Below are 72,089 nucleotides of genomic sequence, written 5' to 3'. Positions count from 1 at the left end.
GCAACCAGATGGCCTCGTGGGTCATTTGCATTTCTCACTGCTCTGATTCTGAGTGAAGCCGGGAAGGTTGGTAAAGGGAGATAAACTCAGAAAAAGGAAAAGGACAAACAGAGAATCTAGTCACTGTTCTCAGTAAGGGCAGAAACATGCTAGCTACAACAGGACAACCTGTGCTGGTTAATCATTTCCTAGTATGAGGTAGCTAGTAGAGCTGTGCGAAATTTCAACTGCCATTCTGTTTCAACTCATTTCAAGGTCAAAACAGCAAAATCAAAATGAAACAAAGGCCATTGGAATAGCCACAAAAAAAATGAGGCTAGTCGAAACATTTTGAAAGTCAAAAAGTTTCAAACATAACACTGGAGATGAGAAGTCAGTCCAGCTGGGCTGACTTCCCATCCCCAGTGCAAGATCTGAGAGGGGGAAGGGCTCCACCCCTGGTGCTAGATCGCAGGGGTCAGGAAAGAAGCCCAGCTGGGCTGCCTCTCCATCCCCGGTGCTAGATTTCAGGGGGCAGAGAAGCAGCCCAGCTGTGCTGCCTCTCCACCCCCTGCACTAGATCGCGGGGTGGGGGGTGAGAAAGCATCCCAGCTGGGGGGCTTTCCTGCCCCTCCATGATCTAGCACCAGGGATGGAGAGGCAGCGCAGCTGGGCTGCTTCCCTACCCCCTCTTGTGATCTAGAATAGGGGATGGCTGGGCTGCTTCCGTGACCCCCCCCCACCCATGATCTAGTGTATGAGGAGTGATGAGGAAGCCCAGCTGGGCTGCAATCCTTCCCCAGTGCAATCTGGGAAGTCAGCCCAGCTGGGCTGCTGTCCACCCTCTGCAATCTAGCATGGGGGATAGAGAGGCAGCCCTGCTGGGCTGACTTCCCACCTCTGGCTGGGGTTGGGCACTCAGTCCAGCTGAGCTGAGTTCCTTTTTCCAGCCCCATGCTCCATTGAAACTGTTGAAATAGGGTTGAAACAGCCTTGCTGTTTCAATGAAGCAAAACAGTGAGGCTGTTTTGACTCGAAATTATATTCGATACAAAACACTGTTCCATCCAAACCTCAAAACTGAAGTCAGAACAAAACAGTGGCATTTTGCACAGCCCTAGTCACTAGGTTTCTAGGGGTGCTTGTACATGTAATGAAAATTGGCCATTTTTTGTGGTTTAATTGTATTTTACTGTACATGTGCAGGGAAGGGGGGGTTATGATTTGAATGAGTTTGCTGTGTTGCAAACTAAACCACATCTGCATGTAGTTTAGTATGCAATGTAGCTATTTGAAAGACTGCAGCTTTTGACAGCTAGCCCCACCATAAGAAAGGGAAGGACCAGGGCCCTCAGAAGCTCAGGGGCCACTTGGCCCACTGGCAGCTTGCCCCCCTGACTGTGGGAAAGGCAGACAGGTTCTGCCGGGGGGGAAGAATCGTGCTTCTCACTGTAATGATGACAGAAGCCCCTAAATTTAAATGGAAGGTTTCCAGTCATTGCTATTAAAAACCTACTGTTTCAATTTAGGGGATTAAACCTCCATCATGTATACAAGTGACCTAGCACATGACTTCCCCTCATCACCCTCTGTATCTTGTGCTCTGTCATCATGCTTGTGACTCCTAGTGCTGAGCATCTTCTAGCTGATGTAGGTTGAGTGTACCACAGGAGCTCAGGTTCCTCTTCCTAGTCCAAAGTAGTAGGTGCTGAGTGAGATGAGGAAACAGTGGCCTTTTGCTGCCTCTGAAACTGCCTATACCTTTATAAGCTGACTACTAGGCTATTGGGTGTTCAGTCTTCTTTTGAAGCTGTTCCAGTTTGCATAGTAACTAAACATTCAAGGAAGAAGGGATCAGAACTTGATCTCCCCACATCCTAGGCACCTGCCCTAAATATGAGACTATAGATTGAAAATGTTGCCTTTGTTCTTTCTTTAGTCTAATGAACTTTTATACAAAGTGAAGCTTTTCCAACAGGAGTGAGTTAGAGCCACCTCAGATGACCTGTCTTCAAATCCAGCACATCCCCACCACACCAGCACACAATGGCAAGGGGCAGGCCCCAGGTGAGTGTTCTCACCACTCATTTTGAGGTCATTTAGTATCACAAGCTCAAGAATCAAGGGAATTAGGATTTTTATGAGCTTGCATCATTGCCATATGTGGCATTTAGATGTTCAGGTCTCCCTGTTGAACCCTGAGTCTCCTATCTGTTAGAACATTATGATATTTGAGGCAAGGAGGAGACAAGGTAACCAACTATCTAGACTGACACCAAGCTTAGACAAAACTAATAAGAACTGAAAACACCCTTTGCTTGGGATGCCTTTACCATTTTGTACAACATGGAAGGTGAAGCAAAAGAAACTGAGCTGCAGGCTGCATGTTCTATAGAAATTGTTAACTATAAGATACACAGTGTTTCTTTACCATACAAACAAAGGCTATTCTTAAATGATTGTTCAAAAGGTCTTTTTATAGTTACATTTCAAATGTTATTTATATTTACATTTATATTTATATCCAATTAAATGTTTTAGCTTATTGATTTTTAAAAAACCCATGTTCTTTCAGATTCCCTTTCTCTTCCTTACTGCCTTCATTTTCTCCCACTGCCTCTTTCCAGTGTTCAATACTGCTATTTAAAACAGAATAAAAGTTTTCCTAGTAAAATTATATAACTTACAGCTGCAGTCAGCAACCTTTTCAGGCTGTGGGCTGGAGTGGCCCAGTTTGGGTCAGAGGTGGCAGTGGGCTGGTGAGAGCTGTGCCACTACCACAGCTTTTCCCTACAGTGGCACCCAACCCATTTCCCCAAAGCAGCACAGGGGAAAAAAACTTCTGCTGAATGCCACCGAAGTCCTACATCCATAGGGCAGATCAAATGACTTTAAGGGCTGTAAGCTGCTGAGCCCTGGTTTAGGGAGTTTAAAGATATTTTGAGAAAAAAATGAATATTATTACAGAAAAAAAATGTTGGACAATTTCCAATGAGCTCTAATCTTGAGGAAATAATCTCCAACCTCTTTAATATCTGTTGTCAGATAATTATTTTAAATATATATATCTATATAGATATATAGATATAAATAGAGGCAGAGGAATTACAAACTGGAATAAAAGGCCCAAATAGAATCCTGCTGCCCAAGTGAGCTGGGCCCATAAGTCTGATCAGGTCTAGATTAAACCTTACTGACATTCAGGTTACTGAAATCTTGGATTTTGGTTCTGGGCCATGTCTCCTATCAAAGAATATAGGCATGGAAAGAAATGCAGGAAGTTGATGACATGAGTTTCCTGGTGGAGCAGATTAAGACCCTAGTTTTCTCAAGGAAAACAAGTAAAATAGAGAATCAAATAATAGGAAAAAAGAGTTTAAGTTCTGTTTCTCCACATGACACTTTTCTTTATTCTTTCACACTGCCCCATTGCCTCAGTGCTTGTCTGAATTTCTTCTGACAGAAAGCTTTAGTTCTACTTCCTTTGAACTCCCAGGCCACGTCCAGATGAACACAGATGTTTGGTTCTCCAGTGACAAATAGCAGTGACACACATTGCATTGCAGCTACTTGTCCCTGGAGAACGTCTGTCCCACGTGTGCTTTGGCACCTGGCAAGTTACCCTGGGGGTGATAGGGGAGGCTGGGGTCAGCACTGTGCTGGCCCTAGCAGCTTTACCTGTGGTCCTGGGGGCCTCCCAGGGCTGCAGCTGTGTTGATCCTTCTGTGCAGAGCCTGGCTGGCAGCTGGAGTGCAGCTCCAGGCAGCCTGGCTCCACATTTCAGCCATGCGCACTGTCCATGCAGGGATATCGAGGAGTCAAAAAAACCCATAGGAAATAAAAAGCGGAGCAGCGCACATTCAGGCAGCGTACCCTTGCAGTGCAGAGAACACCTGACTGCGAGGTATGTAGCGCTGCAGCCATCTTTGCGGCACCACGTACCACGCAGCTGCGCTCGTCTGAATGTGCCCCTAATGTTTAAACAATTGATAAGACAATGCTGTTCACACTTCCTTAAACCCGCCTAAGAAAAAACTGAAATAAAATTAAATCTTTTCCGCCTAAATTGCAATATCTGCCCTCTTTCAAACTCCTCCTCTGATTTCAAAGGGAATGGTGTATGGCGCTCACTTCTCCAGGGGAAGATCGGTTGGAGCTTGTTTGGCAAATGACCATCCTCTGAACAAAACCTACATTTCAAGTTATCGACATTCTCCTATAGATGAAAGCATTTCATTTCATCCCAGTTCTTCCAGTGGCATCCCTTGCAAATCCCCATCCAAGTGGCATTCTCTGGGGATTGTGATCATGTAATTAGAGCAGCTGAATGGAAGTCAGGGAACCTGCATGCTGTTTCTTGATCCTCAGCTATTCACCTTGAAATATTCCAGTGATTTAAACTCACTCTCCTTCAGTTTCCTCATCTCTACAAGGTGAATGATAATACTTATATGAGCCTGCACCTCAGAGGTATGTAAATTGTTACCTCTGAGTTGCAGGCTTCCATATAGCATTGCTAGTCTTTAACACAATTTAAATGCAATGGAATAGACTAGAGCAGGGGTAGATAACCCCCAGTGCACATGTCACAGCAAGGCATGCAAAGGCATTTTGCTTGGCACATGCATCTCAGGCCAGATGGTGGGGAAGCTGTGAGAGACCTGATCCTTGTTGTGGCATTGCAGCCCCAGCCCCTTCCCCACTATCCACCTCAAGGCACAGATGTTTCTGCTGCCAGCAGAGAGCTGGGCCAGAGCACCGTAGACCCTGGTGTAGCTGCTTGCAGCCTTCCCCCCACCTGCTGTGAGCAGCCCAGGCTCCATGGCAGGCATCAGGGTCCTGCCCAAAGCCTGGGCCAGCTGAGGGAGGCAGTTGGCAGCCTGGAAGTGGTTGCATCGAAGTCTGCAGAGCCCCAGCCTGGATCGCTGCTAACAACGGGTTTGTGTGCACTTGTGGGGTGGACGGTGGGGAAGGGGCCAGGGCTGCGCTGCCACAAGATGGTTTGGGCCACCCATGGCTCCCCTGCCATCCGCCCGTGGCACACCAACTTCTTACAAGTCAAAGTTGTGGCTGTTTTTGGTACTCTCCCCAAAAAAGTTGCCGACCCCTGGACTAGGCTGATTCTCAAGCAGGGTGCTGCAGCACCCTGGGCTGCCCTGAGATCCTTTTACAAGTGTCACAATATGCCACTCAATGTTAGTCCTGTTAGAAATGCGAACATGATTGACAAGATAAACCCAGATATTTCAAATAGGAATCCATAGTTTTAAAACCATTCTGACCTGCTGTGTCTTTCTGAGCTGTTTTCAACAGAAAGAAATGGCCTTTATTTTTCTGTAGCCCAAAAGTAAGTGGAAACTAGAAGCTGGCATTTCCAAGGTGTGCCTTGAGTCTAAAAAGGTTAAGGACCACTGGATTTCTCCGGGTGCATGTGCATGTGTCTGCTTCTGCTCTCCACTGGACAAATTAAAAATCGTGCTCTTCTTTTACCATTAACAAAAGCCTTGCTTTAGTTCCAATGTATAGGGCTGTCAATGCCAGAGTAGGATGATGGGAATTCTTGTCCCATTTTTATTGGTCAGGTCAGTGTGGTCACGGTAGTTAGGGTGCAGATTTTTAACAATTCCTGAATAGGTGTACCCTATAATATACAAAATCCCCTCCGGGACCTCACCAGTAAACTTTGTACAAAGATACACAGTAACCTTTGTGTTGTTCTCTCCTCCATTCCTTATTCAATAGATTCTCCCCTCAATCCTACTCATCCCTTTGTGTCTCTCTTGATCTGAGATTGGTTTGTCACTCTTCTTAAATTTGTCATCCCCTCTTTTAGGGACACATGAGCTCAGAGGAGGCCCCTTGAAATTCACAGTCTCCTGTGGTTTGATTGCATAATTTCTGAATTACCAAAATCCTCAACCAAATCCTCAACTGCTGTTAATCTTTATAATTCTACTGCAGTCATTGGACAGACACAGTCTGATCCACACCCGCTAAGGCCATGTCCCCCAAAGCATCTATCTGTTATTTTTGTGTAATGCCCAAGATAGGCAGTTAAACTATTTCATTAGAGATAGGTCTGGCCCTATACACTCTATGGAGGACTGAGTAAATGCTTGCAAGTATGATATCAACCTGGCAATTCAGTATAAAATATTGCCATGCCATTTGTAATATGTCATGGGACATGTAGAGATGTTTAATAGACTCAATATATTACTAGATCTATATCTTAAGATAGCAGTGTTTGACTTCTGGGCAGCCTGGGGCCACATGAAGTGGGGACTACAGACCTGGGGACTGCACCTCACAGGAGTCAGCCCCATTCCTGCATTGTGTAGACCAGCTTCCCCCCACTGCACACAGCCCTGCTCCCCCCTGCCAGATGTGTGGCCCCCCCACCCACCTAGCCACACACACCATGCAAGCAGCCCACCCCTCAGTATGAGCAACCCACCTTCCCCCACCTCCCTTCCCCACTGCACACATCACGCAGGCAGCCCACCTACCGCACACTATACAAGCAACCTGGCTCCCTCTTTTGACAAGTCCATGAAGCCTACAGCCTGGCCCATTCCTGCTGCACACACACACACACCCCCACCCCCGCCGCAGCAGGGACAGGAACTGGGAGCTGGAGGGATGGGGAGTTTGGAGACCCCAGCTGCTCTACCCAGTTGAGCGGCAGCCAGGAATCCTGCATGTTAATCCTTCACAGGCTGCCAGCTGGACAACCCTGTTTTAAAAAAAGAAGTATACACACATTGTATTAAGCACAGGGGTGCCATCACTCACATCAAACAAAACTTTGCAAGCAGCCCCTTTGCCAATCAGTGTGACATGGGGCCTAGTTACATGGTCATTTTGGGTGGCTCCTCAAGTTCTTAACCACTGAATTTTCTGCACATTGACACCTGAAACTGGTCTTAAGCTCTCTTTACTTGGCTCAAAGTGATGTCACCCCAAGGCAGAATTATCTCTGACCCATGCTACTCAACTCATCTTACACTAAATTGTACTCAGTCTAGACTACACCTAGTGTAAACAGCCCCCACCCCCCAGCTGACATGGATTAGGCCCATTGCCCGCCAGCCTTCCCAGCACTCCAGATCCCTGCTCACTTCCCCCTTGGTCTCTTCTCCCTGCTTCTTTGTGGCTGCCTAGGCTTTCCATCCTGGGGGAGCAAGCAAGACATGGTTAACCTGCCTGCCCAGCCACTGCTGTTGCTGGTCTCTGTGCCAGAAGATGCATCAGCTTCATGACAAGCTTTTATTCTCCTATGTCTATTGTTAAAGGAAATATCTCCAAATGGCCCCCTTCTTCCTACTGTTTTCAGAATTCAGAGCACCATATTTTAAGGTGGAGCAGGGCATGTATGTTAATATGTGAATGAGTTAGGGCTTATAAGGAAATGTTTCTGACTTAATCTGTGGAGGTGCCCGAGGCCTTTTGGGTTTCTGTTGTTATTGTTTTCTTTTGGTTTTTGAAGGCAGGAAGTTGGGGGCAATCAGCCCCACATAATTACTACACATGTTTCAGAACCTCAGTATTTCCTTGTGTGATAAGTAGTAGCGCTGCTAAAAGGATGCACTTTATCACCTCTCCCTGATCAAATGACATGCATCAAGATTAGAGGCGGTTCCACCCTTTCACTTAGCCCTGGCATCATGGCATTGAGTGCAGTGGCTGTTGCTTTATCTTTCCCTCATTTTGTCCTTGATTCTGGATATCCATTAGAATATCCACTACTGAAGTTCAGTGACTTTTTGGCCCCACTGTAACAGGTCTGACCCAGTGTCTGTTGTTCCTCCTTTCACTGTCTGTGATTTGCAGCATGACTACTTCTGTCACTAAAATGGTATGGGTCCTTTGGAAAAATAGCATGTGATCAAGCAAATAAAGGTTACCAGAATGCCTATGTACCAGGAGAGCAGCATAAGGGTTGTACAGGCCACCTTAAATTCTTACCTTTTGATTGTTTGACTTTGCAACCTGATCACAGGAGACATGTCTACATGAGATGTTACTACACAGTGGTTATTGCACATTTATTGAGTACTTATATAAGCAAGTATTAAATCTGAGGTAATGGGAGTTACTGACAGTAGTGCTGGCGAATGCCTTTTTAGTGACACTACTGCCCAGTAGCCTAATAATACTGTGCAGTAGTGTAATAGCACTATTGGTGCTGTGACATGCTACTGTGCAGTATTATTTGGCTACTGCACAGTTAGCAATCTGTGTAGACACATCCAGTATGTTATACCTCTGCCACCTCTGCTCCCATCCACAGAAAATGTAGACCTGTTACACTAGCTAGATGCCAATACTTCCTGTAATTCTGAGACTCAGACTTTCAGCGCTGAATAACATTGGTTCAGTCCATCCTCTTAGGTAAATTGCGGTTGACATATATGCACACTTAAAAAAAAACTGTTCCACATATGGATCCCCCTATGATGACTGTTCATATGTCTGTGTGGTAACATTACATGAATTTACTGTCCTGCATTTAAGCCCATTTGGGACCCCTTCCTATTTGGGTTGATCATACATATAATACAGACACATATATATACACATACATGTGTGTGTGTGTGTGTGTGCGCATTTATCCATACACACATAAATAGTTATGCATATATCCATATGCATATTCATCAAATGTGGCTATGTATATATTTTAGTACATATCTGTAGGTTCATATTAAATATATATCTGCATGGATTTTAGATGGTTAAGCAAAATAACAATAGATGGTAAAATAGTAAAGTAGGTGGGTCTTGACCCCATATGTCAAAGTAAAGGGAAGATACATTTTGTTCCTAGACAGTAAATTTTAAGGAAAAAAAACCCAAAGTTTTTACACAATAATTGGAAAATATGTACTTTTACTCCATGTCACATGAAGCTATAGATTAAATCTTTCAATAAACCTATTTTTAAAATCTATATTTTAAAATACACTTGAGTCAAAAAGAATATTTTAAAACAAGCTGACACTAAATTTCAAGTCACCTTCTCTGACAGCCCATATTCAAAAATAAATTCCTACAAGCTGAAGAGTTTCAAACCTACCCATTCAAATGAATGAATTTATCATTCGCATAGACTTGCACACACATTATCATACCAGAGCCTGAACGGAGTTAAATTAAGTGTGAATATTTTTAAATATGAGGTACTAAATTACTGATTTTTATCTGGGGAACATAATGTTCTACCTACAACATTCTCCTTCCCCTCCCCCCCACCCCCCAACCTCCACTCCATTGCCAAAAAATAATTATTTCACTAGTAAGATAGTACTTGAGAAATGTTTTGGTACATTTCCATTATTCGGGTAAGGAAAGAAAAAAGAAAAGGAACAAGAAACTGTTCAGCAGGAGAATGGAATAATCTATGGAGTGTGTTCAGCGTTCACTCTGCTCTATTGAAAATGACTTGGGAATTTTTGGTTCGTATAGAAAATGAATACATGGATTAGAAACTGATCACAACATTTTCATTTATTCCTCCCTCCATCCCTTCTGACCACCACCATCTTGTACCTCGCACTGTCAGGAAGAACTACAGATGGTTAAGTAAGGACTAAGTGTGAAAACATGTAGCAACATTGTTTCACACATCTAATAGCAGCAAAAGCCCTTTCAGGTTAGAAAAGAAAGTATGGAAGGCAGATGATGCTTTTTTAACCAGCTATATTTTAAAAAGAAATACCTTAGATTTGTATACCTTCGTAATTTAAAATGACTGAATTGATTCTTTTTTTTATTATTAATATAGCACCCAAAATCAGGGACCTCTTTGTAGTGGGAGCTATGCCTACCTACACATTAAGGTAGCACCTGCCATGAAGAGCTTACAATCAGAACAGACAAAGGAAGCATTATTAGTCCCATGTTATAGATGAGCAACTGAAGTGCAAAGGCATTAACACCTAACAGCCACTTTTGGTATGTCTCTTCAACCTTCAGAGCCTCAAAAGCCCAGCTCATCTGCTACCTAACCTTGGAGGTTGCCACCTAACCTGGTAGTAACATCCCTTAAGTACTTACATGTTGTCACTGGGCATAGGCACAATCACTCAAGTCCTGGCAGTGCCGAGCTGCTCGGTGCCTGAAGCCCAGCAGGATTTTCAGATTAAGCATTCTTCTCCCCATCACCGCTTTGGGGTCTGTTCTGGTCCATGTCGTCAAAACTTCATCAGGCCTCACCCATGTAGTGGAGCAGGCACTAGAAGTAGTGGTAGTGCTTACAGGGTATTCTAGGGTATATGTTGAAACAGTTCAATTTTGCATCAGTTGTGTAAGCATTCATGCATCAATTGTGTAAGCAATCGCTGGGATGTAGACTGGCTGAGTGCACTGATTCCCCGCAGTAAAGTCACCCTTGCTCTCCTTCTGCAGGGTGGACAGTTCAACAAGAGAGACTGATGGAGCTTCATGTTAGGCTGCAGTGCTTAAGGCGGCTTCTTGAGAAAAGAAAGCTAGATTTTAACAAGCATCCTAACTATCACAAGGGAGAGCTTTTGCTAGTGGGTATTCAATATGAAGTCAATCCTTTCTGCTTTGTGCAAGAAGACCAACCTCATTATCTGCCTTATGGTGCCCCTTCTTGCTGAGCAGTAACATAAATTAGCCTTGGCAAAGAACCACGCTGGCACAGATACACTCTTTCTGTGTCTGAGCAAGCCCTTTCCAAAAGAACATGTGGGCTGAGGATTTCCAAGGAGCAAAAGATATGGAGTTCAGTCCACCTTTATGCTGCATCCTGCCCATTTACATCTCAAACACTGATGACAGCAGGGCAAGCATTATTGTCTGCTCACTAGGTACAGGCCTTCCACCCACTCTTTAATTAGTGATGACACCATCTGGTTCTCAGTTCTGCTCAGTCCTTCCTCAGGCAAAACTGCAAGTGAGAAGAATAATAGGGCTTGAGCCTGTTGCCTCAAAGGCATCAAATTTCTGTTAGTATTTAAGCATCTAACTTCACCTATTCTGCAGTTGCTTTGCAGACCAGAGTGAGATACATAACTTGAGCCTCAGCACATAACTTGTATGTTCCCCTAGGCAACCAAGCACCTAAAAATTAGGTGTTGCAATGCTCAGGATTGTGACCTCTGCTTCCCTTGTTGTGGTAACTACATTGTTAGATGAAAAGGGGAAGGGACTGATATGACACAGAATATGATATATCATTACATCAATTCATATTGTTCAAGAAAAAATACATATAAATGGCATGTTGGTAGCCATCCATTGTTTTATAGCAGGTTCTTTCCATTGCAAAGAATACATTTAGTCTTATACTCCATGCTCATTAAATTAAGTTCTTTGCTGTAGCCAGCCAGATAACCTATTCTGGAAGTCAAGTGAGATTTCCTTTAGAAAACAAAAGGCCAGCCAAGCTTTTTCGTCAGGTAATGAACATCTAATTGATAATTCCCACTTTATTTTTAAATAGGGTTTTTGTTCTCCAGCCAGCTAGAAGAACTTGTGGCGGCTAAGTACAGAGGGATGGAAACCAGGAAAGTTTTACAGACATTTTTAGAAACTTGTAACCTTACAATAGATTGTAACAGAAAATTGTGAAGTGAATTGAGGGATAATTGGAGTCAATGTAAAAGCTCCCATTCATTTCAGTGAATTTTCCAGCCCTGTTATATAGGATGATTTAATGGACTTCTAGAAGGATGCTGTTCCCTATGGAATTCCCTAGGTTTTTAGAGAAATTTCTATAAAACCCTATTAAATGTCTCTGGGTCTTTGTTGCATCCAGGCTACCTTGGATAGCAATGATGTTCATTTTATACTGTCCCATATCAGCTAATAGACACTTTAAAGCTCCAGATAAATACAGACTTCTAACTTTCCAAGTTCCACATTTCATATTTGTCCAAAGCTTTAGTTTGGGTTTTATAACATTTCGGGGGGAGAGGGGGGTGTCCCCACAAGATTAGGCTGCTGGCTTTATGCCCAACTTCCAGTCCAGAGGACCAAGGCAAAGTTCTTGATGTCTGAGAGACCAGAGAAAGAGAGATCCATATTGCCCTTCATCCCTATTACATTTTCAAGGACTTTCTGACCTCAAATATCCTAGTAAAAATCCAGGAAAACTCTTATTGATTCCACTGGAGTTACTCTATAGGAGTAGTAAGAGTAGCAGTAGCAGTAGTAGTTTATTTATAGCTTTCAGTAAAAAAATAAACAATCAAATAGACATTTATGAATGGACAGCTCCACTTAAATTAATTTATGGGTTTTGCTAAAAGTTTACAATAAAATTACACATTCTACCAATTAAACATGACTAAAACAGGACATAGTAAATGATGGTACAAAAGATATATGCATATATAAGGAAGCAATGTATAATAATGAATGAAAACAGGGAAATCCTATTTGCTTTTGGCCCTTATTTTTTGTGCAAGTGGAGTTACTCTGAATTTGCACTGGGATAAATGAACTGAGAATTGAATCTTTTGATAACAGTCAGCTCTCCCATCCATCCTTCCTGCTAACTTTTGGGAAGCTTTTGCATTGCTGTTAGTTCACAGTACACATTTTCTCAACACTTGAACAGGAAATCAGATAGTGAGCAGCTAACCATTCAGCCTTAATATACAGAATCTATTTTAGAGCCTAAAAATTTGTACTGGAACCTTCTAATCCCAGCCCATAAACCTGCTCTCCATTTCAAATATTACAAAGACTACCCACGTACAACCAAGCTTATAACACACCCCATCAAACCAAATTTTAAAATTGCATGGCTAGAAAGTTCTCGTTTCTCTTATTTCATCGTTTGGCAGAAAAAGTTTACTGAAGAGACTGAATGGCTCAAGGGATGAGTTCTAACAAAGCCTTTCACCTCTCTTTTCCATTCAAATATAATCACAGTAGGTAGTGATTTTACATTACTACTTCTAGGCTAGATTGCTGTTAGTTCCTGAGTAATGGCAGATTTGAGGTTGGAATGAATGGTACACACACACACACACACACACACACAACTCCACAAAGAAGGGAAATGTATTGTACTGTCCTAAAGCCCCTTTTGAAGGCTGTTTCTGTCTGCCAAAATCTAGGCCAGGTAATGGCTAGTTAGTGGCTGTGATCGGTATCGCTCCTGTTCTCCTTGTAGACTTGCCCCCAAACCACAATTTCTGGATTGCCTGACATTTAATTCCTTAGGGCATGTTTACACGTGATCTGGGGTCATGGGGGGAAGAGCTTTAATTACAGTGACTCCAATTAATTTTCTGTTCATCCAAATCAGATCAAAACCAACTTTGGGGGGGAGGGATTCCATTGAGTCAAAACTCCCATCCCTGCCCTTCCTCAGCAAAATTTACCATTTTTTTTCTCTTCCACTGATTGTAGGAGCTGTAAAATTAACAAGAATGGCAATTTTACAGTGCGGTTGATGGGAGCCCCTAATGCCCTGGTCCCCAAGCAGATTCTTCACTGTATTTCATTCTGTCCTAGATACCCTACAACTTTCAGGCTCCAAACCCTTTAAACCCCTGCCTTGAATTCAGTGAGTGTGTGAAACCTGGGCTGTTTTGAACAAAACATCTGGGAATCAGCAGACCAACAATTTTTGAGAACGCTGTTTCACCGGGAAATTTCAGCCCACCTTTATTGATGTCACAAACATAGACAGCGGCACAGCTGATGCAAACTGGTGCTCTGCCTACAGCCCCCATAGCAGAAAATGACCACATTTTTGTAGGACCCAGGAGTTTCATCCCCATTTCATTCAATAAGACTTTTTCATGAAATCCCTCCAATTGCAGCATGAAGGAGAGCTAGATTTCTGACTGCCCCCCATACACAGGTTTTTCTCTTCCAGCTGAGAGCCCATGTTGTGGCACGGTCACTACTCCTGTCCTTTCAAATAAGATGTGTCCTTTTTCTCTGTCTTCCTCCCTTGACAGCTTTTCAATGGCTCCTGGTGTCACGGGAGACATCACTTTAGAGCATTTCTTTTGCTTGAGGAAAAAAAAGGTCAATATGATCAGTGATAAAGCAGACAGCAGAGGATAGAATAAGGAGGTTCAACACAGTCATTCACACAACACACATGCACTTGTTGCCTTTCAGCTTCTTTATTTTCCTGGAGGATTTGTCTTTTAACTGGAACATTAAAATATTATAGCTCTGGGAAAGAATACGGACAGCAATAATGAAAGCAGGCAGGTGGTGATAGTGAAAAGCAAGGCTCTGCTTTACCTTAGGATGGGATATTTTTACCTTGATTTTAAAAGTGAAGAGTTCATAAGTAGAAGGACAGGCTAGAAACAAATATATCAGAAGTGATTATTTTCTATGGGTTAGAAAAGGCCATAAGAAATCAGAACCTCAAGGAGAAAAATAAGAGCCCAAGTATACAAGGCACCAATCTCCTAAAGCTTAAAAAAGTTGTGATATTTTTGCCTCCGTTGTAATTTTGGTGAGCCTGACTCCTGATTTTTAAACTTGTGGAGTTGCTATTATGTAAACATGATTAATTATGTTAAGAGTCTCCTCTAGTTAAAGAAACATCAGAACTTCACAGCAAGGCAATTAAGGCAATTAAGACAATTAAGTAAAAAATCCATAGCTAGGGGTAATTTCACAGATCCAATAACCAGTCATTAAGCATATGTTCCTTTTCTTCGCTCTCCAGAATTTATTCACAAACAAGGTGTATATTTGAGAGCTTTATTTTTAAAAGTGTCCAGGAAGCATGACCTCCTGGCCTTTCCCTATTTCCAAACAGGAGGCACTGCCCAGATAGTTCCCAGCTAGCAGGGTGGAAGAGAAGTACCCAATATGGTAGAGGAGTCTTGATATGGAAAGAATTAAGATTATCTATTTCAATGGGTACAGAAAATAATGATCTACAACTGTGGTGTTCAACAAGACTGAGAAAATGAGGCATTGAGGGCAATAGCAGATTTTACTGTACCTTTGGGCCGCAAAATATTATTTTTTTTACTTTTGTGTGGCCATTAACAACATTGGAGGCAACAGTTTTTCTCTGACCCAAGAGCTGAGAACCACTTCTTGAGAAATGAGCTATTTCTCTGGTTGTAAATGAGTAGGGAATTCAAGATTAGTACAGCCTGGCCTCCATCCTTGTGCTGAATTTAAGATGAGATGTGCTAAGAAAATGGTAGCATATTGGAGTAGGGTAGTATTCCTTCAAGTAGCTTGTGACCTCTCAAGTGGTACTCACTGTATTCTCAGATGCAGGAGCCACCAAAAGCAGTAGTCATTCAGCTGGATGTAATATGATAGTTTTTAGTTATTAAGCTCAACTGAGCTGAGTGTCCATAAATTCTTTTTTCCCCACAGAAGGAAGCATCGATTAGCAATAGACAAAGCAAGCGTGTAGATTTTGAGTAACCACGTTTCACCAAGTATTTCCTTGAGGTTTCAAGCTGATTTGCCTTTTATCCTTTGTTGCTGAGAGAACGTATCTATAACATATCTCTTGCACAGATTTGTTAATAAGGTGAGTTGGCACAAAATGCAGCTTCAGCAAGAGACTGGCTTTTGCACAGGGATTTCACAGCACCATGTTTTGTTCAACAAAACTTTTAAGTATGCACAAAAAAAAAAAATTCATCTGCAAGAAAAAATAATGCAGGAAAAATGCTTCAGCAGCTCTGATTTCCCCACATACTGTCCTCACCTCCGACAAGCAGTTGGAAAGGCAAGCAAAGCAATAATAGGATTCTGTCCATCTCATGATGGGATGTCAGCCTAAATGAAAACAAGTCCCCTCCTCTTCAACTGGCAGCTATATTCCAGCAGTGCATGGGAAACATCAGCTAGATAATGTCTTTGCAAGCGTGAGCAAAGGCACGGCCTGATGCGGTTCCAAGTGTTTGCCTCGGATACATTCCAGAGAGATGCTATGGGATGATGAGTGCCTGCAAGGCTGTTCCAAGACCTCGGAGACTGTAATTTTGCCTCCAAACTTGTAAACATTGTCATCTTGCTTTAAAGGATATCATTCCTAGGGTTTTTTAAATTTTTTTTTTCCTTCAAGACTCAGTATGTTAATTATTGATGCAGTGGCACCAAAGGGGGTGTGTGAGAACAGCAGATTATACAATGCTTCCTGCAGGGAATTCATGTAATGCTGCAGGGAAAAAAAAAACCAAAATCTCATCTCTGTCTCTAGCATAGGACATAGCTTGTGAAGGGAAATAAAACCCTGCATTCTTCATACCTGATGACCTGGCAAGCACAAAATGGGTACGAGCATATTCCAACCAGGATATATATCAGAGGTCCTCATTAAAGCCATTGAGTACTTTTAGTTCTCCATGATGAACACTATTTTGAAACAAAAATAAATGTAAGTTTTTAGTACAGCCTCTGGCTGTGCTCCCTTTCCTCATCCAAGCATACTCCTACTGAGGTCTACTTTATGAAGGGGTCATGTTGTCTCCAGTGGAGCAATCCTGAGTAAAGGGCATCCTAATTTGTCAGCTAAACATAAGAGTAATACTTGAATGTAAATGTGCCTTTGCTTAGTGTTGGGAGGCAGATTTAACTTGAAAAGAATGAAAACACAATCTAAATCCTTGCTGCTCTGTTACCTCAACACCACAACATGTTTAGATTAAGGGCAGGACACGCAATACCCCTCTCTTACATCTCTCGACAAACAAATTAGAGATTTTCTGCATCAGATGAATCCAAACCTAGTTTTTGCTTCCTCTGCAGCAACCAGAGGCATAAGATAAAGACGAGGTTACTGTCTGCTAGGCCACTTGTGAATAACACACTCACCAGGACTCATAAAAATAATGCATTGTGATGCACTACACCACTTTTCCTTCCCTGGATAACAGCACTTGTTTCTCTAATCAACTTGTGTTGCTTGGACCCAGATTAATTGGGGTTCATCCAACATTAAATCAAAGGAGGAAATCCTGCCCCAGCTCACAGTCCAGGCAACCCCTTTGACACCAGATGAGATGCCTAGGGAAGAAGAGAGAAAAGAATTCAGCTCATTTTTACCAGAATGGTGAAAGCAGAAAATGATTCTAGCAATGAATGTCTGTACCCTGAGCAATTCTGCAGGAGCGATACATAATGGAGGAAGTGCAAGTATCATGCTGCAGCATAGACAGCCTCATTGTTTCAGGGTAATTCAAAGAAGCCCTCCCTGTTCCCAGTTCCCCAAAACTGCACCCTTTTCACCTCCCCAAAGAGAACATAGCATTTAATTTCCTTCATGGTCACCCAGCTCTACTGACCAGAGCTAAGTAAAATGAGGTCTGGAGCCTGCCTTCTCTTTACCTTTTCCTTTTTTGCAGGAGGGGGGGAGTGTTTTCTGTCCCAGGAGACAATGGTAGCAGACAATGGTACCTGAGATCAGTGTATGTAATGGTAGCTGCCCTCTGAATGAGGGGCACCAGTTTGCTTCTTATTAAAGTCCACCAATCACACAAAGGCCTGCCACAATCCACCAAGTCAAGCTACATTATGTCATACAGATTCTGAGCATTCCCAGGCCTGACACTGTTCACCCTAATTGAACGTCCCGTTGTCCTTGTTCTCCCATATCTACCCACAGAGTGGCTCTTCCATTCCCCATTCCTGCCCATGCTAGCTCTTCATTCACATTCAGGGCACATTTCTTTGTCCAAGACTCTTGGAGGCACTCAGTGGGTACAAGGATGACACAGAATCCGAGGGCAGTGACTTTATGGTTCGAGGCATTTTAGACAGACATTTGCCTGGGATAATTTAGTCAGGGATGATCCTGCCTTGATCAAGCAAGGAGATGAACTAAAGGATCTCATGATGTCCTTTCCTGAACCATCATAAGACAAAGAATGATAGGTGAGGACTGTGGCCAGGGAGAAATACATTATTGTCCCTGCTCCAATCCTATGCAGCTCAGTTAGCATGGTATCAAAGCCAAGGTCCGCTTTACACTTTAGACTTGGAGATCTCACTGGTTTGATGGTGTGTTATGCATCTTATTTATGGGGACAACATACATCAGACCAATGGGAGGAAAAGACTCCAAGACAGGAAGCTCCTTCCTCACTCCCTTCATCCCCATATCAGTGGATGGCCTGGGTAAATTTATACATGTACATGTAAAACATATATATTCTCTCTCTCTCTCTCTTAAACTATAAAACTATAAATATATATAAATATATGTATATTTATTTATTTTACATATATATCAATACATATATGTATAAATATAAACACACACACACCAACCACATGCAAAATGTGGGTTCCAGTCTAGGCTTGAGCTTTGAAGATCTCTGCATTCAGAGGTTCCATCATTATTGCTTAAAATTATGATTTGTTGAGTGAACGCATCCACAGCACTCCAGATCTGACAATGAGCCTGTCAAAGTCAATGAAAAACAGTGACTGGTCGCAGATTGGCTTTGGATCACTCTAAGAGCTGCTGAAATAATTAAATGCTTTGCATCCCAGTGTATATACACAAAGTACAAAGTGCAATTCATTACAGACACATTAACGTTCTGCAGAGACTCAGACAAAGTGACCTGGAGGGATTTTTGTCATCAGCCTTATTACAACACAAATAAGCAGGCATATCACTTAGAGAATTCAAGAGGTCCTCTTCATTCCCTATATTGATAATGATGAACTAGGCTTCCTCTGTATCTACAGTGGGTGATGCCACAGGCAACATGCATTAACAAATAAATAAGCATAAGCCCACCAAATCACTAAAACAGACCAATCTTTAATTCAGGTAAAGAGGGAAAATCTCCATTAGTGAAGAATTATGGCAGATAATTTAAACGCACATAAATCAGACAACTCAAAGACTTTTTTTCCCTCAATGCACTTATAATTTGAGCTCCTGGTTTTCTTCTGTATAAGCTTATTCTTATTGTCTAAGCAATGAGAGAGGAAGGATGGTCAAGCAGTTCTGATGCTAGCAAGGACTATGAAGTATTTGGTTACCTTTTCTCTCCATACTCAGAATTACTATGTGACCATGAACAGGTCATTTATTCTATCGGTGTCTCAGTTCTATATCTGTAAAATGGGAACACTACCCTATCTCACAGGGATGTGGTAAAGATATAAACATAAAAGATTGCAAAGTGGTCCAATACTTGAGCTAGTCAGTCCTACTTACCTATTAGCTAGCACCACCCTGCTCCGGTGGCATGGACATAAGGGTGAGCAGCTGGAAGCCCAGATGTCAAGAGTTGAAGGCCATAGTAGAAGTGCTGATGGCAAGGCCTTGGCAGATTCCAGTGAATCTGCAAATTCTGCTCAATACCTTGTCACATGAGACAGCAAAGGAAAGTTGGCACCAAAATAAATGCGCATCATACCCCCCAAGAAAACATCTGAAGTAAAGTTTATTTGGATATATTTAAATCCATTAAATGCCCATATTGTTGACTCATGTCCATTTACAATGCTACCTGGTGACCTTCACGCTCTTCACACTGGTGATGACATCACCTTAAAATGACTGAAATAAAATATGCTGAAACCACATATGCTAAATACATAAACAGAATATTTTGATTCCTCAAAATCAAAGCTTTTCACAGGAGCAGACACACCTGTTTGGAAAGGAGAGTGATCTCAGAATAGTATAAGAAAATATAGTGGAAGTCCAGAGAGTGATCTCAGAATAGTATAATGATTAAGCCCTCCCCCTGGATGAGTGTGGTAGATGAAGGTGCAAGTCTGTGTTGTGTGAATCAGATCAGAGGCTTGATACTTAGTCTCCCATGTACTAGAAAAGTGCCCAGACTCCCCTGCTATTCCAGGCTGGGTTTTTCGCAGCCTGGTCTGTTGGGACATTTCTACTTTGTACACATAATTAACTGTTTGCCCACTCAGAGCCTGACTGTATAGCCCAATGGTCGCAACATTCACCAAAGTTTGACACCCCTGAGCAAAGACTTGATTATGAGTCTTCCAAGTGAGTGTCCTAAGAATTGGACTCTTGGCTATTCTGGGTATCCTTGTTTTAAACACCAGATTGGGTTCATGTCACTTTAAAATGGAAAAATATTTAAAAATGCTTGTGGGGCAGGAGAGACAAGCCATTATTTACCCACCTCTTGTTAAAATTCAGATGACAAAGTCAAGTCCTCAAAAGTTAGGAAATACTAGAACTAAGGATCAGAGTCTATTCTACCTATTAGTTGTCTAAATGGACTTTGACGATGATTTTAAAGTCCTGAAAATTCCTTCATGAATCTGCTTTTGTAACACATCATCTTCCCCCTTAAGACTGAATCACAATAATGCAGTGAAGAGAAGGACCCACCTAACTTTTACCTTATATGTTTTTCAGGGACTTGAGAAAGGTGGGATGGACTCACACTTAGGCATCTAAATATCCTTGCATGCCTAATAAGGAGAATATTCTTTGCCCATTAGTTGCCTGGGCAACCACAATTGCGTCTCCTTGGTTATACTGACACATTCTTAACTTAAAAATTTACATATTATTTTCCCCTCACAGTATACTCCCTCATTCAAGAGGAATAATGCTCAATGAGCAGTTGTTCAATTTTTGGTTTTCTCCTAGTGCCCTCATGTTTTATGTACTACACAATATTCAAGCTCTATTCTTAAAAGATAATAATTAATGTCCTCAGGGATTGTCATGGTGGTCATCATTATATCTCTAAATGCTTCACTGTATTAATTAATTTTTTTGCACACTACTCAAAGGTGAGAAAGCATAGCTAGCCCCATTAACAGAAGACTAATTGAAAGGACTTGGAGAGAAATTGCTATTCATTTCTGGTTCTATATCTTAGATGCACAGAGCTGTATTTTTCAGAGCACTCAACATTATATAGAACTTTCCATGCACAAAGGTCAGTTCCAAATTACATTAGCTCTGATATCTGGCCAGAGTTGGGCACATTTTGTTCACCAGACTTCTTTAACTTGCACAAATGAATGTGCTTTTCCCTAGACTGGTTTTCTGAACAGCTGAATTATTTAAGTTAAAAATTTTATCCAAAAAGGGGGCATAAATAAAACTCAGCCCAAATGCTTACATTCTGGCAACTGAGAACTGGGTTTAAAAGGGACACTTGTAATTACCCAACTACTCTGGATAATTTTAATAAAGGCAATGTTACTAACCTATATCATGAAGTCTGGAAGTGTTCGAGCAGCAGCCTGGTATTACAAACTAACACAGAACTGCTAGACTGAAGCTTACACAATGCATCTGTGCAAGACCATAAGGTTGCCTTCCACACAGCATCCTTGGACCTTAAGACAGTCAAATAAGTATATGGACAAGTAAACCATTTACTGTAGAATAAGAAGCATCATCATTTATCATATGCTGTGCAGTAACTGCTCATTTACTATCCCATAGCAAATGAAAGCCAGTGCAAGGTAAGTTAATCTTCTTTCATTAAGGGCTATTTTACTATGCTTTAGAAAGGTAAAAGTGAGCACACCATGCAAGCACCGACACACAGTAAAACTCCGACCCCTTTTATCGAGGGTAAACTGTTTATGTTGATGTGCTAAATGGGTTGCACATACACAGTGATTCCTTGACAAAGGGAACAGGAAGTAGTAAGTGCCTTGGCTCATTCTGCCAAGGTACCATCCAGCAGATCTGAGCCACAGAAAGGGAGAGGTCTACTAATTTGTTGAGTAGCACCACATTTCTACTATTCTAGAGTGAGCGCTATCAGAGAGGGAACTGTGCTTTCCCATGGCATGATATTTTGCCTCTGATCCCAGGATAGTGCACAGAGACAGAGCTTGTAGGCAATCTAGCCCTTTCAATGCTTTGAGGAAACTGCCAGTGGCTTCAAAGTTAGCAGGACTGAGCCTTAATTCTGCTAGTCAGAGAACTCTACAAAATTATAAAAGCCCTGATATTTCTTGAAACTCAGCCTAAAATTTCTGCAGATCAAGATGCCATTTGGTGATATTTAGATCTTGTTGGAATTTTCTCTCCTGGAATACTAAAATCATATTATGATCTAATACCTCCTCTGATGTTCAAGGTGTTAGGACTGTATCTTGTTCCTACTAGAATTAAAACAAATCTCCTGTTGACTTCATCGAAGTGAGACTTGATACATAATCTGGATTCAACCTGTGGCACCTGAGATCAGAATCTGGTCCCTAAAGTTTAGCTCTTGTGCTTGTTCTTGATGGGCATATCTACACGAGAAGCTAAATGCACACTAGACTAATTCTGCTGTGCATTAGTGTGTCACAGCAAAAGCCATGCTATTGAACTAATGCTCAGTAGAATTAGTCTACTGCATGTTAACAGTAGCACCAGTTACTGCGCATTTAGTTACTCGTGTCAGTTATTGCACATTTAGTTAGTACCTGTTATGAATGGTTTTATGTTATGACAGGTACTAACTAAATTCACAGTAATCCACAGTGCATTAATGCATGTGTAGACATGCCTGATGAGAACTTTTTTGCATCATTTAAAGTAAGAGTGATTCCTGGTCCACCACTGTCCAAAATCTCCTTGACCTACCATGTGAAGACATTATATTTAGATGGTGTTTTAGATGATAGCTAGTCAGCAGAAATCAAAAAACTAAGTTGAGGCTGGATATCAGGATGTATCATTTTTCAATAACGAGCATGTTATGAACAATGGGTGTTACATTTTTTTGCATAAGCTAAATGTCGGTGATTTTCATGAATATGGAGTTGTTTCATCACTGACCAAGGAATTCAGTATTCATCATACCTTAGCAAAGAATGAATAAGTGTTGCAAATTTATGATAAATAAACTGTATCTACCTTTCCCACATACTTTGAAGCTCATAAGGAACAATGATGAGTTCAAAAACAGTGAAGAAAAGACAAGACAAGGTCATTAAAAAAAAACCAAAACCCTGCAAATCTCACATTATTTTTCTCTCCTAAAGTTTCTATATGTCAACCCCAAAATCACCTAACCATGCAGTAATCTTTAAGCACATGTTTCTTCAAGTCTATTTGGATTCAGCAAGTTGTTTGAACTGTATACTTTGTACTGGCTGTGTGTGACAGGACGGGCCCTGGGACAGCTGTGGCACCCCTTAAAGGCCACGCTGATCCTACCCTACTCCAGTTCCTCTGTGTACCCCCCTCACAGTCTTGCCTGCCACACCTTGATAGCCATGTTCTGTTGCAGTGGAAGCCTGCTCCAAAGCCCTGGAGTAATATTATTGATAGTGTCCTAGCCCAAACCTAACCTACTCAGTAGAGTCACAGTCCACTACCGAAACCTATCCTAAGCCCAGTCAGCACTCATCAGGCACCTCTTGTGTCCCCACAGGACCTCTGTGCCTTTTGCTTTGAAGGTAGTATTCATGTCTTCCAGCAACCCCCATAGCCATGCCCATGCCTTGCAGCTGCATTTCATTAATTTTGTGGGGCACTCCAGCACTGTTCATACACCCTGCCTCTCGGACACTAATCTCTTTGTCCAAGCCTCAGCTTTTTCATCCTTGGCCCCTTTTCTCTCACTGAGGCTCTCATCCCTGGCCCACTGTGTAAGGCTTTGGCTCCCTGGCCTCAGGTCCTCTGCTCTATGCGAGGCTCAAAACTCAGTTTCCTCTGGCTCCCTGCTGTATGGCCTCCAAACTTCCCCTGTAGTTACACCCCAGTCCTGTGGTTATAAGCACAAACCAAGATACAAATCAACTGCTTCCAAATAAATCAAACCCCACTCTGAGTCACTATCCCTCAGTTATTCATACTGCCCTCTTGGCTGTCTTTTTCCCACTAGAGTGCCCACTAGACTGCCTTAGGTGCCTACAGGTCTGTCTCCTAGAGCAGCATTTCTCACCCCATGGGTTGCAACCCAAAAGTGGGTCGTAAGAATATATGAAGGGGTCATGAACAAACTTTAAAAATGGATTCTCCTTTAAAGGAGAAAAACATGGGAAATGGTGGCTTTTCCGTTACAGGCTGGCAGAGTTCCAGCCTGTAAGGGGCTGCTTGCCCCTCCCGTGCCCCAACCGTCCCCACCCCACACACAGTGGGGACTGGAGCCTAGAGGTGGGATGCAGTGAGTCGGGAGTGAGGGCCACTGGGTCGGGACTGGCCACTGATGTTTACAAATGGGTCCGGGTACAAAAAAGGTTAAGAACCACTGAACTAGAGCCTTTCTCCCTGGGAGCTCCTCCCCCTGCAGAGTGCAATGCCAGACTGCCTGCTCCAGTTCAGGAGCAGAGTTTATTATGTCCCCCCTGCTCACATAGCTCCTCCACCTGCACAGGTATTTCCTCTGGAAGGACGGGGGCAGGGCCCTTTATACTGTGCATAAAATGCTTTGCTGAATTGGGACCTCAATGCAGAAAAGCAAAAAGTCTGGGACAAATTCTTAGGTGGTATAACTCTACTGATATCCTCCATGAGGATCTGAGACCACATATTTTGGCACCGAGGCAAAGCCTTTGACTTCTAAAGGTTTTTAACACCTTTAAATTACCATCCTAAAAATGACTAACTGCCTTTTTTAAAGTCTCATCATTGAGAATTGCAACCTTATAACTCAACAAATTACTGTAGCCGGTGTCTAAAAATTATTATCATAATGTACAAGTTATGCTTCTGTCACACTTCATCAATCCTTATTATATGCAGCATCAGCTACTGACTTAATGGTTTTATAATAAACCTTCTTGTATATAATGTGTCTTAGGCTCAATGAAACCCATTGTTATGTGAGTTTTACATCTAAACCCCTTGTTCAGTGTAAAAAAAAAGGAGAGGGAGATATGTGACTCTTCTAGTTTATCCATAATAATGAAAATGAACCTGATTAATGTAAATATTAACCTCTTTCTTTTCTTCATTGTTCTAAAATAGGCATATGTCAGGTACTGTATTGTAGGTGGGAATCATGCCTGACCCTGATTTATTTTAATCATTCATAAGTCTGTGCCTGTCTCAGAGTGCCTGATTATCTCTTATTCTTTTCAGTACAAATTTCACGTGCTTCTTGAAGCATAATTAGTCATTAGGGGATTTCACACAATTGTAGTTTTATTAACATATAACTGAAAGGATGCATCAAGTTCAGTTCTACGAAGGTCTGTCTGGGTTATCATTAATGGCTTCAATGATGGAGTAGAGATAATGCTTACTAAATTTGCAGACAATTCTAAGTTGGAAAAGGTTGTCAGCACTTTGGAGGACAGCACTAAAATTTGAACTGGTCTTGACAAACTTGGAAAAACTAGCTCAAATAAATATGAAGCAATTCATTAAGGACAAGTGCAAAGAGCCACGCAGAGTAGAAATAAACAACGACACAAGTATGAGATAAAGAATGAGATAGGCAGCAGTTCTGCCAAAAAGGATCACAAACTGAATATTAGCCAGCCATTCTGTTGTGAAAAAAGCTCTTGGGGTGTGTAAACATATGAGCTGTATGCTAGATACGTGAAGCGATCTTAGAGCTGCACTCAGCACTGGTAAGGCCTTAGCTGGAATACAGTACACAGTTGTGGCAACCACACTTCAAGAGATGGGCCAGATGAGAAGTGGATAGTCATATTAGCCTGAGTTCGGGCAAAAGGTAGAGGAGGGTGGCATCTTAGAGATTTGCTAGTTCAGAGGCATGAGCTTTCATAGGCAATAACTTGCTTCTTTGGCATGTGATGAAGTAGATTGGTGCTCACAACAGCTCAGAACGGTGTGACCTAGTACTGGTGTATAACTTGGGAGGCTGCCACTGGCCTCCTGGATAGAATTGGCCAAGTCACTTCACCTCCTTGTGCTTCTGTTTCCCCTTTGGTAAAATAGGGATCTTGATGTAAAGCACTTTGAGATCTATTGATAAAAATACTATATTCAAATAACTTAAGTAGAGATTTAGGTCTATAGGTCTCAATTTGCCAGCCTGTATAAGCATCTGTCTAACTTTAAGTACATAAAAGGTCTATCAAATGCTCAAAATAAGGCCCATGTCCAAGGACCTTGATGAGACAGAGCCTCTTACTTGAAAACAGTGATCTTATTCTTCACATTCTTTATATAGCGTTTTCTATCATCCACTCTCCCCTATTTCCATGCCAGAAAGCTTTACACAGTCACATCTTGATTTTTTGTTGCAAATCTGTTATTTCATCAGAGGACAAATTCATTAGGGTTTTAAGTGTCAGGTACAGAGGTCAGCATTAACTGAATAACTTTGGTAGTAGATTCTTGCTGTTAAAATTTCTCTGGGTCTGTGGTCTGGACTGGCTGCTGCTGTGTCTGCCAGAGGCAGGAAGAACCCAAGACAAAGTAAGCAGTGAGAGCAACAGCGTGTTTGTCCTGAATAAACAGGTTCACACCAAAGAAATGCCTGACAAAAGTAATCAGTCTCTGCTATTAATGGGAACAAACTGGAAGGAACTGAATATTGGGTAAATGTTTAGGCCAAAGGACATCTGTATTAAAACTTAGCCTGTCAGCTTCTTTTATCATCACCCATGTCCCTTCTTCCTCACTGGTGCTTCTCATCGCAATGATCTCCCTGAACTCATTTATTAGAGACTTGCGTTGTCCATGCAAGAAGTTTGAAAGTGGAAGGATTTTTAGCTGATGTCCACATTTAAACCCCTTTCACAGATCCACTTTTTGCTCGACTGATTAGAGCAAAGTCAAATCACTTGTTATTGCCCTCTCCTTTCCCTTTCTCTATCCAACCTTTCCTTGTGAGGTCTTGACCATCCTTCCTTGGATGTTTCAATAGTACGTAGCCTATAAATCATTACAACAGAACTCGTTCATTTTCTTTGCTTCATGCCTTCCTCGAAGACCCTGTGGACAACAACTAGCCAAAGTGCTTGACTGCCATTCCTTCTGAAAACCAAGTGTTCTCCAGGAAGTTTCTTGTTGCAAATTAATTAATAGATTTCATAGACATTAGGGCTGGAAGGGACCTCGGAAGATCATCAAGTCCAGCCCCCCACCCGAAGGGCAGGAAGTCAGCTGGGGTCACAGGATCCCAGCAAGAGAAGCATCCAATTTTCTCTTGAAGGTGTTCAATGTAGGTGCTTGAACCACCTCCCATGTCAGGCTATTCCAGACCTTGGGGGCTTGGACAGTAAAGAAGCCCTAATTAAGTTAGAAAACACATTAAATTCATATTTCGTCATTCCCTATCTTTTTATGACATTCAATTTAATGAAGGAAAATTTGCTACCTGCCATTAGCCAGTAAACTTTCTTAGCTTTACTCAGCTATACACCGCACAGCTCAACTATTATCAAAAATCCTTAAGATGCTTTCCTTCTCAAGGTCTCTTATTCTGATGGCATGTCAATATTTCCAATATGTGCTGCACTGATTTTAACTATGTTTTTTTCTGTTCTTTGCCATTTTCTAAAAGCCTGGTTTTCCTAAGATGCAGAGGGTAAACAATTTAAAACAATGGTTTTACCACAATGCCATTTTTCTGAAGAACAGCAAAATGGTCATTTGGCTTCTCCTCTGTGGATCTCAAAGTGCTTTACAAAGCAGGGAAATACTGATATCCCTATTTTACGTCTGAGGAAACTGGGATACAGAGAAGTGAACAGACTTGCTAGAACATCCCAGTTGTATGATGGTTGAGTCAGGAGTAGAATTCAGATCTGTTTATTCCCACTGAGTCCAGGAAACCACATTGCCTCTTCTTTCACTTGATACAGAGGGTAAGAAGCATGGTTTGCTAGGCAAACCATGTGGGAAAGTGGGCTTGGGGTTGCAGTTGCAAGATCTGGGGGGGGGTCACAGGTGGGTTCTGAGTGCAGGAGGCACAGGGGTCTCACCCATGGCAGGAACCTCTGCACCATCCCCAGCTGCAACGCTGCCTCCCCTCCAGTCGCTGTATGCTCTGCCTGCCCCAGCTCTTGCTCTTAAAGCAGCAGAGTGTCCATGCACCTTCAAGAGCAACGCCATAGGGCTGTTTTTGCTGCCAGGGTGCAGACCCTGTGGTGGGAAGAGGATAATTTTGGTGCCCCTCCTAAGTTGGCACCCAGGGCTTAGTGTCCCTCTTGCCCAGCCCTAGTTACATTAGTGATTTGCCAAAGCAAAAATTTAAGGGATGAAGACTTGGGCTAAGCTGTTCAAAGTCACCAAAGCAATGATAATACCTTGTTGGCATTCATTTTAATGGAATTGGACTTTTTTAGTTAGCTGGAAAATTTTCGCCCTTTTTGGGTATGAAACATATGGCACCATCAAAATTATTTTCAACATAGTCTACTCATATACCCAGCTGGATGAAATATGTTGCTAATACTACTGAATGAGCAAGTACAAACAATGATTTCAGAGTTCCAGAATAATCTGCAGTCAGATGGACTATGTATTTTTAAAGCAGTTCTGCTGCTTGAGCAAGCAGTAGCTTTAATGCAGAATAAAAGCGGCCTGTATTTTCCACATTTTTGCCTTCTGGCCTTCACATTCCTGCTAACCTCATCGTACAGTCTTTTTAAGGATTAGGATGAATACTTGATTTAGATAAATGTGTATAGATATCTTTTCATATCTAAAATATATGTATACATTCTCAGATGGTAGGCTGGTAGGTCATGTTCTGGTCTCAAGTCATATTAAATCAGCCAAGTCTATTGAGGGCTACTCTGAAAAGTGACACGTAGAAAATGGAGAGGGAAATCCTGGTAATAGCAAAAGGGCAGCATTACACCTGGAATATTATTTTCTAAACAGGACTGCGCCCTTTGGGCAGTCAAACAAGTCTACTACCTTGAGTAACCAAACAGTATGAATGGCTTTTACCCTGTAAGCCCTGCAAAGCCACTACAGCTAAAGCCAAGTACGCTGGATTTTGTTCTTTCTTGCTTATCAGAAACAAAAACAAGTTCTTGGGCCTGGCCCAACAACAAGGGCATCCCTCCACAGAAATCCTGGGTGCTTAGGGCTCTTGCTTGGAATTTGAGAGACCTTGGTTTAGGTCTTCGGTAGGGTCTTGAACCTGAGCTTTCTCTATAACGTGCGGATATACTAACTACGAGGAAGTAGAGTCAAATTCTCCCTGTCTGGTCCAAAAGTATTTAATTATTCATGAAAAATGGGACTGCTCTAATAGGAGAGATACAGAGAGACTATTGGTTTTTTGGGAGCCTCTCTCAGTCTTAGTGGAAATTTCATACTGGATCTGGAAAACTGTTTCAACAAACTGGTATTTTCCATCAGTGAATGCCTCACTAGTTCCACTTCCAATTGTAAGAGCTGTGTAAACTCAGGGAGGACAATGGTATGTACACACGTAACTTGGGCTGACATCTGAAGGCAACATGACTTTTTAGGCATAAATGAAGAGAACATCACACAGTATGCAGGGCAAGTGGACCAGGTGTGTAGAAACCTGCAAGTCTATTTGTGGCTTTGTCAATGGATTGCTCAAGCTTCTTTGTGCATTGCTTCTTCAGTCAGCAAAGTGGGGATAATACTTTACTGGAAAAGGAAAGCACTTCGGGATATACAGATAAGAAGCAATATATAAATGTAAGCCTCCATTGTCGTGAGCATTCCAGTCTGATCCAGTAAAGCAGTGGCAGATTATATTAGCTAATTCCACTGAAGCCAACAACATTTTTTTCCAGATTTATACCAAAGTGTAATTAGTTCATCTATATTTGCACCAACCTGAGCATATCTGGGGTGGCCAGTAAGTTATTATTAACAAACAAATGATGTACTGGCTGTTCAGAAAGTACCTCTGTTACCACTCTGAAATTTTTCAAACTTGCAGGACATAAGGGAAAAGAGGACTTGTCTCTAGTCATTCTTGAAAAAAATTTGCAGACTGAATTATCATTTTTGAAAATGTATAAGAAACTAGGATTTCTCGGACCCTCAGATCTCACTTACTTTAGTCTCAAGACAGGCACAGCCTGCAGACCTCTTGTTAGGGAAGGACCATAAACTGACAGTCTAGCAAAGTCCCTTAAGCAGACTTCATGCCACATTCAACACCTAGAGCCATGCAATACCTCCCTCAAGTTGCTCATCATCAGAATGCCTCTAAAATGGCATCCTAAATTCCTTTTGACTCTCTCTAACCTAGAAGTTGAAGGTTTACAAGTGGAAGAAGATAAAATCAACTCTTCAGCTTTTCCTTTTAATCGAAAATTTACACAGATGAATGTGCATGAAGGATAAATTCCACAGCGTCAAACAGTAGGTCATTGCCTGTCCTGGTCAAGTGAAGAAGATAGCTCCAGGATTCTGCAAACAGACACTGCTTTCCAGGGTACAGGGGAATCCATGCAGCTGACAGGGAAATATGGGAGATTTTATCGTGTGCACTTTATTAATTACTATTAGTATTAATTATGACTTGTACTGTGGCAGTCCCTCAGAGCCCCAGGCATTGCCCATTGTGCTAGGTACCAGACAAACATGAAATAAAGCCCATGCCTCAAAGAATATTTAAAATGAGGCAATGCCTGAATACAGAGGGAAACGACGAAGAAGTGAGCCCAAGGCAGCAATGAAACAATAGATTTCACAGACATTAGGGCTGGAAGGGACCTCAGAAGATCATCGCGTCCAGCCCCCTGCCCCAGGGGCAGGAAGTCAGCTGGGGTCAAAGGATCCCAGCAAGAAAAATATCCAGGTTTAAAAAGCAGTCAGCATGATAGGCTGCGGGCTCAGATACCAGCTTCTAACTAAACCATCAACACATTTTCTATAGGTATCCCGAAAAAGGAGTTTTACTGACACATTTTAAGAAGGTGCCTTTGCTCATGTTTGTAAGGGGCCTGTTTGAAACATAAGGGGCGGCATGGCAGGAAAGACAAAGGTGTTTGTTTTAATATTTACCCAGTACGGCTGGTATCGGAGGCTTGTCCAGAGCAAGAGTTGACTTTTACATACTGCTTGAGCAATGGTAGGTAAGGTGGAGACAGGCCATGGAAGGGATGAAGAATGAAGATAAGCAGCTTATGTTTGAAGCAATAGTTCTTTGCTCTTGATTTTTGGGGGCTGTAATTTTTTATTTCTGTCTTAGTTAGATGTAATCTGTAGGCCCAGGACTGAAATTTCCCCAAAGTTTGTGGATATTTGCACCCACAGTTTTAGTTTATGACCATGCCTAATCTTTGAAAAAATCTCACCCGCCCGTCCCCCCATTTCTCTACACACACACGCACATGCACATGCACACACACTTTTTTCCCAGTCTCTGCTGGGACTAGTCATAATTAGCACTCTAACCTTCCCGGCAAAGGGTACATTGCTTGACTACATCATCTTCTTAACTGTTGAACAACCTTTCATTGCATTTAATTTGAATGTTGCTCTGACAGCTTTAACCAAGCATAAAATGTTACAGACAGGAGACATATTTGAACGTTCGGGGCATTTTGCACTGGCATTCAGTACTGTCATACACAATAAACCCTGTGTTCACAGTTCACTATTCCTCCATCTAAAACCTACCATAGCTTCCCCCCCCACCCCCAAATTAAACAGAGCCACAAAATTCAAAGGCTGCCAGCATATGATTAATTAAAACCCTTTATCTCCAAATGAGGGAACTCACCACACAAAGTAAAAGAATGGTAGAAAAAAAATCCCTATAACACAAATTAGGTTAGGAAATCTATCTTAACAAGAAAAATATATATACACTGGGTGCTGACTGCACAAACCAGATAGGAAAGCTTATAAATAAGAGATATGGGCAACAGACCAAAGAAAGGGCAACATTTTATTTCCCTTGGGTCTGAAATGGCTAGTCAGCCAGCATACTTGACTTTAGAATGACTTTCCTATACATTTCCTCTTTTTTTTTCCAGGAAAGCTTTGTGATTTGGTTGGTTCCCTGCTGTTTGACAATGCCAGACTCTCCTAACACTTGCTGGCAAAAATATATTTAAACTTTTTGTGTGCACAAGGCAAGTCCTATCTACAGAAACCAGCTCCAGAAATCAACTAAGAGCTCAGAGATGTCATTTACATTGCTTATAGCATGGCACGCATTAGCCATGCTCCAAGGATATATCCCTATTGCAATAACTTCTGTGACTACTGCTCACATAGAAATACTTGAGTGAACTTTAAACTACAGCTAGCAACACAGCCAGGGGAGAATGGGACTCAGATTCAGGTAACCAACTCAGCATCTAAATTTGTCAGGCTGGTTTCGGAGCCTGTTCTGAGCTTTGTGTTTCTGTGGCTATCCTGCTACCTCGCTTTAGGCTGTCTTGGATGTGTCTTCACAAACTGCACTCGTTGCAATGACCACAGTGTTAGTCTCTCATCTACCCATACTTAAAACTGCCTTAGAATCTGCCACTGTCATTGCCAAGAAGATCTAACAACATCCTGTGTTAGGATGTTGTGCAGGGCACTTTCAAGCTACTGAAGAGGCACATATACCTAAGAAAGCTTACGGGAATAATTATAATAATTATAATAATATATCACAACCAAGGGACAAATTTCTTCTTTCCAAAAGCATAGTTTAGTTTAAAGGCAAAGCCTGCAGAAACATAGAACAGATTTTGTTCCTAGTTTTCCTTCTTTGGCTAGGTACAGACATTCAAAAAGCCCAAGGCAAAACTGATCTAAGTTATACTGTTTTTTGTAAGTGGTGTAGTTTAGATTGGTGATGTGTAAAGGATATTGTTACATTTTTAAGCTTTATTTTTGGTCTTCCAGGTAGAAAGGATTATGTTTGTTTTTTGTATTAGGAACTGAGATCCTCTATGGATAGACTATATGGATGACTGAAGTACTGGTAAAATCAGGACATCATGACATCAGATTAACCTAAATAAAATGACTTATACATCTCATTTTTTTGTTGTACCAACATTTATTCAACTTAAAAGGGTGAGTCACCTGGAAAGAGATCTGCTGACACTAGACAACCTCATTAAAATTAAAAAATGTTTAAATTGGAAAAATTAAAAATTGTATCTGCTCTAATAAAATTATTTTAGTGAAAGCACTGTGTAGATGGACAGTTGAAATAGAAGTAAAGGAACATTAAGTGGAAAAAATGTCTGGACCATAATTGAAAGGTTCCCCTACTGTCCCTTAGAGCAGTGGTTCCCAAACTCTGACCAACTGTGCACCACCAATTTAAAACAATACAACCACCAGCAATTTTTTGTCATATAAAGTAATAATAATAAATCGTCTGTTAACATGTACCCCTGGTGGTATACGTACCACAGACTAGAAACCGCTGCCCTAGGGAGTAACAGGGCTATAAGCAATGAACTTAGGTTTATCAGGTTTAATTCTCAACCAGACTGCCATTGCACCCAGCATACACACTACAACCCACTAATTTCAAATAGGAATCCATAGTGTCAAAAACTGTCTGACCTGTTGTGGTCTTTCTAAGCTCTTTGCAACAGAAGAATTGCTCTATTATTTTTCCATAATCAAGAAGACAAGTGACAGCTAAAAGCTGGCATTTTCTGAGGGTTGCCTTGAATCTAATGAGGTTGAGAATCACTGTCAAACAGGGTTGTTGCAATTTGTGAATTTTTTTAAACTTAGTAACCAAGTGGAACCTGGCAATTATTATATATTTGGTAATTAAGCATGTGGTAACTCATCTCAAGGTCCCTGAAAAAGCAAGGGCTGGTGTCATGTGGACTTTGAACTCTGGCCCAAGGCGGTAATTGTAGCCAGAACATTCATATCAGTTGTGTCTGCCCAGTGCTGTGGTGTGTCACATTGCTCGCACAGTGGCCAGGAGCATATGCTACCATTAGCAGCAAGTGCTGCTTGGCAGACAAATGAGCTCACATATTTATCCTACTTGCAGAAGCAACCATGTGTCACAGAGCCCTACCATGCCACAGTAGGATACTTCTTACACTAGACACATAATGAGCAGCGCTGCTCCCCTCTGCTACAACGACCATTAGCATTCAGACCAAAATTTATTCTAAAGGCAACAAAAATACTTCAACATATAAATGCATGTGCTGTGTGCTCGCTCTTGTTTGTCTGAGTGTCCTCAATGGGTGCGCTGAAGGTATATAGTGAGTTAGTTCGGTATAAGATTGAAAGGCAATGTGCTTGAGTGAAGGGTGGACCCTACTGATATCCTTCTATAAGAAATCATGCATTTGTCTTCTGGTGTCAGAAGAGTTTGGTGAATGAGGTGGCCTATATTTTCAATCCAATTAACAAAGGAGGAGCCTGCTTTAAATTAGACATTTTATGAAGAAGGAGAAGACCAGTTTTGCAGGGATCTGAGATAGCCTCTCAAACAGAAGGAAAAAGATCAGAAGGTTCTGCTGGTCACTGAAATCCACTGCTTACAAGCTCCCAAAGGGAACCAATACCTGTAGAAAGGGATGGCCTTACAGGTGGGAAACGTGTAGGGTTACCATAGTTCCAGTTCCAAAAAAGAGGGCAATTTTTTGGGGTGGGGGCGGAGGAAGTCCTGCAGGATGGGGGCCAGGGGGGAAGCTGACCCTGGGGTTCCCAGAGCTGGCGGAAAGGCCCATCAGACCCAGAGAAGCTGGGAGACGGGGGTGGGGGTGCTACTTCTCCGGGTTTCTGCTCTCTGACAGCATCTTCTTCACAAGAAGCCTGACCAAGATAACCCCAACAAGGGTGAGGCTGGGTGAGGATGTGATTCTCTCACCTGATTGCTGATGGGAACACCATATCTCAGCTGTGTAATGAAATGTTCGCAATTCTTCGTGATGATGCAGCATGGTAGTACCCGACCCGGCTGAGCTTCAGCCTCACGCACAATATCCTGGTGGGGCCACAGCGACAGGTGGCCATCATGCAAGTTGTTCGCCCAATACAGGTCGGCTGCAGTCACTGTCAAGAGCAGGTCCCGGCTCACCACCACCCTGCCTCTTAGCACTGAGAACAGGCTGGAGAATACCGCCTCTCCCGCTTCCCCTGGAATAAGGAGTGGACACACATGGGCTCTCTCAGTGCTATGGCACTGTCCCCCCCCCACCACCACCACTGGGGGCAGGAGCCATGGACTCCCCTAAAGTAATGCTTCTTAGGGGAGTAGACACACAGCACTAACCCAGGGATAAAGCTGCCCTCTAGGCCACATACAGAGCAGCGCCAGGATGGATATGTACCCCCAGGGACTACCCCTCCTCTCCGCCATCCTCCTGCTTACCTTGGAGGGTCAGGTGGGCAACATAACCATAGCCCACATATATGGCCCAGTGCTGATAGCAGGTGCAATAGATCTCAATGAGGTTCCTGGATTTGGGCTTAGCCTGTTGGCAGGGGACCAAGGCAGGAGTCAGAAGCAAGGGCACATTGGACTCCCCCCTTCTCAGCCAGAAGCCCAACAGTGCCAGAGCCACCCCAGGGCAACCCAGGAAAATCATAAACAATAATAACAATTGAAACCATTGAGCCCTCAAGAAGTTAAAACATTGATAGTGTCACTGCTGGAAATTGTTTTAAAAATTACTGCTATACACACACAATTGGATCCATGCAGAGAACTGATGTGTTTTCCATGAGTACATATTTGTTCATGTACCTACATATCTTTAGACAAGTATCTCTCTACACATGTAGATATTAGGGCTGTGCAATTCAGCATTGAATCTTTAGATTCGGATTCAGCTGAATTGAATCAGGGACAGTGATCCGGATCAACAAATCAAATCACTGTCCCTGATTTGGGCCAAATCCGAATCTGAATCGAATACGGCCTGCTTCACACACCCCTACCTGTCAGCAGCCTGAGGTGCAGGGCCCCAGCACTGTCCTACATCTATCTCCTTGAAAGCTTGCAGGCTTCGTGGCTGCAGCAGGCCTGCAGTTTTCACCCCCTGTGCCCTAAATCAGACAATTACCCATGTCATGAGTGTTGCCTGTCAGCAGCCTGAGGTGCAGTTTCCCAGAAACCCCTGCACCTATCTCCTTGAAACTTGGCAGAATTCATGCCCTTAGCAGGGGCCACCATCCCTGCAGTTTTCACCCCCCAGTCCTTAACACATACATGTGACTTGAGTTTTGCTTTCAAGACTTTGAGGTGCAGTTTCCCAGAAACCCCTGCACCTATTTCCTTGAAGCTTGGCAGGCCTCATGCCCTCAGAGGGGGCTACCACACCTGCAGGTTTATTCCAAATCAGTCAACAAATGAAAAAGTTATATGTATTTCAGTGATTCAGCAAGATCCTCTATGGCCAAATCTCTGAATCTCTCTGACTAGGCACCGAATCTTCCAAAGCCAATTCAGCCAAATTGAGTTGGAACAGTGATCCAAATCTCCAAATTGAATCGCTAGCCTCCAAATCGGCCAACTCTGAATCTGAATTGAATACTTCCCTATTCTCACAGGCCTAATAGATATATAGTTACAACTATATTCATCTATTTGAAGGAAACACGTAGGAAAAAATACTATAGAAAGACATAGGATTTATTTGAGGCAGACAAAAATCTTGATTTCTTTGGGGGGGGGTCTTGTTTTTTGTGAGGGGTGGTTTCTTAAGTTTGTCTTTTCTTTCTTGACTTTTGGGGTTATTTTTTGTCATTTAAGGGAGGCGTTTTATTGGGGATGGGGTTGTGGTGATGCCTGGAGCTGCAGATTTTTTGCTGGGTGTTTTTGGCTCCTAGCATTTATCTTTTTTTTTTTTTTCCTGGTTTCAGGGCATTTGGGAAGTATTTGGAGAGAGGGGGCTGCCATTTAGGATGCTATTTTGTTTTTTGTGAGGGGAGTGAGAAATGCTGTGTGTGTGGGCATACATGTGTGTATGCAAGTATGTGTCTGTGTGCGTGTGTCTGCCTGCATGTATGCATGCATATGCATGTGTGCATGTGCACTATGTCTATATATGTGGGTGTGTGCATGTATGTGCACATGCACATGTACATACATGTGTCTGCACACTTGTGCATGTATTGCAGGGGGTGGCATGGGAATCAGGGGGCTGCGGTAGCACAAGCACACCCCCTCTCCAATCCCAGCTGTTTGATTCCTGTAAGTCCTGGCCTGAAAGGCGGTAAAGTTCAAAGTCACAGAGAGCGTGGGGCAGCTGAGATGGGACCCAGGTGTCTGGCTTCCAGGCCCTTTATTCCCTGACTCTCCAGCTCCACTCCCCTCTCACAACTCAGGTGAACCCAGGTATCTGGGCTCCCAGCCCCACCTGCTCTCCCTCTGCAAGCCCGACTTCCCTCCCAGGGAATACTTAGCTGGACCTCCTTCTGCCCCAGGTGAGGGGTTGGGGTGTCCTGCAGTGGGCCCCAGCAATATGAGAGCTGCTGATACCATGAAAAGGGCATTAATGCCCAAGAAGGGGCATTACTGCAGCAAATGGGCCCAGACTGCTGGGCAAAAAGGAGTGATGGTCAGATCAGCCCTGTGCACCCCAGGCTGGGATCAGGGCCCAAGGTGCTTCCCTCTGGGTCTCAGCCCAGGAGCCTAGCCCTGCCACATTGCAGGTTCAGTTTTATGACCATGGCAGCTGCCTGCACCAGAAAAGAGCCCTGGGCCTGCTCCCAGCAGGGGTTGGATTGTACGAGGGAGGTGTTCATTAGTGCATGTGAGGGACAACACACCTGGCTGTTACCATGCACCTGGCTTTTAGCTCTGTCCTGATGCCAGAAGGTGGCAAAATCTTTGCAGTTTAGGTGCAGGACACTGCCCTCATGCAGCAGCATCTGGGTGTACTTCTGGGTATCCTCCATGAGCTGCAGGGTCCATCACCAATTGTACTGCTTGTTCACCCAGTAGCAGTTGCCCCTGGCGATGTTCTGGAAATGCTCTCTCTTCATTATGACCTTGACTGAGGCTGAAGACCTGGTGCTGGTGGCTGCGTTGCCTCTGAAGAGGAAGGGGTCACCACACACTGAACACCGCCACCCCATGGACAGGCCTGCGCATATAGGCACACAGAAGCATGCACACAAGCACAGGCACTTATATACATTCAGAAAAATAATGGGGAGACCCTGGTGTGGGCTCTGATAGTGCCCTCCCAAATCCAAACCCCAGCCACGGGGAGCAAGGGAAGCAAGCTGTGGCCCTGCTGTCATTGCACACGTGCCCCTGAGACTGCTGCACAATCGCTGCTAGGGCCGCCGTGCATGCACCACCACACATGTGCCGCTGGGGCCCCACCCCCACATGCACTGACGCACACACGCCACCGTGGTCCCACCCCACATGCACTGACACACACACACACTGCCATGGTCCCACCCCACACACACAGTGCCAGACCCCGGCCATGCATACCCCCTGGGGGTGGGCAACTGCGCGTGCCCCCTGGACCCTGTGTTCCCAGGCCAGGGCCCCCCACACAGCTGGACTGGGGTACAGCAGGTGGGGGCAGAAAGGAGTGGGGGGGTGCTGAGAAACCAGGGGAGCAATCCCAGCACCAGGTACCTGCCCGCTGATGGAGGGGCTGCTGCACCGGTGGGAGCAAGTGCGAGGGGCTCAGTGGAAGGGGCAGAAGGGGAAAGGAAGGGCGCAGGGCATCATCATGTGCAAGGATATATATAGGGCTATGGTCCCCCTTCCTGGAGGACACTGCTGTTGCAGGGCTTAGCTTCTCACCGGTTTGACAACCTTTCTGCTTTGACAAACTTATAACTGCTTCACTTGGTTCCAAAAAGAAGTGGATCTTGGGAGGCTGGGTGGGATCCAGTTTCTGGGAAACTGAACGCTGGAGATATTCTGGAGCTGGGAGGGACAAAGAAAGTGCAGGGGAGGAACTTATAACAATTGATGGAAATGTTGGAAACAGCAGGAGAAGAAGTGAAGGGCTGGCAGGAGGTGGAGTATGGGAACCTCTCTGGGGGCATGTCTAAATGAAGTGTTTACTGTGGAGCTGGCTTGTTAACTGCTCAGTAAATGTCTGTGGGCATGTCTACATGTGCTGCTATGGTGCCATTGTTACTGTCAAATTGCTGTTAACTTGGAAATATGGTAACCCTAGTCTTAACTCTTATCATTGGAACAGGAACTACAGAGTAAAAGCCTGGCTTCTTATATCACATGTGTTACAACAATTACTTTACCAGCATAAGCTGCCAGTTTATTAGGAAGCAACACCACTTCAGTGTGCTGGCCACTATTACAGCAAACATGTTTGCAGCGCCACATACCGCATAACCACGCTCATCTGGATGTGCCCAATGGGAGCAAATCTGTTCCCAACGGGCGCATGTGTAGATGCTCCTGGGGAAAGCTTACTGCACTTTATTTTACTGTGCAGTAAGCTTAAAATGCATTAATAGCACATGTCGACATGCCCACTTAAACTAAAAGGGCACCAAAATACAAGTTTGCATAGGGCATCATTTTCCCTAAGGCCAGCCCTGCCTGTAGGTATCAAATATGGTTGGATCTGCGGGGTAAGGACAATTGGTGCGCACAGTACAGCATCACAGACTGCCTGTGTGAAGGGTATGAGATGTACTTCTTGGTAATCCACTTGAACTAGGAAGTACTAGTGTCTTACCTTAAATTGTAACAGGTTAAGTCTATGGACATATGAACAATTGGCTGTAGGGTAAAAGAGGGTAAGGATTTGCCAGGTGTCAGCTGCTCTTCAGTACAGTAGCTGTCCTCTTAAACTTTAGCCATGTGGCTGAATCATTGTTGAAATCCACCAGGAATAGCTCCAAAGAGACCTAGCAACTAAAAGATACAGCATTTCCCTCCAAATTGTGGTTCATCTGGCATCCTGCTAGTACTACAGTGTGTGGCATTCAAAATAATAATGCCACGTATCACCCAGTTCTGAAATGTGTAGATATGATCATCTATAGAGGATATCTGGAAAATAATAATGTCAAGCTTTATTAATACCACAACTCAGGATGCAAAGATCTTGTTGAGGATCACAAGGCATATGCTTGAATTCCCACAATCAAATAGTTAACTTTTATTTAACTCTAAAAGGAAAAATCCAATGAGGCTTAGAAAGCATGATAGCAGAACATATGAACAAATTTCATTAGCTTTCTTTTTTCTTTTTTTTTTTTTTGTCTGACTTGAAGCATCTCTCAGCTCGAGCGTTGCTCCCCTGCCTCAAAAGAGCTTTGAGGCGCTTTTATTAAAATTCAGGTGCAGCCTAGAGCACTGAATGCAATCATGTTTGTATCATTTCTGCTGTTTTCAGGCTCCTCTAGCCAGCTGCACTACAGCAACTCAAGGGAGGGATGAGCCAACCACATCTGAAGCTGCTGGAGACCTAGATGTGTTAGGTGTATGCTCAGTAGAGTATTAAATTTTAATTCCATAAATAAAGAGGTAATTATCTCCAACCTTATGGACAACCTGTGTATACCTGGGGATCAGGTTAGACCATGTGCATACAATGTGAGGTAATGAAGTGTTTTAAGTAATGCCAAACCAAAGCATTCAAAAATCTTTTCTTGGGCCCTCAATATCATACATTTCATTTTTAAATTATGGGGTTTAAAAAAAATACTGACTAGATTTTAATTGTGTGAAGTTCCTTAGCGTTAGCAATTCACATATCCAAGCTTTTGTGAACAGTCATGAAGACTAGATATTTTTTTTCTCGAATTTGTTTTCTTTTAATGAAAGATAGATTCTCATATAATCACAAGTCTCCAGCAGCTGGGACTTTCTGAAAACATCAAATATTATTACATTTAGGTGTAAATCACAAGGATTGGAAACACTGGCAAAATGACTATCTGAAATGTAGATTTCTAACCATTCGAATAACTGGCTATAAATATCTAAGACATATCTAACGCTTCCATTATCAGAGTATTGAGGTACCTGATATATATTATCTGCATGAAAATGTATGTCCTGAAAATGCAGAATGAGAAACATCCAGCTATTGCGGTGATAAATGTCCTTTAAGTACCTTATGCAGATTAGAGAGATGCATAGGATGATGTCAAATTTCCTCTGCCACGTATCATTTCCATACATTAAAACCAGTTCTAGAGGGCTCTCTTCTTAGTACTTTTGTCATTTAATAAAAATAAAGGTTAAAAATCTGATAATTGATGTTTAACACAGGGAAAATGCAGTCAAAATGGTCCCTTTCGCAGTCAAAGAGGAATTCTTTTTCTAATGCATTACGATGTCAATTCATTTTTTGCTGGCTATTGTTATAAAGCTGCAGCTTTCAAGAATGTTTTAAATCACTGAAGAACAATAATAAGCTTTCTATTTCTGCACTGAGCTTCAAAATTGTTTTGAAAACGACTTTGTCCCTTCAAGGGACTGGAAGATAGCAATGCGATTTTATAAAAGAGGTTATCTTTTAAAATTTCCAGCCATTCACCCAAGCCCCTGCTTATCAGCCGAGATCAAAAATGTATATTCCCCAAAACATCATATCTATAGAAATGCAGATGTGGAAGAATCATAGAACGTGCTGGTTAGCAGTATGATATTGCCATTAAAATAAATGACAAATTCCGTTTTCAAAACCAAAGCCAAAAACAAAAAAGCCCCACCTTTTAGCTATTGTGCACTTTGATTACTGGGACATAATTCAACTTGAGCAAGACCTTTTGGCTGAAGCATCAGCATTTTTTCAGGCTGCTTCATTTTTATAGAAACATATATTAAATTATCGTCTCTTGACTATTGTCTATTTGCCACTGAAGCCTGCCCTCAGAAGTACAGTGCTGCACTATAGTTAGGTTTTTTTACAAAATAGGTCCCATATTAAAGGACACCTCTTTCAAAAAGTAATGAACTTTAAGCTCAATGAGACATAGCATGGTTTGTGCACTTAGCTGAATAATAAGCACCCATTTTTCTGAATATGAAACTCTATTAAGGGAAGACCTTCATGTTTATTAATATTACAGAGACAAGAAGTGGCCCCAAATAAGATAGGAGCTATTGTGATCTGCAGTATAAATATATATTATTCAGAAAAAGTCCTTCCCAAAGGAATTTACAGTGTAAAGATGCAAAGGCTAGTTGAGCAATGGACCTAACTGAGGTTATGCAGCAAGTCAAACCAGGAGTGAACCTAGAATTCACACCTCCTGGCTCACATTGCACCACGCAATTAGTCATTCCTCAGATTTTGGATATTTAGTGGATCACTTTCATGGCTGACCTACTCCTGTGAAACAATAGATTGTCTAGGGCAAGCATGGTAGAGGGTAGGCCCACAAGCTGGATATTCTCATCTTGAACACTTGGGCAAAAAGAAAATCCTGCTTAAAGCATGGCTCTCCTGCTTCTGTTCTGCACACAGGGTGGCCAACCATTGCTACAGTAAAAAAAAAGGAAAACAGAGAGGATAAGGAGGACTATGTGCAACCTGAAATGACCCTCACACCTACAGGAAAAGTTAGATAAAGTATGAAAGGCTGTTTCAGGATTGTGTTGCTTTCAGTGGTCACTATTAGTGCTTCTATGACTTTGTATAACAAATGCCTGTGCTAAGCCTATGTTCCTGGCCTTCCTGTCATGTTATATATGAAGGGATTAAACTGGCAGTGCAGAGAACCACAGCTTCAATGGAGCACACAAGTGACTAGAAGGCTCATAAACATTCATTTTGAGGTTTGGGGAGGTGCATCAGTCAAGGATCTAAGTCCTGGAGCTTGCCCAAGGGTCATGTTGGAAGCTCCCATGCCAAGAATTTGGCTTAACTAAGATGGGACAGTTGAAAATAGAGAGAGGCATTGAGCCAGGTAGTAACACAGAGAAATAGCATGTTCAAAAATCAGCCAGTAAGAGGCTTCATAGAGTAAGTGTTAAGTTTGCATAAAATTGTTTCCAGCTTATGCATGAGGAGGATGATAATTGAAATGCTGACATAATGATAACAATAGCTGCAGGAGTAGTGAGCGAATGTTGCTGGATTTGAACAATACATAATAACACAAAGTTACCTGCTTCAACATTATTATTTCTGCCACCAACAATGAATCACTTCATAAAGTAGAGGAGGGATTTCTGAGAGCTTTCACAAAGATACCATTGTGGGAGAACTTGCTGTCTCCTTGTTATCTTCCTGTCTGAGCCTGTCTTCCTCAATTTGTCTGTGTCATTTAGATGGAGGATCATTTGGTGGAGTGTGAGACAAAAAGCTAGAACAATCTCACACATACATTTAAAAATTCAGAGAAAAGACTAAAATAGCCCTGTTTGGTAGAGTGTAAGAAAAATGAGGAACAAGAGAAAGTTCTTGTCCCATAATGCCACAGCTGTAAGTTAGACGGGCTGCTCAATTTTTATTTATTTTTTTTTTACACAGAGAACTGGATTTTAAAGCTAAATGAAACTTTTCATGAAAGGCATCTATTTTCCACATAAAACGTTGTGTTTTTAGTCAAAAACAAAAAAACTGATGCTTCTGGAGGAAAACGAGGGGAGGAAAATAATTTTCATTCAGTCAATGAAAATTTTGACCAAAATGGAAAGTTTAAATGGTTTGCACCAGCATGTCTTACAAAAGCTTTCCATTTTCATTCCAGCCCTATTTAGTAATAATTCTTCATTCTCAGGCCCCAGCCACGCATTACATTTAAGATGTGATTAATTAGTTTATCACGTTTTAAGTTGTGATCGAACCACACGTTCAATCAATTAATGGTGTGAAAAAATGAGGAACAAGTGACAAAGTTGTGTAACAATTTTGTGGCTAGTTCCTATTAGGGCTGTGTGAAGCTTTGGGTGCTGATTCAATTTGGAGGCGATTTGGCCCGATTCAGCAGCTGCATCTCCAAATCTGAATCGAATCAGACAATAAAAAGGTCCAAATTGATTCAAAGCTCTCCTAATTGATTCAGAAAAGATTCAGAGCTTCAGGGATTCTGGAAGTCCCCACTCACCCCTGCAGGGGGCTGGACCTGGATTCCATGCTGGTAAGTAGAGGGCGGGGGATGGGGGCTGGTGGAGAGGGGAGGGGACCATGGGGGGACCCCTACCAGTCTCCATCCCCAGTCTGCTTCCCCAGCCCCTTGAGTGACCCCAGGCCCCCACCCACTTTCCCAGCCCCACCATGACTGCCCCAACCAGCCCCAGCTCCCAGCTCTTAAAAAAAAAAAAAAAAAAAAAAAAAAAAAGCTCCCACTCACAGGCTACTGCCAGGTTGGGGGGGGGGAGGCGATCCCCACTGCCCCCCCCACCCTGCACTTCATGGGGGACTCTACCATGAGCTCCCACCCCTTGCCCGCTCTCCCAGCTCCCCCCCCCCATGGCTGCCCCACCCAGCCTCAGCTCCCGGTTCTTTAAAAAAAAAAGCAAAAAGCCCCATTCACCAGCTGCTGCAGTGGCCATCAGAGCTTCTTGGGGCTCATGGCAGAGCCCCCCACACAGCCTGGGACAGCAGGGGTCAGCAGAAATCCCTGCCCCCCTACAGCCAGTAGATGGGTTTTTTGTTTTTTTTTAAGAGCAAGGAGCTAGGGCTGGTTGGGGAATGGGGGCTCATGACAGAACCCCCCCCCCCATGCAGCATGAGGCAGTGGGGGAGCATCAGGGTTCGCCTCCCCACCTGGCAAGAGCCAGTAAGTTCGGGGCTTGGTTTTTTGGTTTTTTTTAAAGGGCCAGGAGTTGGAGCCAAGCGGAGCAGTCATTGATGGTGCTGGGAGAGCAGGTGGGGAATGGGACCTGTCTGATTCAGAGATTTAGCCAATTCAGCAGCAGCCCAATCTCCAAATCAGATTTGGCTGAAACAATTTGAGACAGTGATTCGAATCGCTGAATCGAATCGCTGTCCCCCAAATTGGCCAAATCCGAATCCAAAGTGAATACTAGCCGCTTCACACAAGCCTACTTCCTATCATGCCATTAACTGAATGTGTGGCCAGATGCACCCGTGTGGCTGAGAGTCCCTGCAGCTGAGGGGCTCTTAGCTGTGGGATTGTGTTACTGGGCTCCCCCTGCACCAGCACTAAAGCATGATGGGATATGATGCATAACCCCCAAATCACACCAGCTGCCATGCATGTGTAGCATGGTAGAATGTACAATTGTGTGGACTGAGCATGAGATCCCATCAAGTCTTTACCTGCATTTCTGGCAGGGGCCTCAGAAAGCCCTATACTATCTAAGCTGAATAAATGTATTTTGTAGATGGGAAACCAAGGTGCTGAAACAAATTAAGAACCAGATTTTTTTAAAGCATTTGCTATCAGGGGCAAATTTTCACAGAATCATTGAAAAATAATTAGGAAGGATCTTACCTAGTCAAATTTCTCATTGAAAAGCAGGCTGAATTTATTTAAACACCTTAATAGATATTTCTTCATGTTCATTTTATCCCATTTCTACAGTTCATCATTTTTTTAATGGATCCTGTTTTTTAAAGTGCTTGCAACTGCTCCTAGGTTCATGTCATCCACACATTTTATGGGTACTCTCTATTCTATCATCTAAATCAGGGGTTGTTCAAAGGGAGTACTTGGAAAGGGGCTAGGGGGCATGAAAGGGCAGGCTGGGATGAAGCGCTGCCACCTACCACCCCACACTGCTGCCTCCCAGAAGCAGGGCTGAGTGGAGGGGGGTGAGGGTGAGGGCAGTCGGTTCCCTCTGCGTGCCACACAGGCGCCGCCCAGCTGGCCAGATGCAGGGAGGGGGAGAACTCGCACACAGCGGCCACTGCAGTCATCCACCAGCCCGCGCCACTGCTACAGCGTGCAAGCCCCTCACCCCTCCTCTCCATGTTCAGCTGCCACCATCCCCCACCCCCACTCCGTGTCCGACCACTGCCACCACCCCCACCACCCCACCCCGCACTCCACCAGCAAAAAGGTTGAAATCCCCTAATCTAAATTACTATAAAAATATAGAATAGAACTGAGACCCAGAATAGATCTTTGTGGAACCCTATCTGAAAAACCAACCATAAGCATTTCATAACTTCATTTTGGGAGTGGCTTTTCAACCAGTTGTTTATCCAACATATGGTGAATGCTTCTCGGCCATATTTCATTAGCTTGCTTATGAGAATGTCATGTCGGTCAGTATCAAAAGCATTACTAAAACTAAGATATATCATGTCTAGTACTTTCTCCTTATCTGCTAGGCCAGTTAACCTGTCGAAGAAGCAAATTAGATTGGTTGAACATGATTTGTTCTTGACAAATCTATGTTGGCTGTTTTTTATCACCTTATTATACTTTAGCCACTCATAAATTGATTGTTTAATAACTTGTTCTAGTTTCTCTTTAGTTATTGAAAGTTAGGATGACTGGTCTATAAATTCACCAGGTCCTCCTTTTTCCCCTTTCTGAAGACAGGTACTATATCTTAAGTGAACTTAACTCTTATTTCAACAGTTAGATAAATGGCCATGTTTTCAAAAAGAGCTCAGCACAGCTGTTGCCTGAGCTGTACAGGAAAATCTAGACATAAATGTCACTTGAAAATCTGGCTCTTTGTTACTTTCTAGGGCCATATAACACATTAGATGCAGAGTCAAGAGTCAAATTAAGTTCTCCAGACTCCTTCTTCCTTCTGAGTCCATGCAGATACAGTTACATTTCTGCACATTACCTTAAAAAAAAAGTAAGAGTAAGTACAAAGAGAATCTCTCCTTGAATTTAATCAATTTGGGCAGATCCTTTCCATCATCATCATTTTTAATAAATGAACTTCCTATGCTGTCAGGGTGGCTTGCCTAATTTATTTCTTGTCCCTCTCATAATTTTGTCTTCTGTTATTTTAGTCATGAAGATTAGGTTTTAAAGGACTTTTTGCAAATAATATAGTTCTCCTTGACACAGTAAGCTTGGGTGGATTATTTTAAACATCCATAATATCAATCTGAGAAAGTATACAATAAATATTTTCCTCCCACCCTGGGATGTTGACAAGTGAATATTTTTAGTCTAGGACTGGACAATGAATGACAGTAGAACACTAAACAACCATATTCCAATTAACCCAGTACCCAAGGCAGCTGTGTATTGCTGCTGATTGTTTCAGCAGGGCAGATTTTTCCCTTCTCTTTAAGTTTTGTAAAGAACTCTTCTTCCTTTTTTCTCAGGAAATCCCTTGATGTTTGTGACAGCTTGAAAAAAACCCTTTCTAAATCCCCTGATGTGTTAATAATGTATGTTAAAATGCAATCGCTAGCTAAGGACACAGGTAACTTTTAACCACTTCAACGAGGAAATGGGAATTGCAACTGGGGAGCATACATCCATTGTTACACACTGGACGCATCTACACAAGACACTACAGCACAGTAGTAATGAGCTACAGCACAGTAGCTCATTATGACTGCACAGTAGCAGCTAAACAATAATGCGTAGTGTTGGTACTGTGCAGTAACACCAGTTATTGCGCGGTCATTTAGTACTTGGTTAAGCAAGTACAATGTGGCAACAAGGGTTCTTTAGTGATTTTGCTTTAGCTGTGTCCCGACAGGACCATGCAGAGGGGGCAGTTATATTGTACAGCTACTGTTCAACAACATGCTTACATAACAGCAGAGCAGTCAGTCCCAATGAGTAGGCGTGTTCAGGATTCTGCAATATTTCAGCTCATCTCTACTTGTAACCTTTACTAAACCATATACAAAAAATGCATTCCATTTTATTTAATTGGCATTTTGAATTGCAAAGTTTTTCAACCAGCAAATTATTAAGAAAAATGTCGACTTGTTTCCCATCAAAAATCAAAATGGGTTTAGTTATTTGCTTCTGACAGGAGGATAATTGAAAGCCTGGTAGGATTCCATTATGTATCAAGAGTAGTGTGTTGTTACGTAAAAGGTCATTACATACAATTTTACATAACTCGGGGGATTGAAGTTCAAACAATAATTGTCATTTAACGAGGTCTAAATCTTTGCTGAAAGGCTCAAAGTCTTAACTAGAGCTTAGGGAGGGGAAATGTTTTTCTTCAGATATAGGGGCTGAAACACCTTTTATGTTTATTTTTCCTCCTTTTGAATGAAATATTAAAAACTAAGTTATTTGGTCAAAATGGAAATATTTTCATTCAAAATGACTCCTCAACTCCTTTTGAGCTTTGCAGTTTGGGTGTCTTATATGCCTATAATTATCTCGGTCTTCTGCCATCACTGGTGAAAGGATAGACTAAAAGCTAGGGACTAGAAAGTCCATCATCCAGGAGATCTAGTTTCAAATGTTTGTCCAATCAGTTTTCTTCTATGACCTTGAACAATTCTTTAGCTTCTTTGGCTTATCTTTAAACTGGAGATAATGGTATAACCTTAAATCATAGGTGAACACATTAACAATTTTGATCTGTTTGGATACTGGAACAAGAAGAGCCAATATTAATGCTTGAGGTGGAAAAAGCAATCAGGACTCATAGTGGAGACGATATCTTTTATTAGACCAAAAAGATTTTTTTTTGCAAAAATCTTGAATTGCAAACTTTCGGGCACATCAGGCATTGGAGAACAGATTGTAAAAGTTCTCCTGGGTAAAAATGAAAGTTCATATTTCATAAGATTTCACAGATAAGTCAATACATGGAAAACTCCTCTGGGCAGGCAGTTAAAAGAGTCTTTTCCCTGACCCTTGGAATCAGCTGAGCTCAGAAGCCTGGGGTAATATTCCCTTGAAATAATGGTCACCAAAGTATTGTCCATAGCCACAGTGATTGGAAGAACATTTCTGCTGAAAGAGGATTTAAACCAGTCACCTTGTGTTGGCCATCTTTGTTTGCAGGTTTCAGCTACTTCTTTATTACAAGAAACATTGGAAGAAAGCACAGGAAACAAGAAAGAGGAGCCAGCCTACGAGTGTTTACTAAAGGATGCTGCCCTAAGAGGACATAGTCCAGAATCCTTTGAAGTTGATGTAAACCCATTGGTTAATTGATCTCAATTGATCTCAAAGGGCATTGGATCAGGGTCCTAAGGGAAGGACAGAAACAGGAACCATCTATGAGAGAAGAAAGCATATACAACATGGAAAGCTGGCTGAGACAGTAGAGCCAAATGAGAAAATGAGAAAAATGAGAAAAAAACCATGTGAAGGTGAGAGAAGAAAAGGTAACCAGGTATTAAAGAAGAATCTGCAAGAATTCACATGGAAAAAAGAAGGCGGGTCCAAGGAGAGAATAGTCAATCTTATGTTAAAGACAGCTAAACATATATATGTCCTTATGGTACTATAGGGCCTAATGTCATGTGGCTGTGGTTGGACTGAGGACAAAACAGAGGACTGTCTTGTTCTGGCTAGCAATCTTTCTCTCTCATGTAGCTCTCTTCATCAGTACATTTCAAATCACTTCACAAAGGAAAAAGGTAAAGAAGCCAAGGCATAAGAATGATGAAGTAGCTTGCTCACAACCCCCTAACAGGCCACTGTCACAACTGGAAAAAGATCCCAAGTCTCCTCAAACTCAGTGTGGTGCGCTACCACTCACCCACAAATGCTGGATACCTCTGGATACCTCAAGTGATATTTCACTCTCTGGAAAAATTTGGAGCCCCTGACTTAAGGCAAGAAAGCAGCTATATCTGTCTGATCTGAGCCATCCTCCATTAAAGACATGGCAGGCTCCCATTGTCTTCAAGAAGAGTCTGCAGAAGGGACCTCAAGAGGTCATATAATCCAACCCCACCACAAGGCAGGATCAGCCCTAGCCAAAGCATCCCATATAAGTCCTCCTCTAACCATGCCTAAATCTATACAAACAACCCTGTCCCACAACTACAAGTCTTGCTCCCCAAAACTACCAAGCGCACACTAACCTGCCATAGGTAAAGCAAGGGGGAAAGGGCTGTCAGTGTCCCACTGCTGCAAGGAGTTCAAATACACTGACAAGATGCAAAAGAGGGCCATGCCCTCCCCACTACAAAGGAAGGCAAAAACCCCTATAGTCTATATTAAGCTGACCATGGGGTAATTTTTTTTCCTAATCTTAAATATGGCAATTGGTCTGACCCTGAGCAGAAGGGCAAGAGCAGAGCTGGTCTAGGCTTTACCTATATAGTATAAGAGCAGGAGGATGGAGGAAACCAGCTGTGTAGTATGAACCAACACTGAGATACTGCATATGATGGAGAAACAACCTGCACAATTAGAAAACACACTTATTCCCATGGTGTGGCTAGGCACACACTTTTTGCCATGCTCAAATCTGGACCAAATCCAAAGTCCTGCAGTCCTCCTGCGTAAAACATCATCAAGAAATCATTGGCCATTAACATTTATATTACTTTCACTTTTAAAAATGTTCCCATTCCCACTGTGGTTCAATTAGACAAGGGACTTGAGTGGGCCAGTTTCCCTATTGGAGCTGTTCCACTTATAAATAACACAGGCTGCAAGCAGACATCACCTTTGTGCCGCCATAACACTTTTTATGGCAACACGAAGTGAAAGCAAACAGATATTCATACCCTTTGTTGCATCACAAATGCCCAATTTGTGGTCGTGACAAAATGAGTATAAATTTGTGCTGCTATTTTGCGGCAGACATCTGTTGGTTTTAAGGTGGGAGAACGTGGGCAGCCTAGAGCTGCCCATGCTCTCCAGACACCCTGGGCAGGCACCCCCAGGCCTTCAGGGGCCTGATTCAGTGGCCTATAGGGGAATTCCTGGTGTGCACAGGATGAGACTCATGAAATCCTGAGACCCCTGCCCAGATTTCCCCACTTACAACACTAGTAATTCCAAGTAGGGGTGCATCTCTGCAAATGAGGAAACCCCAAATTTCCCTGCTTACAGAGGCATGCCCCAAGTATTGTCCCACAGGATTAGGCCCCTAAAGCCACTGGGATCAGTGGAGTCCAACCCTGTGAGACATGCATGTGGCAGGCTGTAGCAGGCTGCGGGGCCAGGGGACCCAGACAGCTGTTAGTGGATAACACTAATTGCAGGCTGCTTGGGAAGACTGGACCAGCTGAAAGAGATAATTAGTGGCCACAGATAGGCACCCAGGAAAGGGAAGCCAGGGAGACAGGTGGACAGAAGCAGAGAGACAGTGAGAGTGGCCTGCCCAGCAGCTGCAATACCAGACTCAGGGTCTGGGAAGAGACCTAGGTGCTGTGAAGATTGGGAGCAGGAGCACCATGGCAGGGAGCTGAGTCACAGACAGCCCGAGGAAAGACTGCAGCAAGGACGGAGCAGCAAGCCAGAGGCACCTTCTCAAGGGCTGAAGGGGACTCAGACCTGTAAGTTAACCCTTTGTGGGCTGTGTCTGGGACATAGTTGAGAACTGACTGATATAGGAGGGGCCTGTGCAACAGATGTGTCCTGGGAATACGGACTGTATCATGTTTCCAGACTGCTTAAGCCAAGCAAATCCCTGAACCCACTACAGTGCTTTTCCCTCAGTGAAGAGGATCAGCTGTGCCAAGTGATCCACGTCATTTGGTGACATCTGGTTATAGCTATAGTCTCCGGTAACCCACAGGAATTCTCAGACCACTAAACTATAGCGGTCCTTTCATGTTGGTCAGAAATTCAATCCTGGACTGCAGACAGCTTCCCAACAAAAGTTTCCTCAGAGTTGCTAAGTGCTCAAACAATTCGAATGCATGTGATCCCATGCTGGTCAGGGGCACCCCTTGTATAATATCTATTGCAGTCGCACAGTAAGGAATACAGTCCCATACTGAATGTTCACATGAAGCCACGTAAAGGTTTCCTGCCTGTGGTCAGAAAAGTTTCAGCTTTAGCAAATGAAGGTTTTCTGTTATCAAACCATTTCACCAGAGAGTCTACTTCTGATTGTTGTAGCAACAGAGCCCGACATCAATTCTAAAGAAACACCAGAGAGCATTAAGTTGTACATGCATGGGAAAAAATCATTTAAAAGCGGAGCCTATTCCATAGCACTCAAGAAATCAAAACAAAACAAGCTTATTTTATAAGCTAGACCAGAATCAATTCAGCTGGTCCTAAGTTACACCTGGGCAAGATCTCTAATCACGACTCCAGGGGAAGAATGCAGTGCTGTTACAGAGCGCAGCTCACTTAAACTTTCACTGGAAGCACTCAGGACCGCGCTTGCAATATTCCAGTATCAGAAAGTTACTAATAACTGGATCAGGCAGGGGAGCCGAAAAGGGAGGTAATATTTAATGAAACTATGGTAGTTGTAAATTCTAGCACTATAATACACCTTGTTAAATGATTAATTCTGCTGCGGGTTTAGAAACAATATATTCAGTGGCCTGTATTTCAGCTCATATATTTAATTACATTACTTGCATGCTTGACCATAATGCCATTGTACTGAACAAAGAAGTAGGCAGTGTGAGTCTTTTGACATTATTGTGTAACACCTCACTGAATTTTCCTATGAAAGTATTTGATATAGTAGTGTAAGGAATTGTATAGAAAATTAAAGCCAAATTTTCCAGGGACTAATACTACTTTAATTATCTGACATACTAGGATTATTGCTCATATTTCTTTCTGCACAGATGAACAAAACCTTCCTAGAGAGTAAATATATCCCATTGAAAGCAATGAATTGAATTAATTTATTAAAATGTAAGAAGTCCCTTCAATAGAAGAGTATAAAATATGAGCGTTTTTCACACTTGAAAAATTCAAGACAAATTGGACCACAGCTTGATGGGTGCTGAGAACATTTGGAACATTCATGCTTTCAACAGGAATTGAACAGGATTCTCTCTACATGTCACAGCACTTTATCCAAAGTGAACATCTCTTACGGCATGGACTGACAACCTGTTTATTCCATACTATTCTCAAAGTATTCCAAGGGAAAAGTGGATCAGATACACAAAGCACAGGAGCATACATTTCTTCTCCAATGCAAGAACAGCGATGATGGCATTTACCTTCAAACCAGACTAAATGAAGACTTGTTCAACGTTGCAATGTTTAGTGTGAAAGCCAAGGTGAAAGAGCTGATTCTGAGAGATTTCCTGTTTGTGTATGATACGGCGTTGCGTGCCCATGGTGAATCTTCCCTGTAAAATCTCTTGGGCAGATTTTCTGTGTCATGCAAGAGATTTGGGTTAACAATTAGCCTCAAGAAGACTGATCATTCCACCAAGGGTGGTGCTTGACATCACTCTGGAGAGTAAATCTCTTGGCATTGTTGACAACTTTTGCTACTTGGGCTCTACAATCAACAGGAATCTGGACCTTCAGCCTGAACTAACAGAATCAGAAACACAGCTAAGAATGTCAGTTATTGCAGAAACGTGCATGGATTAACAGCAAACTATCCACTAAGGTGAAAATGTGAATCCATGAGACTTGCGTGCTGTCATCCCTGACTTATGGTTCAGAAACATAGACTACATACGCCAGGCACACCAGGAGACTGAATAGTTTCCACATGAGATGCCTGTACAATACCCTGAAAATAAAATGGGAAGACAAAATGCCATACGCAGAGGTACTGGAGCATGCAGGACTGGCACACTTAGAAACCACTATCAAGAAGAAGAAGTTGCGATGGCTCAGCAACATAGGGAGAATGGGAAGAGACTGTATCCCCAAGATATTTTATACAGCAAGATTCAAGAAGGCGCTAGTAAATAGGGTCGTCTTCTACGGGGGTGCCACTATGTGCGCAAAAATTATATGAAGTTGTTCAACGTCAGTGTAGAAAGCTGGGAGATGTGCACAGAATCCTGTCCAATCTGGAGGGAACATCTGGCCCTGGATGTAGCTCAACATGAAGCAGCTTTGATCCAGAGGACAGAGGCAAAGCAAGAAAGAAGGAAGCAGTGTGCTGTAAACTTGGACTTCAACTCAGACAATACATGGACCAGTAAAACTTGTAACAAGCTGTGTCACTCTCCAGTTGGGTTTGCCAGCTACAAATGGATTCATCAGGCACCTGATACACCATGATCTGGAGGATCAACAGTTGCCTATAATACCGCTCCTCCAGTGTAAACTTACTTTTAAGGAGGTTAGAAGTAAATTCACTCCATGGAAAGTTACTACAAATGGACATGTGGTGTGTCTTTACTCCAGAGTAGCCATTCAGTTAATACAAACTATCTTCCCCTGCCACCCGGTGGCCTGGCACAGTAATAATGCCAACTTTGAGCAGCCAGCTTGGGACAGTGTGGCGTGTTGTCTGCTCCTCACCACTGGATGAATGTTTAGATTAAAATCTGGGGTTATTTCCTCTAGAGTAAACCTGCTGTGTCTCTGCACTTTTAGAATGGAAAATGAGCCGGTGAAGGAGAACAAAGACTTCTGTTGGTGTTAATGCAGGTTGCATGAGCACAAGTCATGATGCCGAAATTCTGGTTCCTATGTCTGTGAGCATGCAAGCTGTGTCTTGCAATTTAGTCTAGTTATCCCAGAAGGAGACAGTATCTGAGGAACACTGCTGCAGGGGCTAGCCAAGGTCATAAAGGCTTCCCACACATGGATGTTTAGTCAGGTTATATATGTGAGTAAGGTGGTGTACAGTTAGAGCTAACAGATCTTCTTATTCCTCCCCCTGCATGAGGTAACCGGTGTGGAGGGTCCTTTAAGACACATGCATTTTAAAACACTTTGGGGAGTTCTGGAGGGTCAAAAAAGCTCCTCTGTGCAACTTCAACATCTAGAGCAGTGATTCTCACCTAGGGTGCCCTGAGATCCTTTCATGGATGCCACAGGATGCTATGCAGTGTTAGTACTGTTAGGTGTGCAAACATAATTCACAAGATAAATACAGCAGCTGTGTCCAAATGAGAGCTGACAAGTCACATGTGGCGCCGCAGACCAGTCTGTTGCACCACACGCGGTGCATGCAGGTGTACCCTGTGCTGCTGTTTTGCAGCAGGGGGGCACTGACCCCCAGAGATCCCGGGGTCACGAAAACCCATGCTTTAAAAATTGGGATGGCGCATGTGGCACCAATATGCACCACCCAAAACTGGAGCCTGGCTGGCCAGAGCCATGCTCCAGCTGCAGGCCAAGCTTCCTGCTGTGGCTGCAGCCCTTGGAGGCTGCCAGGACCCCAGGTAAGGCTGCTGGGCCCAGCACAGTTGCAAGCCCAGCCTCCCCTACCCAACCTGGGCTAACCTGCCACAACCAAGAGTGCGTGTGGCACGGGGGATCCCCAGGGACAAGAAGCAGCAGCCCAAGGTGTGCCACTGCTTTTTATCCCTGAGGAAACAAATTTCTGCACTCTTCTCGACACGCCCAGAGATTTCAAATGGGAAGTCATACTATTAATACTGTTCTGCCCTTTTGGGATCTTTCTGAGTTTTTTTTGCAACAGAAGAATTGTTCTATTCTTTTTCTGTAGTAAAAAAAAATGAAAACTAATAGCTGGCATTTTCTGAAGGGTGCCTCAAGTCTAATGAGGACTGAGAACCACCGATATAGAGTATATTTTGGCCTTCACACTTGTACCTGAGTGTACTCGTGTGTAATATCGACAAAGTGTTTGTGTGTGTTCATATACGTATATAAATAGGCTATTAGAGGGGGTAGGCGGCAAGATAGCAGTTTTCTAATATTTGTAAGGCTGCTTTAAAAAAAGAGAAAGAATCATCTTGCTACAGGAAATAATGGGTTCAAACTTCAACAGAGTAGATTTAGATCAAACCTCAGGAAAAACTTCCTACATATAGGAAAAGTAGGACAATGGAGCAAGCTGCCTACAGAATTCATGGGAATTCCTTCATTGGAGCCTCTCAAGAAGACGTTAGATGCATCTGGGATGGTTTTGGAACAGGAAACACTGCATCTACACAGTGGACTGGAGTAGATGACCCTCAGTGTCCCTTCCCAATCTCTGATTCTGTATACTCATTTAAATCTCTTTTAAATTGCTCCTCTTTCTTCCATGATACTTATAAGAAATGCATTTATTATACTGAAGGAATCAGGGAAGGCATCTCTCATTTTCCCTAGGACACTCTTTGTATCTCTGAGCCTGATCCAATGACCATTCAGATCAATGGTATCCTTTCTACTGAGGTCAGCAGGCAGTGGATGGATCAGGACCTGTGGTGTATTTATTTCTTTGTTTATCAGTCCTTCTGGAAAGGGACATTTTTTTGCCCCCTGCACAACACTGAGTACTTTGTCAACACAAGCAAATAATAATCCTTAATGGCCTCATATTTGAGCCACGAGCTGTGTGCAATAAATGCTATTATTCCATCCCAAAACAGTAATCACCACATTGGCCTTTATGTTTAGAGAGAAAAATAATGAAATGAATAGAACCAGGATTTCATCCAGATTATGTCCCTATCGTCCTCCCCCTGCTCTGATTTTTCTATGCAAACCATTGTCATTTAGAGCACCTGTGCTCAGCAGGTGTCACCAGCCTCCCTGCAGTACCCAAGCCTTTGAGGGTCTGTGGCATCTCTAGCATTATGATCAGAACAGATTGGCGCAGTAATTGTCAGGAAAATGGACTGCGGCAGGGGATGAGAGAACAGGGAGAATGACTGGAAGAGGACGTATTTGTCTTACAGCTATAACAAGCGGTGGACCACAGAATCAAATTCTAGTGAACAAGCCCCCACCTCCTTAGACTTCCTTGGAAAAGTTTGTAAATTCAGTGTTATTCACTTGTTAGCCTCAGCTGGAAGAGAAAAGTTAAAAGCTGCCACTATTTATGTAGTGGGCTGCTCAGAAAGCCTGTATGCAGAATAAACGAGACAAAGTTCTGGTGGAAATAAACAGCTCTTTAAATTACTTGAAAATGAATGCTGCTGTAGTTACCAATGGAAAATCGTATCTCGAGGGGAGGAGGAGGGGATAATCCTAGAATATCCAAACAGTCCACAGGTCCAATCCCAGAGGATAGCCCTAAGTAAGGAAGTCACATCCTCTTCCTCCTTTGTGACATGCACTTGCTAACTCCTACCAAACCCTTCACGGAGCAGCTTTGTATAATCCATATTTATTGGCATACTCATTGTCTTTGCTGCTGCAGACACCCCTAATGGGAACTAGATTTGCATCATAAAATAGAGGGCAGTAACAGCTACTAAAGCTTCAGATTGTATGTTGTTAAGGGTATGCCTTGGGGACAGCACAGAGGCTCAGCTTGAAGTATTGACTCCCCATCTGGAAGCAGCTTGCATGAGACAAATAACAGATAACTTATTAAAGTATAGTCCCTTTCTATGGCCAGCACTTTGGACCAGAAGACGCCAAGGGCCTCCCATCCCATGTTAGTCCAGATGTGAAAGGGTTAACACAGAGTATCACTGCAGCTAGGGCTGAATGCGGGCTTTGCTGCCAGTGTAAGAATGCAGGGCTGAATGTGGGCTTTAATGTAGGGAAAAGATGCAGGGGGAAAAGAGCTACCTCTAGGAATGGGCTTCATGGATACTGTCTAGGTAGCTGAGGAAGAGGCAGCTGGTATGCCAGCAAGTTGAGAGAAATGGGTAAAAAATAGTAAGAGAACGGGGAAGAACTGATTTTAGCCACAGCATATAGTGTCTATGGGCTGAACCCTTAAAATGCTACTGGGCTTGGGTTGCCTTACCAGTTTTACCAATGCCCAAAGAAGCAAAAGTTTTGAACTCTGTATGGGCAAGGACCTTGAATATGGTGCAGACTTCTGATTTCTTACTCCCGAGAGAGGGCAAAGACTATCGCTAGCCTAGCTGGTGAGAAAGGAGGTGGGGAGAGAAGAGAGAGTAAAGTGCTCTCACTGCAATTACCAAGATAATCGCAAGTCTCGAAACTATGTGCTCTTTTAACACCCCTGGCAGTACTGTGCAGCCTTTTACAGATGGGAATAGCAGCACAAATTGCTGAAGGGATGTCCTTGCCAGGGTATTTAAGAGATTAAAGATGCAAATGGACACCTGAGTCCCATCATCTCGACTCCATTTGAGGCCCACAGGTTACAGTGCTTAAATTCTCTTTACAATCTGACCCCAGGTGACTTGCCAGGAACCAGAGAAGAAGTCTATGACAGAGCTGAACCTTGATCTTCCAGCTTCACACCCTACTGTTGCACCAGTTGGAAAAAACCCTAATCTACCCCCTGCTGTGCCTTTCCTGCTACTCCTTTAAGAAAAAAAAAAAGCTTTTAAAAGGAAAATTTCACTTGGCACCAATTTACAGCAGAGAGGCTCTGTACAACACTGGTAACATCCCTCCCTCAGCTAGGAGAGCCTGCATTGGCAGCTTCCAAAAGTGAAGGGTTTGTTTAATTTGACATGAGCTTCCCTTCTGCAGATTACAAGTATGAACAAGCTGGCCCAAGAGCCTAGGGGAAGGTAATTTTGTTTTATACATGCAGAGGTGCAGCCCATCTTGGCATTGATGGCTGGCAGCTCCTCAGCTAATTCCAGTTCAGGACTTTGCTTGTTGTACAGACTTAGCTTGAATGGACACTGCCCATCAGTGTTAAGAAAGAGATTGAATTCAGGCCATCCATTACAGTTTAAATAAATGTACAAGAACTTCAGCTTCCACTGAGAACTCGACCATAAATTCTCAATTAAGACCTGGCCAGGGCTTGCTGAAGCATGAGTACAGATTTCCTTATGCAAATCAGCAAGCATTCGCCTAATTCAACAAAACTTTACCGTTAATTGAGCAGTAACTGGTTCATTTTGCATTTCCCACCTCATCTTGCACTTGATTAAATTGACTTGGCCTGCACTTGATTTCCTTTCTTTATTTTACCAAGTCCTTACTTGCCTAGGATTGTTTGAAAGATGCCTGTTGTACTCAATAGAAATCTGTATCCACCTGATCTTGTGTTTCCATCTAGCTCCTTGCTGGGCAGCTGCTAACTCTGGGGGTTCGTTGTGTATGACTGACAGCTACAGGAGTTTTTCAGCAGCGAAGAACCAAGTCCTAAAATAGTCTCTTTGCTCATCTGCAAAAACAGGTTAACAGCAGCTTATTTTTGTTTATAATTGCTGGGCCAGTGAGCCTGGATGTTTTTTTCCAGGTTAATATACTCGCTCAACCTGCTCTTTGCAATAGGGTGTTTTTAGACCAGGGGTATCAGAGATATACCCCCTTGGCTAGATCCAGCCTAGGAAGTCATATCACCTGGCCCATGGGAATTTGGGGGTGAGCAAGTGGGAATGGGGCATGCTGCTGTATTCTGGCATACAGAGTCCCACTGGGGATGCATGTTATCGGTGGAGGGGCAAGCGATAGGTATGTTACCCCTTGCTGCTCAGTAGCCCACAGTGATTAACACCACCTCTGCTCAAACAGCTGCTGGAGGGGGTACAGATCCGGCTAGCAAGGTGCGTAGTCATGAGATGTGTATCTGGCCCAGACAGCCAATGGAGTTTGACACCCCTGCTGTAGACAATTGAGAAAGATCCTCAGCTGATGTACATATTGCATTACTGACTTGAGTAGCACACCTGTGGCTCTGGCCTACTGAGAGTCACAAGAATACCTGGCATATGGCTTTTTAACAGTGATTAATCTGTGTGTGTTTTCACTGCGTTCCATTATGCACCAGTATACAAATGCTTTCTACAAAAATAAAAGAAGAGAGGTAAGATTCGCAGGCCGTAAGACTATATATAGCATGTTCCAGTATTCATATTCACTACAAAAGTCACAAAGTCTCCAAGGGATGTCTGCACATTGCTAAAGTCCAGTCTGGTTTTCATGTTAATGCTTTGAATCAACTCATGAAAATGACACAGAGGGAGAGATGGGAAAGGTCGGGGGTGGGGAGGGGGCAGGGGAGAAGGGGCCAAAGCTGAAATATCTCAGTTTCAAATATAGCTCAGATTGAGCATGTAAACAGATTGGTTTGTCATGCCTTAGCCTACATTAAACAGTTTTCGCTTCCTGTAGCAATGTGTAATGTACAAGGTAATCAGCTTTAACAATTGGACTGAATTATTCAGTTTGAAAGCATGAGTGTGTGAGAGAAATATAAGGTAGTACTAGTTATTTATATACTTCAATAAACACTCCACATCTGTGATCAGTGCACTACTCAGCCAGACCCATACTGACCTGCTAAAATAGCCCTCTGCAAAATAAATATATCAGTAGATAGCTAATGCATGTGTTTTGAACAGGGGGGATGAAAGGAAAGTTATTGTACTTTAGAAAATTTGTTTGTTCCCAATCCTGTAAAAAATTAAAAAACACTCTTGCATCTGTACCCCTGAGTAGTTACTCTGCAATCAAGTATAACAGTACTTACATGTATGAAATCAAGCATGTGCAAAAGCTGGTTAGGACTGGGGACTATATCATGAGCAGAAGGTCTAATGGCATGAGCTGGAAGAGTTTGCCTTCAAAAAAGGACTTCCCATACTAACCAGTGGTGGAGGCAATATATAAACAAGAATCCAATGCACTCCTTCACCAAGAAGGGCCGTATTTTATTATTGTAAAATACATAAAATATATTTTAAAGCAGTCACCCCCAATATTATTGTATGGGTGACCCAATTCATAACCCCACTTTCAGAGTGAGTCTGAGTGTTATAAAGGAATTTGGATGGGTCTCTTGACCCCACTTATGAGTCACAACCCTATATGGGGTCATGTTGTCTAATTTGGGAACTGCCGTTTTATGGCTAGAGCTAGAAGTACAGCCTGATGTTACCTTTGATCTCAGCTACTTGTAACTTTGGCAAACATGAGCTATTTGAAACAAAATTTTCCATGTTGCTTCCAGCTGGAAGTTTTAAGAGAGAGACAGCCAAGATGATTCATCTGTTTCTGAGATTGAGGAGCAGAAAAAATACACAGCTCTGACCATCTTAAAACTCTGACTTTTCTTTAAGAAACTCTAGCACCCTCCCCACCCCCATCCCCCAGCTTGAAGCAGCCACTTAAAATTTAGCAACATGCCTTTGTGCCATAAATATTTCCTTTGATGTTTCAAGGAAAAAATCTGCCTACATTTTGCTGAGTTTCTACATGTTAATAGAGACTTGCTAGAGCTTTGCAGGTAGATACCCCGATGACTTTGATGATTTGGAGCAGTGTCAGAGGTAGGGTTGAATGGAAGCTGGACTTTCTATGGAGTCATAGCTGGGCCAGATCTGGGTAGCTGAAATGAGAGCCAGGAGCCTGGGTCTCTTGTACTCTCAGTGCACTTGTTTGCTGGTATGAAAGCAGCATAAAAAAGAAAAACACCTGATTTGAACATAGGGAGAGCACAAACTGGAATGGGAAGGGAGAAGAAAGAAGGGTTGTAACATGAAGGGGGTACCGTACTTCAAGAGGGATGCCAAGTCTTGAGAGAGTCCAGAGGAGGACCACTCGTAGGGTATGGGGCCTGCAGGTAAGACCCTACAAGGAAAAACTGAGGGACTTGGATCTCTTCAGCCTTTGCAAGAGAAGGTGAGATGTGATCTTGTGGCTACCTAGAAATTCATCAGGGGAGGGCAGCAGGGAATAGGAGATGATCTATTTACTAGGGCACCCCCTGAAGTAACTAGGAACAATGGCCACAAATTGATGGAGAGCAGATTTAGGTTGGACATCAGGAAGAATTTCTTCACAGTAAGGGGTGCCAGAATCTGAAATGGGCTTCCAGGGGAGGTGGTGCTCTCCCCTACCCCAGAGGTCTTCAAGAGGAGACTGGAAGGCACCTGGCTGGGGTCATCTGACCCCAGTGCTCTTTCCTGCCCAGGGCAGGGGGTCGAACTCAATGATCTACTGAGGTCCCTTCTAACCCTAACATCTATGCATCTATGAGGCAAGAAGCAGGGGAGGGAATTGGAGGCTGGGAAGATAACTGACTGAGCATTAGGGAGATAGGAGCTGATCAGGCAAGGAACCTGAGTTTGAGTACTGGGAGATAAATAGCCTAGGAACCATTTGAGACAGCATGAAAAGCCATTGTGGGGACAGTGGGGGCACTGGGGACACATTGTGGGGACACTGATTGGGATTGGTGGACATTTGGAGTGCAGATCTGATGCAGCTAGGGTACTCAAAACTGGGACAAGCAGGGAAGAGAACCTGGAGTGGTAAATTGATACTGAGATAAACTGGGAGTAGGAAACATGGGGAGGAAGAGTAGGAAAGAGATGGATCAGAGGAGCTGGGATGGAATGAATAGGAGCTGCCTGAACAAAGAGAAAGGCTGCAAATGGAAAACTCGCCCTGGAGAGGACTAGGACTAGGAGGGGAAATTAAATGGAAAGAAAAGGTCTGGGCAAATAATGAGATTAGGATTAGGAAGAGAATCCTAGTGGGTAGAAACTGAGCCTGTATCGTCCAGGACAACGGGGTTGTGATGAGGGCTCAAGAATGGGAAGAGACAGAACTAGGAAAGGAACCGTCTGCTGTGGCCTTCAGGCCATATTCCCTGAAACTGAAAACATAACCCAATATTCCTGAATTTCATCATTTCCCTCAAGTCAGGAAACATCTATGAACTCCTGACAATTATGTCTGATCTTTCTCTAGTGCCAGCCCTGGCCTGACAGCCTCCTACTGCATTCAGTTTATCCCCTAATTTTAGTAGCAGACATCTGCACAATGGATGGTGACCCTTTAGGTGTCAGGATGATGTCACAGGATGATTTTTTTTTAAGTTTTGCATTTTTTAGGAAGCAAAGAAATTATACCTCAAACATTACAATAAATGAACATCTTTCAGATCATAAACTAGCTCTGCTATTGCTCATTCTTAACCTCAGCTTGATATTTTATGTATATTTTGTGCTGTTGTAATGTTTCAGCTCAAACTAACTACTCCCTTTTCCCAGAAGTGGGTCAGACCTAAAGCAAATGTTTTATTAGCAGCTTTATTAAAAACATAAAATCCTTCCAAACAGGTAATAAATAATCAGCAAATCCTCCCTGCATGAAAGCAGAATCATTCTTTTAATACACTTTTCAGCAGAGAGTGGAAACCCATAATGCCGGTCCTTTAAAACCAATGAGCTAATCAAACTATTACTGTCTAAAAACAAAAGCAAATAGGGATGATGCTTAGTTATGGCATAAAGAATGCTTACAGGGGCTCAGATAATAACCCCTCTGGGAGCAGGCTCTTCTGCTACCATTCAGCTAGAAAAAATAGTCCTATGCTCTCATGCCAGGCTCCCAGCTGGCCAGCAGCAGGTGGTGTGAGGCCCAGAGCAGAAGATACAGCAGGAAACCTGCTCTGGCTCTTCTTTGCTTCTCAAGGACCATGTGAAAGAGGCAATTAAAACAACCCCAAGATTTCTCTAACTTGCTGAGGACCAAAGGCATAATAAGCAATTTTTATGCCCTGGGTGGTAGTGACAGTGGCTCCAAAGCCAACAACTAGGACTCACCCACCACTGCTTATACTAGTGCTAGGGGCTGCAACAGGCATTAAGTGACTCCAAAGCCTGAGGGTACAAAAATAATCTTTGACCTCCCCTCATGTCTTACTGCCCTCCGTTCAAAAATGGGGTAATACAGAATCAGGGCCCAGATGTTCACCATGCAGAGCCATTTGCAGTTTAAAAATCAGTATTAGCCAAATATGTGCCAACATTTTCTTCTTGTTAAATAATGGTAGTGATTTAAAAGGAACAACTTATTGTAAAAATGCAGAGCCAGTTTTCAGTAAAAGGTGCAGCCTCTTTCCAACAGCTTCTAGACCCTGGGAGAAACTCTTGGAGACTAACTGCATAAAATCTTCCCAGGGCTTTTCACAAAGCAGAAGAGCTCCAAGTTTGACCCATGCCGCCCAGAGATGCCTGTGATTTTTATATGGATACATCAACACCTGATAGGTACACACACACATACCATACATGGGACTGTATTTAGACCTAATCCAGTAATAAAACATAGGGGATTTGTCAGGTAGGTAGAACTGTACATGAGACTGTTGGTGCAGGGACACAGATGGCACATAATTAGGGCCTATTCAATTCACAATTTTGTGGAAACCATGAAATACAAGATTGTTTGTGAAGTCAACTTAAAAAAAAATCTTAATAAAAATAAAATGCTGCACACTGCAACCCAGCCTCGGAGCCTGCCTGGGGTAGGAAGGGAGCTGGCTGGTGGGGCTGCGCGAAGGGCAGCAGAGAAGATGGGCATCTACAGCGGGATTGAAGCAAGTTTTAAAAACCTAAAACCCCAAACTGGGATGCTTAACCTTTCTCCCTGCACCCCACACCTGGAGGTACCTTTCTTCCTTTATCTTACAGGGCTCAAAGGTTGGCCTCTGCACATGTCCAGAACTGACCCAGCCTTCCCTGGCCTGGGAAAATGAGTTCAAATCACCTGAATACATTCAGCCAAGCTCTAAAAGTTGGGCATTCATTCCTCCACTGAAGTTCCCTGAGGCATTCAGTTTGATAGGCTTTCTTGGAGCACACCCAGCATGCACCCATCACTCTGAGCAAAATACAGCTGTGGCTGCCACTTTCTTTTCAAACAAGGACATATGAGGAGGATTGGGTGTTCTTCCCAGTCTCTTTAATATGTTGTTTTTGCAATTAGTGCACCTGTTTAGAATGTGGAAGAGCTCAAGTTCTTCCTTTGCCAGAGAGCATTCAGACCTAGCTCTCCCACTTCCCAGGTTCCTGTTGAAGCTGTTCCACTTTGCATGGAAAAAATTCATTGGGCCAGAGAGAGTGAGTACAAGCATGATACTGTCACCTACTGGGTAGGGCATCCTGGGAGAGACCAAGACACATTTCTCTGGGTCAGTTGCTTTGTAATTATTCTATGCAAAGTAGAGTAGCTTCAACAGAAATTCTCTTACTCAGAATAGCCATAAGGTTGATGGATACAGCATCCTCAAAAGAGGTGTAGGCTTGCCTCCTATAGGAGAGAATTGAGCCAAGGACTTCACTTTGTGGCTCTAAGCAGTGAATTACTAGACTAAAGAGCATTACCATCTTTTCCTCCTGCAGCTGATGCAGGGGATTAGGTATTAGGGCTGTACAAAATTTTGGTCCCTGCTTCAATTCAGCAGAGATTTGGCCTAATTCAGTGACTGAATCTCCAAGTCCAAATTGAATCAGAGGACCCTTTAATCTCTCAGAATCATTTCGGAACCCTCCGAATCGATTCCATGAGATTCGGACAGATTTAGCAATTCAGACATAGATATAGCTTTAAACGTTTTTTCTACGTACCTCTAGGTAGCAGGGGCTCTGAATGCTGCAGTGCTGGGGCAGATGCAGTGTCCCACAGAAGCATGGAGGGCTCCCCAGAGTGCACGGCATCAGACCCAGAAGTGGACCAGAAACACTTCTGGTCCACTGGGGAGGGGGGTCTGCATCCGCCTCCGCTCCCGGCTTAATGACTGGTGCTTCCTGTGTCTGGGGGGGCACCCAGGGTCTCCCTGATTGTTGAGCCAGGGGAGGCATGGAGGGCCCCCCAGCACACTTCCGGTCCACTTCTGTGTTCACTGCCAAACACGTGGAGGGCCCCCCCCATGCTTCTGTGGGATGCTCCATGTGCCCCAGCACCACAGCGATCACAAGCCACACCTGCTACCTCAAGGTATGTAGAAAAAACTTTTTAAGGCTGTGCCTGTGTCTGAATCACTGATTCGCTGAATCACCATCGAATCTTCAGATTTGGATTTGGATGAATCAAATCAGGGACAGTAATCCGAATCAATGAATTGAATCACTGTCCCTGATTCGGGCTGAATCCAAATCCAAATCAAATAGGGTCCATTTCGCAAACCTCTATTAAGTATGATAAGGGAATGCATATTGGATTGGGCTCTGCAGGCAATGGGATCCTGATCTGTGGACCCTGAAGGAAGGTTGGTGTTGACCTGCTCAGCCTTGTCAGGACTGGGCCACTTCTAGGCATGTCAGATGTTCAGGTATCTAGAAAACCTGAATGTCAGAGCCTGATCATGAACTCCCCCTGCACCATCAAGAAACTAGCTCCTACAGCTGTGAGCGCCCTCCACTAGGGACTCACAGCTGTGGATGCACACCAAGGGTCCTCATGGCAGCGACATCACAACTGATATAGTGCCCTGGCCTCAGGAGGGGTTTCATGCACTCCCATGGCTGCAAGACTGCAACTAATGCAATGTCCCAGCTGAAGTCTCTTGGCCATGGGGGGTGCATGGGGCACCCCTGTGAATCTATGAATCTGTGGCTGGGTGCCCTGTCAACTGATGGGGTTCCCAGTTGTGGAAGCCAGTGTCATCTGGGAGCTCCAAGGCTCAGGGGTTCACTTGCCCCGACCACAGCTGGGAGCTCTGATCAGCTCATGGGGCTCCCAGCTACAGGGGCCCCTGGATATATGTTCAATTAATGGTGTGATAGGAAGCAGATACAAAATTGTTCCACGTATTATTATTTGTAACTTATTCCTCTTTTTATCATGCCATTAATTGAATGAACATGTGGCCAGGTGACCATTTAAGGTGGGATCAACTAGTTAATCACACATTACATGTCACATTTAGATGGGACCTTAGGGCACCTATACATGTGACAGACTTCTGCTCCAATGCATTGGAGCAAACTTGATTAATCAAGTGTCCCACATTTCAAAATGTGGTGAAGGTGTTTTAACTAAAGCTTGTCAAATGAGCTTTAGTTAAAGTGCCCCTGCTGCCATTTTGAAGTGCAGGACACTGAATACACATGACTCTGAGTGCTTTAGTTGGAGCAGCTCTCAGAGCCACTCTAATTAATGCTCCCCCCTGGAGCATGTGTATAGATGCCCTTAGGTATCTATGGACTTTAGGTGCCTCCAGGATTAGTCAACAGCTGAATGGGGAGTCTGTGGGTCCAAATGTGGGTGTAGGCACCAAAAATGGAAGTCAAACAGCTAAGTCTCTTTGCCCAAGTCCATCAAGGAAGTCTGTGCAAGTCAGGAATTTAACTTGAGTCTCTTCAGTCCAGTTCTTTAACTGCAAGACTTTCCTTCCTCTCTCTGCTGAAGGGTTATGACTAAGGCCCCATCTACACATTACAAGTAAGGTGTGATTAACTGGTTAAGTTGTGACCCAGCTACCCATTCAGTGAATTAGTGGTGTGACACAACTTGCTTATTGCTTGAATTTCAACAAAAAAAGTGCAATAATATTGTGGCTTGTTTTCATTGCACCATTAATTGAAAGCATGAGTAGATGCTCCCCTGTGGCTGCAAGCCCCATCAACTGAGGGGCTCCCAGCCACAGGGGTGCACTATCCACTGTCAGTCCCACAGCTGAGAGGGCACCCCACCAGGGGCAGCTTCCATGTGCTGGCCCCATTGCAAACCTCCTCAGCTGCAGGGCTCACAGCAGTGGGAGCCAATGCAGGAGGAGCCCAGGAGCTCAGTCCAAGGCTCCCCCTGCACTGGCAATGAGACAAGACAGGATCTGATGCTTGATCCCATAATCATGCTTTCTGCCGTGCATGTGTGGCATGGCAGGAGGCGTGATTGTGTGGATTGTGCATCAGGTCCCATCACACCTTTACCTGAATGTCTAGAAGGGTTCGTAATTATGTAGAGATTTGGAGGGTAGTGGGGAATGAACAAAGCATACGGGATTGAGATGCTGCAAGCAATGTTTGTTTAAAACCCGCCTGGAAGTGTAACAGCACTGATACATTTACAGTTGGAAATTCAAGGTTATGAAGAAAAGACACTGACCTCTGACTTTAGATAAGAAGTGCTTTAAAATATTGCTGTGGTTCTCATCCATATGTGATGGGTTAAACACCACTTTTGAAGGAGGGGGGGGAAATTGCAACAGACTGGCTGAGACTTAAAAAGCTGAGTTCACGGTAAAATACACTGAAACTAAACTGAGAGGCAATGGATAAGAAGAATGTGGTATTATTAATGCTTATCACTCTTTAGGTCCATACAGTTCAATGACAGTTTGAAAAGGATGTACTGATACAGGATTTCCTGGTAGTTTGACACAGCATGTGGTGGTTCCAGTAAGCCTCTTGCCGAACAAAGCACACCGAGGAACTTCTGAAGCTTCAGTGGATGAATGACAGTGCGGAGCCCAAGAGGCAAGCATTTTATCCAGTCTTTTGTCATTTTTCAGCTAACTGCACTAATGCTTGAGCCACCATCTAAGGAACTGCCTTGTTAATAAGAGCATGAAGCAAATACCTAATTGTTCACAGAGCTGGTGATGTTTCTTTCCAGGGCTTTGGAAAAACTCTGCCACCCTGAATTTTCAGAACCGCTGCAAACCACACCAAGAAAATATTTTTTTCAGGTCATCACCAAAATCAAGTATCTACAAGAGATGGAGGATAATATCATGCTTCAGATGCTGGTCAGGAATTCAGGAAATTTGATTTCATGTCTGCATTCATTTTTGTGTGACCTTGGGCAAGTAGAATCACCTGGGAGGTGCAAATGAGGTATTTATTCACCCCAATGAAGATAACAATACTACTCCATGTGTGTGTGCAAGCTCTTTGGACAGGAATTGTTGTTTATGATGTGCATATAGATGTACAGTGTCTTGGGCAATGGGGTGTTAACCTTGGGAATGCAGGACATTTGAGTGGAGCGTTTGTCATAAGGGGAGAGGAGGACCAGAACTGCAGGAATTTCCCCCTTCCAGGTGATTTTTGCACTTCCACTCAAAATCTGTGAGTATATAGAATACTGGGTCAGTAATGGTCCTTATTGGACTGAATATGTCAAGCACTATTACGTCAAGCAAATAATCAGTAATCTAAACTATGTATCTAGTTTCTCCTGGAAAAGTGCTCTGGATTCCTAGAGTCCAAAGCCAGTTACTAACTCTAGATTTGCAAATAGATCTTTATCTCTACAATGAGCCAGATTAAAATCTGGACACTTTTGAAATCTGGAGGTGAATTTTGCAACCTCAGCCCATCCCTGGTTTTGCAGACTCCTACATAAATCAAAGTGTCCCTTTTCCCTGGCAATTTTCCCATCACTTGAGTCTTCCTTTGCCTGAAGCTGAAGCCTCCTCATAGAAAGCAGCCTCACAATTCGAGAAGTGCTGATTTAGTGCAATTTGGGAGACAAGACAATAACTTGACATGAAACATTTTTCTTTGCCTCAGGGGACTAGAAAGAAGGTAAAGAAGCCCTGGACATCCTAGAAAATAGGGAGAGAAATAAAATGAGGGTAATTAAAATACTTTCTTTGCAGATTCATTGAATCATGACAATTCTGAACTCAAGTCACCACAGGAGGAACAAGGAGCTTTACTGGATCAAGCCTCTGCTTATGAAGAAGGAACAAATGAAGAAAATGTAGCACAAGAATTAACAGTAAAGCAAAGCTTAATAGTGACCCAGATAAAGGGCAGAGTGCTACTCTCTGAATAAAATGGAATAATCAGAACAGCACCAGATTCTGCCTTTCTCTCTTGCTTCCCAGCCTCTTTTTATGGAGTAGTGGGTGGAGTAATGGCATCAAAATTGGGACTTTAGTTGATAGCACACCTGCCTGGAAGCGTTATTTGTTCTTGCTTTCTTTTCACAGCTGACTGGGGAGGAAGGACCCACATGTGTGTGTACATGGAGGGTCTGGCAGGCTAACTACCCCTCTGCACAACTGGGAGGACAGGGCTCACAAATTGTTTGAAGAGATGTGGTTACCTGTATTTGCCTAAAGTCAGGCAGAAAGCAGGGAGGGTGGCACCTTAGAGACTGATGCATTTGGAGAGGCTTACGTTTTCCTAGGTGACAACCTACTTCATTATAGCATCTGCTGCCTAAAAAAAACGTATGCCTCTGAACAAGACAAACTGTTTAAAGACCCGCTACTCAATTTCTTTCTACCTGACTAGTGTTAAAAGACCAAAAAATCTTAAATATATAACCATCAAAAACTGTTAGCATTAAATATACAATAGGCTTACAAATTTACAGATAGGAATTACAATAGCCTGTACAAACTTACAAATAGGATTTACAAATTCTGGTTAGAAATGTAAAGGCATCATATATTGTATGGCCCCTGTATAGAACAGAATCTCTGAAAACAGTATGTTTTATGCCTAGGGAAGCCATGGACTGAAGGTGTTTGAGAAGAGGGTGGAGACTGGCCCGGTATGATATAAGTTTAGCTATGCCTATGTTCTACTATGGGTATTTCCTATGCTTCTGGACTTTGCTAATTGCCTCCTCCTCCCCTTTCTGCTACACATGTCAGCGGATTTTTAAACCTTCCTCAAAAGCATTGGGCGCTGCCTGCAGCCAAGGCTGGGGATTTTGACTGGGGTGTGCCAATGCTCCAGCTGGGACTTAAAGCCAGAGACTCTTGGCTAACGGGAACAGGGTCTGACTGACCACCATATTTGGTTTCAGGAAGGAATTTTACCCCGTGGTCAGATTGGTATGGACTGTGGGGGCTTTTGTCTTCTTCTGTAGTGGGGGACATGGCCCTCTACCTAGGATCTGTTGAGCATATAAACAACCTTTTATAGAAGCATGATGCTGACTGCCATGGTTCCCCTGCTTCACCTGTGGAAGGTTTGGGTGTTATGTGTTGCATTGTGTTAGGGCTGATGGTAATTTTACAAAGAGTTTAGATTATGGATTTTTAGAGGATGGTTTGGGCAGAGTAGGGGGTTGGAGTAGAAGATGTCAGAGTTCCCTTTCAGCCCCACTTCTCTATTATATGATTGTTTGCTCTAAGACTACATTCAGGTTACCTTGCCAGTACGAGATTCTCAAGAAGCTTTGTATTACTAGATCCTATGACCAGTGTATTGTTCAAGTTGCAATGACTATCAGGAATTCCTTGTAACACCTGGCACATAGCAGGTGTGGCTGCTTTTCCAAACACTAGCTTGTTATAGTAACATAAACGCTAATGTATATCAATTGAAGGTCTTATTCTTCCCTTGTCATCTATTCCCCTTTTGTAGGTAGTTTCGGGCTCCCCACGAGTCAATGGAGCAAATGCATTCTCTTTTGTTACTGATACTGATACGCACTCAATACAAAGTTCATGGTAACCTTGAAACCATCAAGGTTACCGCTGCAAAAAAAAAAAAATGAGTATTTTAGGGGTACTTTTTTCACTCTAGTTACATATTGGAATTGGATCCCAAATTTATAAGACCTGAAGTTTTGCCTTTACATTTGACTTTAAAAAAAAAGTACTGGATGAGCTCTGTAAAATCTAAGAATTATCCCGTCTCCAGCACTGCTTTTGTTTTCGTATATTTAAAATTTCTACTATCATCTTTCAAACCATGAGCTGCCTTTACAAAAATGACTAACGTTTGGTTTAGTCCAGGGGTCGGCAGCCGTCTACCAATGGCAGGATGCCCCCTTGTGACCTGGCTGTGGCTGTGGGAAGCCAATCCCCAGCCACTGCTCCAGCCCATCCATGCTCCATGCAAAGGGCTTCTCTTTCACTTCTTCACTGCAGCCTCTGCTCACCCTTGTTGTCAACAAGCTTGGCAAGTAAGGATGATAAGAAAAGACTGCAGTGGGGGAAGGTGAGAAAGTAGCCCTCCATGGACTGTGGAGGGCAGCGCAGATCAGCTGGCCATTGACAAAATCTGAACTGGATTGGTTGGATGCAGAGGATGCAGCCACTGGCATCCCAGGTTACCAAACCCTGAAACTTTAGGGTGATCTTCACAATATTTTATTTTCAGATCCTCCAGCAATCTTATACTTCACAAGCCGGCATAAAAAGAGTTTTGACCAGTCCCTGTAAAATAATGAATGATCTCTTTGCCTTATAAGTTAGCATATCCTGTTAAGTCATATGTTACCTTCACTGTAATGACACCCAGGGGAGCAAAGATACATCCATGTGTTATTTTAGGAGCACTGAGGTTTTCTACAACTTCACCTCTCTAACCAGTCTTCAAAATCCTGCTGTGAAATTTCAGAAGCAGCAAACACTACACCAAGCTCAGTTTTAATTCTTCCTCCTTCCACTTGTAAATGAATCCAACACTTCATTTATTGTTTTCAAAATTTACTAGAGCCAGAGAGGCTTTGTAACGTATTCATGAACATGTACAGGCCCCCTCTCTGCTGATCCCCAGAGGAAAGAAACTACAGTACGTGGACCTCAAGAGCCAAGGCTTTGTAAGGCTGTGCTGGGGGCTATAAAAAGCTTGTATCTTCTGCCAATAACACAGGCAGGGGACCTGAAATACCCGTTGACTGGTTGGTTACACTATACTTGTTGGGATAACATGGCTAGTGGGCAAACACTGTGGGTTAGAAACCACCCTCCATCTCCACAAGGAACTATGTGCAAGGATTGGAGTTGTCACAGGTGCCTTAGACCATATTGTGGAGATGGCCTGATACCAACTCTTTGCAGAGAGAAGATCCAGCATGGTTGGGATGGCCATAGAAACCTGAGGTCTTTTGCTCTCATGCGTTTCATGCAGGGAATTCACAGGACCAGCATCAGGAGGAGGACCCAGACCAAGCCAGTTCTTGGCTGCCTGTAAACCTGCATTGT

At 43.1% G+C, this 72,089-nt stretch overlaps 1 protein-coding gene and 1 long non-coding RNA gene across 2 annotated transcripts; one reads left to right on the top strand and one right to left on the bottom strand.

Moving 5' to 3' along the window:
• Positions 1-34,520: 34,520 nt before the first annotated feature.
• Positions 34,521-55,222, bottom strand: LOC102564390 (phospholipase A and acyltransferase 3-like). The gene is made up of 4 exons (XM_019487665.1): positions 55,175-55,222; positions 53,115-53,168; positions 35,091-35,193; positions 34,521-34,855 (listed from the first exon to the last, which is right to left on the bottom strand). Exons 1-4 carry the CDS (start codon positions 55,220-55,222, stop codon positions 34,521-34,523), a joined length of 540 nt encoding a protein of 179 aa, XP_019343210.1.
• Positions 55,223-67,479: 12,257 nt separating this feature from the next.
• Positions 67,480-69,000, top strand: LOC109283196 (uncharacterized). The gene is made up of 2 exons (XR_002090291.2): positions 67,480-68,028; positions 68,796-69,000. It is a non-coding gene; the product is annotated as an uncharacterized LOC109283196 (long non-coding RNA).
• The last annotated feature ends 3,089 nt before the right edge of the window (positions 69,001-72,089 follow it).

This window comes from Alligator mississippiensis, chromosome 4, assembly GCF_030867095.1.
Source record: "Alligator mississippiensis isolate rAllMis1 chromosome 4, rAllMis1, whole genome shotgun sequence".
Taxonomy (NCBI): Eukaryota; Metazoa; Chordata; order Crocodylia; family Alligatoridae; genus Alligator; species Alligator mississippiensis.
Note: the sequence above shows the minus strand (reverse complement) of the source record. Positions and strands in the feature narration are given on the sequence as shown.

What these genes read in the sequence shown, in the direction of transcription:
- LOC102564390 (XM_019487665.1), bottom strand. Translation starts at nt 55,222, where the DNA reads ATGAACACACACAAACACTTTGTCGATATTACACACGAGTACACTCAG. An exon ending in AGTCTCCTGGTGTGCCTGGC is followed by an intron (nt 35,194 to 53,114) that starts GTATGTAGTCTA and finishes CCCTGCCAACAG; the next exon opens with GCTAAGCCCAAATCCAGGAA. An exon ending in TGCCCACCTGACCCTCCAAG is followed by an intron (nt 34,856 to 35,090) that starts GTAAGCAGGAGG and finishes TCCTTATTCCAG; the next exon opens with GGGAAGCGGGAGAGGCGGTA.